The sequence below is a fragment of the Eleutherodactylus coqui genome, chromosome 4 (genome assembly GCF_035609145.1).
Source record: "Eleutherodactylus coqui strain aEleCoq1 chromosome 4, aEleCoq1.hap1, whole genome shotgun sequence".
In the NCBI taxonomy this organism is placed as follows: Eukaryota; Metazoa; Chordata; class Amphibia; order Anura; family Eleutherodactylidae; genus Eleutherodactylus; species Eleutherodactylus coqui.
Window position 1 is genome coordinate 141,133,868 of NC_089840.1, and position 72,089 is coordinate 141,205,956.

General features: G+C 45.0%; 1 long non-coding RNA gene across 2 annotated transcripts; it reads right to left on the minus strand.

Annotated features, from left to right (window-relative positions):
- Positions 1–6,760: 6,760 nt before the first annotated feature.
- Positions 6,761–37,808, minus strand: LOC136624748 (uncharacterized). Of its 2 annotated transcripts, XR_010792418.1 has the most exons (4): positions 37,721–37,808; positions 37,519–37,582; positions 21,903–22,075; positions 6,761–7,047 (listed from the first exon to the last, which is right to left on the minus strand). It is a non-coding gene; the product is annotated as an uncharacterized lncRNA (long non-coding RNA). The 2 variants fall into 2 exon arrangements; XR_010792417.1 differs by lacking the exon at positions 37,721–37,808 and having other exon boundaries at positions 37,519–37,633.
- Positions 37,809–72,089: the final 34,281 nt, after the last annotated feature.

Below are 72,089 nucleotides of genomic sequence, written 5' to 3' on the forward strand. Positions count from 1 at the left end.
CAATGATTGAAAATTAAAAACCAAGCTAAAGTCCATACACAGACAGCAGTTTCAGGGTCCTTGTCCCTCATCATTGTGCAGTGCGATCCCAGCTTGGCTAGAGAGAGGCCTGTGACATAGGTTGGGAGGGGTAACATCATTTCTTAAGGAGAGCACCTGGAAGTTGAGTGAGGAGACTTATAAGGCCATCCATACTCCTCTGGGTAATATGCAAATAAGAGAGAAAAAACTTAAAGCAATATTTTGGAACTAAGGTCTCCTGCAGATTAGCGTTAAGTGCAAATACGTTCGCTCCTGCACAACGTATTTGTGCAGTAAACAAGTATTTTTTACATGCATAACAGCATATATTTGTTTTTTTCCATTAACAATAACTGCGTGTGTGGTGTGACGCCATCCTGTGGTGCTTCTGGTACTTTCTCGGTTTGTGAGAGAGTAGCTGAGGCTGGAGACGTCTTCTGATGATGAGGATGTTTTGCCTTGGTTGTTGTCGATCAGAGTTGACAGTCATGTGCAATGGCAGAGGTTGTTCCTAGAATGTGGAGCCAGCGGTTTTGGGTTCATACTCAGAGTACCGGCCTCTAAGCTATGAAATTGATGAGCATCTCCGTCTCTACTCAATAGAGTTTCGAAAATGAGATGATCCTACACAATCTTCAAAATGGCTGCCATGTCTTCCCTGCCATTTGCTGCAAACTTTTCATAGCATCCTGACAGCTGGCTGCTGAAGTATGTGGTGTTTCACGCATTTGTTTCCCCATAGACTCCTATGGGGACCTTTGCGCACAAAAATAGAGCAAGATTCATGTTTTTATGCCTGATATAAATGCACGATCAAAAACGGGTAATGTGAGTGAAATCATTGAAATCATACTTGTCAGCAGTTTTTGCGAGCATACTTCCACGCGCAAAAATGTGTGCAAATTGATTTCAATGATCAATGTAAAGGAGTGAAGAGTCTTCAGTTTGTGTGAGCATACTTCCACGCGCAAAAAAGGTGTGCAAATTTGCCCATGTGAAGGAACCCTAAGGATCTTGGTAACATGAAACATTTCACACGGTTGGAATTTTTTGCATTTCGCACTGCAAGTCACAGTACATTCCACACCCAAATCCACAGGTTCAAAGAATAGAATGGTAGAGTTGGAAGGGACCTCCAGGGTCATCAGGTCCATCACCCTGTTCAGTGCAAGATCACTAAATACTCCTAGACAGATATCTGTCCAGCCTTTGTTTGAAGACTTCCATTGAAGGAGAACTCACCACATCCCGTGGTAACCTGTTCCACTCATTGATCACCCTCACTGTCAGAAAGTTTTTTCTAATATCTAATTTCTGTCTCCTCCCTTTCAGTTTCATCCCATTGCTTCTAGTCATTCCTTGTACAAATGAGAATAGGGCTGATCCCGCTGCACTGTGAAAGCCATCCAGATATTTGTAGGCAGCTATTAAGAATCCTCTCAACCTTCTTTTTTGCAAGCTAAATATTCCCAGATCCTTTAACCGTTCCTCATAGGACATGATTTGCAGACCGCTCACCATCTTGGTAACTCTTCTCTTAAATTGTTTTAGTCTTTTTTAAAATGGGGTGCCCAGAACTGGACACAGTATTCCAGATGAGGTCTGACTAAGGAAGAGTAGAGGGGGACAATGACCTCACATGATCTAGACTCTATGCTTCTCTTAATACATCCAGAAAGTGTACTTTCTTATCATTACAGGAAGGCAATAAGAAAACGGCTCTACTTTACCACCGCTGCAAGGCCAGATATTGCAGCAGCAGAAGAAACATCTAAACACCAAATCACATGGACTGGAATGCCGTAAAGACAGTTCTAAGATACTTGAAGGGAACAATGCATCTTAAGGCTACCAGCAAGTGCTACCTGCAAATAAACTGGATTCATGAATGCTGACTTGCCTGGAGACCCCTGGGATGGGAAATCTACCAGTGGATATATGTTCCTTAAGGTGCTCCCATCAGCATGCAGCTCTGTGTTATACTCTCATTGACAGATTTTGCTGAATTGGTTTTTGGGCGTCATGTCGCATACACAGAACTTCTACAGTATCAGTACAAAAAAAATGCACAAAATGTGACTACAATTTGAAATCTGCACCCTTTAGGATATTCATCAAGAAGTACAAGAAGTGGTAGTTCTGTTTAGAGTTTTACTTGTATTTCAGATGCATAATGTGGGACACAAGTACAGAGTACATAGAGGCATACATTTTGGGGGGTAAGGGTACTATAAAAGAACAAAACAGAAATTCCCTCATTGTTGTAGGAGTTTTGTTTTTAGGACATTCATAATGCAGTATAAATGCAGTACAATTCTTTGGGTTAGTATGCTTACGGCGACACCAAATTTTTATATATGCTGCACTTGGAAAGTCTTCAGACCCTTTACTGTTATTACACTTTGTTATATTGTGGCCTTGTGCAAATTTTAAAAAGATCAAGTTTTTCCCCATTATTTTGCACTCAATACTCCATAATGACAAAGTGACAACAGAATGTTAGAAAACTTTGTACATTTTTTAAAATGAAAAACAAACATTTTGCATTAACATAAGTATTCACACCCTTTGGTATGACATTTGAAATTAACTCTAGGAGCCTCCCATTTCCTTTGAGATGTTTCTTACCTTGATTGGAGTCACCTTTTGTCAATTCAGTTGATATAATTTTGGACATAATTTTAAAAAGATACCTCCCTGTCTATATAAGGTCTTGCAGCTCACAATCCATATCAGAGCCAAAAACAAGCCACGAGGAGGAAAGAACTGCTTGTAGAGCTCAGAGACAGGATTATGGAGAGGAAAGGGGTGAGGCACAGATCTGGAGAAGGCTATTAAAAAGTCTGCTGTGCTGAAAGTTCCCAAGAGCCCAATGACCTGCATAACTGTTTCAGGGAAGACGTTTGGAACAGCCAGGACTCTTCCTAGAGCTAGCCAATCAACCAAACTAAGTAGTCAGGGAGAAGGGTCTTGGGTAATAGATGTGAGCAAGATCCCAATAGTCACTCTAACTGAGCTCCAAAGATCCTGACTAAGTGCAGATAGGAGTAACTTCCAGAAGGTCAACCATCACTGCAGCACTCCACCGATCTGGCCTTGGAGTTTACCAAAGAGCTCCTAAAGGCAGGCTCTCAGACTGTGAGGAACTAGATTCTCTGGTCTGATGAAAGCAAGATTGAACTCTTTGGCCTTATTTCTTAGAGTAATGTCTAGATGAACCCATGCACTACTCATTACCTGCCCAATAGCATCCCTACAGTGAAACATGGTGGTGGCAGCATCATGTTTTTCAGTAGCTGGGATAGGGAGACTAGTCAGGGTCTGAAAACCTGATCCAGAGTGCAAGGGACCTCGGACTGGGCAGAACATTCACCTTCCAAGACAATAACCCTAAGCACACAGCCAGGACAACACAGGAGAAGCTTAGGGATAACTCTGTCAATGTCCTTGAGTGGTCGAGCCAGAGTCCTGACTTGTATCCAATTGAACATCTATTGTGAGACCTGAAAATGGCTGTCTACAGATGGACCATATCCAACCCAACAGAGCTTGAGAGGATCTGCAGAAAAAATGGTACTAAATCCCCAAATAAAAAAATAATCTTATTATTGTATAGCGCCAGTTTATTTTGCAGCGCTTTCAAGTAATTTATATATTACCCCCCACAAAGCTGGGTACTTATCTTACCAACCTTGGAAGACAGAGTTAGCCTTGAGCCGGCTACCTGCACTATGCAGGGATTGAACCTGCAACCTTTAGGTCGTGACTCGTGAGCAAGAGCTTAGGACTGCATACTGCTACCTTAACACTCTGCACCATCTAGATGTGCAAGCCTTGTGGCATCATCCCCAAGAAGACGAGGCTGGAATGGCTTTCAAAGTTGCTTCAACTAAGTAAAGAGTATAGGGGTGTGAACACTTATGTCAATGCAAAATGGTATTTTTTATTTTCTAAAAAAAATGCATAAAGATTTCTAACATTCTGCTGTCACTTTGTTATTATAGGGTACTGCGTGCAGAATGAGGGGTAAAAACGTGATTTAAAAAAAAAAAAATTGCATCAGGCCACGACATAACAAAATGTAAAGAAGTGAAGAGTCTGAAGCCTTTCCAAATGCAGTTTAGCTTATTTTTATGTTTTAATACTTTTACATATTAAAAACTTTTCTTTTACATGAAACCCTGTTTTATGTCACCTTATTGTGAGAGCCATAACTTTTTTGCTTTCCGGTTGATGGCACAGTGTTCAGACTTTTTTTTTCCAGAGCAAACTAGTTTTTATTGGTACTATTTTGAGGTCCATAAGACATTTGGATAACTTTTTATTGCACTTTTTAATGGCAGCTATGAACTAAAAACCTGCAATTCTGGCATTGTGTTATATCTTTTAAAACATTTACTATGCAGTATAAATAACAAGTTAAAGAGAACCTGTCATGTAGCAAATGGAGTCCGATCAGCAGACAGCATATTACAGAGCCGGAGGAGAAGAGCATATTGATGTAAAGTATTGTATACGCCACTACCACTTAACATTGTATTAGTGTATGCTTTCATAACTCATAGCATGGATACAGCATAGACTTATACAATGTATTCACAATGTATTTACTATGTGTTTACAGTCTATTGTAAACACAAAAGCCAAGAATATTCTAAACCTCTATATCTCCTTGGAGATGTTTGTCCTTGAAGTTGTGATATGTTTTGGCTGCCGGTATTGACTAAAATACTACAGTGAGAAAGGAACAATCTGCAGTGTGAGAAAAGTGTTGAAGTTGTGGCTATTGAGGGTAAACAAGATTGTAAGGTCTGTTAACCCCTTCCTGCCCCATGACAGACTTTTAAATCATGGGTGCAAAGCAATTGCCATGATTTTTTGTAATAGTACGTCATGGTGACTATGTGGCACAGGAGCTATGCCTGCATGATCACCACGGGGCTGTAACTGATAGTTGGCATCCAAGCCTGGATTGGAGATAACGCAAGTCTTGGCTGTCAACACCTTAGATGCCACAGCCAATGCTGAACGCTGATGTCAGTGGTTAACAGAGGGAGGTTGCTCTCTGCCACATCATTAGTCCTCCCTCCTGTGGAGCTTTAATGGATTGCTATGGCAAATGGAGGCATAACAGTAGCCTCCAGTCCTACTATAGCTGTCTCTGTAAAAGAACAGAGACAGTACACTTCAATACAAAAGTCTTGCAGTGTATTATCCAAGTGATCATAGGATTACATGTCCACGTCCATCACAGAGACAAAAAAATGTAAAAAAAATAAATAAAAATGGTGAAAAAAATATCCAACTAAATATACAACTTAAAAAAGCGTTCATTTTTACTTCTTCCTTTTTTAGAAGAGAAAAAAAATGCAGATTCCAAGAAGAATAGAGATCATAACCAGATAGAGAAAGTTATAGACCCAAGAACAAATGCACCTGACTGGATTCTCCCCCCCCCCTCCCGCCGTTTCATTTACAGATTCGAGACTTGACCCCAAACTACGCCTAGACTAGATGTTAAAGGGGTTGTCTCGCGAAAGCAAGTGGGGTTAAGGACTTCTGTATGGCCATATTAATGCACTTTGCAATATACATCGTGCATTAAATATGAGCCATACAGAAGTTATTCACTTACCTGCTCCGTTGCTGGCGTCCCCGTTGCCATGGCTCCGTCTAACTTCGGTGTCTTCTTGCTTTTTTAGACGCGTTTGCGCAGATCTATCTTCTCCATTCGGCTCGGCTCAGCATCACCGGCATTTTGGCTCCGCCCCCTTGTACGCGTCATCGCGAAGCTCCGCCCCTGTCACACGTGCCGATTCCAGCCAATCAGAGGCTGGAATCGGCACATGTGATGGGGGCGGAGCTTCGCGATGACGCGTACAAGGGGCGGAGCCAAAATGCCGGTGATGCCGAGCCGAGCCGAATGGAGAAGATAGATCTGCGCAAGCGCGTCTAAAAAAGCAAGAAGACACCAAAGTTAGACGGAACCATGGCAACGGGGACGCCAGCAACGGAGCAGGTAAGTGAATAACTTCTGTATGGCTCATATTTAATGCACGATGTATATTACAAAGTGCATTAATATGGCCATACAGAAGTGCTTAACCCCACTTGCTTTCGCGAGACAACCCCTTTAAGCTTCTCACCTTTCCCTGGTCCTTCATTTCTGTCCATTCCAAAACGCCATTTGGTGTCTGAGCTCTGAAGTTGACCTACCAATTGTAGGTGCTTTTGGCGGTGGGCAACCCCATACAACTATGCAACCTCATACACCGCAAGCTATGATGCACAGTGTGTTCTGCTGCTTTTCTATTATAGCCAGCATGACCTTTTTCAGTGATTTGTGCCACACCACTAACTCTTCTGTTAAACTGGACCAAGCTGGCGAGCCTTTGCTCCCCATGCTCATCAATGAGCCTTTGGCGCCTGTGACCCTATCACTGATTTACCAATTATCCTTACTTGGGCAACTTTTGGTAGGCACTAAACACTATTTACCCAGAACACTCATCTGCCATAGAGATGCTCTGAACTAGTCATCTAGCAATCACAATTTGGCCATTGTCAAAGTCGTTCGGATCCTTTTGACTGCCAGATTTTCCTGCTTCCAACACATCAATTGCCAGAGCTGACTGGTTGCTTGCGTCATATAACCCATCCCATGACAGGTGCCATGAAATAACCAATATTATTTATTAACTCCACTCTCCAATGGTTTTTAATCTTATGGCTGATGACTGTAAGGCAATAAATGACTGAACAGAATGGTTGAGTGGATGTAAAAAGCTAATGGATGTCTTTATATTATTGACATTTACATTTTGTAGTATATTCCATGAAGGAGAATATAGCAGAATGTCAAGAACAGAAACCAGTCATCAGTGTGAGAGGGTTCAGTTTTCTGCAGTCTTTTGATTGTGGAAATCAGTGGTACTTGAGATGACAGACTTCACCAATATGATCTTCTTTCATAAATCTTTGGCATATCAAAAGGTTATGACTGGATTTGCCCTTTAAAATCTTGCTCTTGAATGAAAAAAAAAACAAAAACACAACCGCTGTTAGTTTATAAAATAAACATACAAGGGCAACTCTTTATGCAGAGCAGCAACCATGCAGGCTTATTTAAACAGTTTTTTCCCCCAAGATCCTCCTGTAAAAATAAATCTCTAAAGCCAGATTATTACAGTGTTGTCAAATTACACTTTTTGCAGTGATTTTCGCAACATAGTGGTGAAAGAAAACTCATTGACTACACCATCTGAATAAGCCATAAAAGTTTATAACTGTTACTAGCAGCATAGAAAAAAAGTCCTACTTTTTATTCCCTGTTCAGAAGTAATATTTGTATCAGCAACATTTAACAAAGTCCCTTTATTCACTTTGGAAAACTCTATCAAAAGTTCAGGAGCTGGAAAGAATATGTAGAACATGTCTTGTGTGCTTCCAACATACAAGATGGATACTGTGATCACTATGATACTGGAGCCGCTGTGCGGAGTCACTATTACACTAGGGCCGCTGTGGGGTGTCACAATGATGCTTGGGCTGCTGTGGGGTGTCACTATGATACTGGGGGCCACTGTTGTATTAAATAGTATACTGGGGGCCACTGTGTGGTGTCACTATGGTACTGGGGCTGCTGTGCAGTGTCACTATAACACTAAGGCCGCTGTGGGGTGTCACTATTACACTGGAGCCGCTGGGGTGTTACTATGATACTGGGGGCTACTTTGGGGTGTCACTATTATACAGGGGGCTACTCTGGGATGTCATTATTATACTTGGGGCCACTGTGGGATGTAAATATTTCTACTGGGGGCCGCTGTAGGATGTTTTATGATACTGGGGCCGCTGTGGGGTGTAACTATTACACTAGGGCCGCTGTGGGTTGTCACTATGATAGTGGGGCCGCTGTGGGGTGTCATTATAATATTGGAGCTGCTGTGCGGTGTCACTATTACACTAGGGCCGCTGTGGGGTGTCACTATGATACTGGGGCTGCTGTGGGGTGTCACTATGATACTGGGGGCCACTGTGGGATTTAAATAATATACTGGGGGCCGCTGTGGGTTGTCACTATTACACTGGCGCTGCAGGGGTGTCACTATTACACTAGGGCCGCTGTGGGGTGTCACTATGATGCTTGGGCTGCTGTGGGGTGTCATTATGATACTGGGGGCCACTGATGTATTTAAATAGTATACTGGGGGCTACTGTGTGGTGTCACTATGATACTGGGGCTGCTGTGCGGTGTCACTATTACACTAGGGCCGCTGTGGGGTGTCACTATTATACTGGGGCCACTGGGGTGTTACTATGATACTGGGGGCTACATCGGGGTGTCACTATTATACTGGGGGCTACTGTGGGATTTCATTATTATACTTGGGACCACTGTGGGATGTAAATATTTCTACTGGGGGCCGCTGTAGAATGTAATTATGATACTGGGGCCGCTGTGGGGTGTAACTATTACACTAGGGCCGCTGTGGGTTGTAACTATAATAGTGGGGCCGCTGTGGGGTGTCACTATGATACTGGAACCGCTGTGTGGTGTCACTATTACACTAGGGCCGCTGTGGGGTGTCACTGTGATACTGGGGCTGCTGTGGGGTGTCACTATGATACTGGGGGCCACTGTGGGATTTAAATAGTATACTGGGGGCCGCTGTGGGATGTCACTATTACACTGGTGTTGCTCGGGTGTCACTATGACATTGGGGGCCACTGTGGGATGTCACTATGATAGTGGGGCTGCTGCGCGGTGTCACTATTACACTAGGGCCGCTGTGGGGTGTCACTATTACACTGGGGGCGCTGGGGTGTCACTATGATACTGGGGGCTACTTTGGGGTGTCACTATTACACTGGGGGCTGCTGTGGGATGCCACTATTATACTGGGGGCCACTGTGGGATGTCATTATTACTACTAGGGGGCGCTGTGGGATGTCACTATGATACTGGGGGCCACTGTGGGATGTCACTATTACACTGGGGGCCACTGTGAGGTGTCAATATTACACTAGGGCCGCTGTGGGGTGTCACTATTACACTAGGGCCGCTGTGGCGTGTCACTATAATACCAGGGGCTGCTGTGGGGTGTCACTATGATACTGGGGGCTGCTGTGGGATGTCACTATTACACTGGGGCTACTTGGGAGTCACTATGAGACTAAGGCCGCAATGGGGTGTCACTATGATACAGGGTCCACTGTGCAGTGTCACTATTACACTGGGGCCGCTGTGGGATGTCACTATGATACTGGGGGCCACTGTGCGATGTAACTAGTATACTGTGGGATGTCACTATTACACTGGGGCTACTGGGGTGTCACTATGATACTGGGGGCCGCTGTGGGGTGTTACTATGATACTGGGGCTGCTGTGCGGTGTCACTATTACACTAGGGCTGCTGTGGGGTGTCACTTTTATACTTGGGCTGCTAGGGTGTCACTATGATACTGGGGGCCACTGTAGGGTGTTACTTTGATACTGGAGCCACTGTGGGGTGTCACTATTACACTTGGGCCGCTGTGGGGCGTCGCTATTACACTAGGGCCGCTGCTAGGTGTCACTTTGATACTGTGGCTGCTGTGCGGTGTCACTATTACACTAGAGCTTCTGTGGGGTTTCACTTTTATACTTAGGCTGCTAGGGTGTCACTATGATACTGGGGGCCACTGTAGGGTGTTACTTTGATACTGGAGCCACTGCAGGGTGTGACTATTACAATAGGGCCACTTTGGGGTGTCACTATTATACTGGGGGCTGCTGTGGGATGTCACTATTATACTGGGGGCCACTGTGGGATGTCATTATTACTACTGGGGGGCGCTATGGAATGTCACTATGATACAGTGGGCCGCTGTGGAATGTCACTATTACACTAGGGCCACTGTGGGGTGTCACTATGATACTGGGAACTGCTGATGAATGTCACTTTTACACTGGGACTGTTTGGGTGTCACTATGATACTGGGGCTGTGGCGGGGTGTCACTATAATACTGGGGCCACTGTGCAGTGTCACGATTATACTGGGTCTGCTCTGGGGTGTCACTATTATACTGGGGCTGCTGTGGGGTGTCACTATGATACTGGGGGCCACTGTGGGATGTAACTAGTATACTGGGAGCCGCTGTGGGATGTCACTATTACACTGGGGCTACTGGGGTGTCACTATGATACTTGGGGCTGCTGTGGGATGTCCCTATTAGACTGGGGCTGCTGAGGTGTCAACATTGATACTGGGGCCGCTGTGCGGTGTCACTATTACACTAGTGCCGCAGTGGTGTGTCACTATTATACTGGGGCCGCTGTGGGATGTCACTAATATACTGGGGCCACTGTGGGATGTCACTTTTACACTGGGACTGCTAGAGCGTCACTATAGTACTGGGGTCCGCTTTGGGGTGTCCCTATTATACTGAGGGCTCCTGTGGGATGTCACCATTATACTGGGTTCCACTGTGGGATGTCATTATTACTACTGGGGGGCGCTATGGGATGTCACTATAATACAGGGGTCCACTGTGGGGTGTCAGTATGATACTGGAGCCGCTGTGGGGTGACACTATGATACTGGGGCTGCTGTGGGATGTCACTATTACATTGGGGCTGCTGGGGCGTCAACATTGATACTGGGGCCGCTGTGCGGTGTCACTATTACACTAGGGCCGCTGTGGGGTGTCACTTTTATACTGGGCCTGCTGAGGGTGTCACTATGATACTGGGGGCTGCTGTGGAATGTAACTATTATACTGCGGGCTGCTGTGGTATGTCACTGTTACGCTGGGGCTGCTGGGGCGTCACTATGATACTGGGGCCGCTGTGCGGTGTCACTATTACAGAAAGGCTGCTTGGCTGTCACCTTTATACTTGGGCTGCTAGGGTGTCACTAATATACTGGGGCCGCTGTGGGCTGTCACTATTATATTGGGGGCCGCTGTGGGGTGTCATTATTATACTGGGGGCTGCTGTGGGGTGTCACTATGGTACCGGGGGCCGCTGTGAGGTGACACTATGATACTGGAGCCACTGTGGGGTGTCACTATTACACTTGGGCCGCTGTGGGGCGTCGCTATTACACTAGGGCCGCTGTTTGGTGTCACTATGATACTGTGGCTGCTGTGCGGTGTCACTATTACACTAGGGCTTCTGTGGGGTTTCACTTTTATACTTAGGCTGCTGTGGGATGTCACTATTATACTGGGGGCCACTGTGGGATGTCATTATTACTACTGGGGGTCGCTATGGAATGTCACTATGATATAGTGGGCCGCTGTGGGATGTCACTATTACACTAGGGCCACTGTGGGGTGTCACTATGATACTGGGAACTGCTGATGAATGTCACTATTACACTGGGGCTGCTTGGGTGTCACTATGATACTGGGGCTGTGGCGGGGTGTCACTATAATACTGGGGCCACTGTGCAGTGTCACGATTACACTGGGTCTGCTGTGGGGTGTCAATATAATACTGGGGCTGCTGTGGGGTGTCACTATGATACTGGGGGCCACTGTGGGATGTAACTAGTATACTGGGAGCCGTGGTGGGATGTCACTATTACACTGGGGCTGCAGGGGTGTCACTATGATACTGGGGGCCCCTGTGGGGTGTCACTATGATACTGGGGGCCACTGCGGAGTGTCACTATTATACTGGGGGCCGTTGTGGGTTGTCACTATTGCACTGGGGCCGCTGTGGGATGTCACTATTACACTGGGGCTGCTGGGGTGTCAACATTGATACTGGGGCCTCTGTGCGGTGTCACTATTACACTAGGGCCGCTATGGGTTGTCACTTTTATACTGGGCCTGCTGAGGGGTGTCACTATGATACTGGGGGCTGCTGTGGAATGTAACTAATATACTGCGGGCTGCTGTGGGATGTCACTATTACACAAGGGCTGCTTGGGTGTCACTTTTATACTTGGGCTGCTAGGGTGTCACTATTATACTGGGGCCGCTGTGGGCTGTCACTAATATACTCGGGGCCGCTGTGGGATGTCACTATTACACTGGGTCTGCTAGGGTGTCACTATGATACCAGGGGCCACTGTGGGGTGTCACTATGATACTGGAGCCGCTGTGGGGTGTTACTATGATACTGAGGCTGCTGTGCGGTGTCACTATTACACTAGGGCTGCTGTGGGGTGTCACTTTTATACTAGGGCTGCTAGGGTGTCACTATGATACTGGGGGTCACTGTAGGGTGTTACTTTGATACTGGAGACACTGTGGGGTGTCATTATTACTCTTGAGCCGCTGTGCGGTGTCACTATTACACTGGGGCCGCTGTGGGATGTCACTATTACACTGGGGCTGCTGTAGTGTCACTATGATACTTGGGGCTTCTGTGGGATGTCCCAATTAGACTGGGGCTGCTGAGGTGTCAACATTGATACTGGGGCCGCTATGCGGTGTCACTATTACACTAGGGCCGCTATGGGGTGTCACTTTTATACTGGGCCTGCTGAGGGGTGTCACTATGATACTGGGGGCTGCTGTGGAATGTAACTAATATACTGCGGGCTGCTGTGGGATGTCACTATTAACCAAGGGGTGCTTGGGTGTCACTTTTATACTTGGGCTGCTAGGGTGTCACTATTATACTGGGGCCGCTGTGGGCTGTCACTATGATACCAGGGGCCACTGTGGGGTGTCACTATGATACTGAAGCCGCTGTGGCGTGTTACTATGATACTGAGGCTGCTGTGCGGTGTCACTATTACACTAGGGCTGCTCTGGGGTGTCACTTTTATACTAGGGCTGCTAGGGTGTCACTATGATACTGGGGGTCACTGTGGGGTGTTACTTTGATACTGGAGACACTGTGGGGTGTCATTATCACACTTGGGCTGCTGTGGGGTGTCACTATAACACTAGGGCCGCTGTGGGGTGTCACTACGATACTGAGGGCCGCTGTGGGGTGCCACTATGATACTGGGCACAGCTGTGGGGTGTCACTATTATACTAGAGAGGGCTGTGGGATGTCACTATTACACTGGGGCTGATGTGGGAGGTCGCTATTACACTGAGGCCGCTGGGGAGTCACTATGATACTGGGGGCCGCTGTGGGGTGTGACTGTGATACTAGGGGCTGCTGTGGGATGTCACTAGTACACTGGTGCTGCTGGGGTGTCACTATGATACTGGGGCCACTGTGCGGTGTCATGATTACACTATGGCTGCTGTGGGGTGTCACTTTTATACTTGGGGTTGCTGTGGAGTGTCACTATGAAACTGGGGGCTGCTGTGGGATGTAACTAAAATACTGGGGGCCGCTGTAGGATGTCATTACACTGGGGCTGCTGGGGTGTCACTATGATACTGGGGGCTACTGTAGGGTGTCACTATGATACTGGAGCTGCTGTGCAGTGTCACAATTACAGTAGGGCCGCTGTGGGGTGTCACTATTACACTGAGGCTACTGGGGTGTCACTATGATACTTGGGGCTGCTGTGGGATGTCCCTATTAGACTGGGGCTGCTGAGGTGTCAACATTGATACTGGGGATGCTGTGCGGTGTCGCTATTACACTAGTGCCGCAGTGGTGTGTCACTATTATACTGGGGCCGCTGTGGGATGTCACTAATATACTGTGGCCACTGTGGGATGTCACTATTACACTGGGGCTGCTGTAGTGTCACTATGATACTTGGGGCTTCTGTGGGATGTCCCAATTAGACTGGGGCTGCTGAGGTGTCAACATTGATACTGGGGCCGCTATGCGGTGTCACTATTACACTAGGGCCGCTATGGGGTGTCACTTTTATACTGGGCCTGCTGAGGGGTGTCACTATGATACTGGGGGCTGCTGTGGAATGTAACTAATATACTGCGGGCTGCTGTGGGATGTCACTATTAACCAAGGGGTGCTTGGGTGTCACTTTTATACTTGGGCTGCTAGGGTGTCACTAATATACTGGGGCCGCTGTGGGCTGTCACTATTATATTGGGGGCCGCTGTGGGGTGTCATTATTATACTGGGGGCTGCTGTGGGGTGTCACTATGGTACCGGGGGCCGCTGTGAGGTGACACTATGATACTGGAGCCACTGTGGGGTGTCACTATTACACTTGGGCCACTGTGGGGCGTCGCTATTACACTAGGGCCGCTGTTTGGTGTCACTATGATACTGTGGCTGCTGTGCGGTGTCACTATTACACTAGGGCTTCTGTGGGGTTTCACTTTTATACTTAGGCTGCTGTGGGATGTCACTATTATACTGGGGGCCACTGTGGGATGTCATTATTACTACTGGGGGTCGCTATGGAATGTCACTATGATATAGTGGGCCGCTGTGGGATGTCACTATTACACTAGGGCCACTGTGGGGTGTCACTATGATACTGGGAACTGCTGATGAATGTCACTATTACACTGGGGCTGCTTGGGTGTCACTATGATACTGGGGCTGTGGCGGGGTGTCACTATAATACTGGGGCCACTGTGCAGTGTCACGATTACACTGGGTCTGCTGTGGGGTGTCAATATTATACTGGGGCTGCTGTGGGGTGTCACTATGATACTGGGGGCCACTGTGGGATGTAACTAGTATACTGGGAGCCGCGGTGGGATGTCACTATTACACTGGGGCTGCAGGGGTGTCACTATGATACTGGGGGCCCCTGTGGGGTGTCACTATGATACTGGGGGCCACTGCGGAGTGTCACTATTATACTGGGGGCCGTTGTGGGTTGTCACTATTGCACTGGGGCCGCTGTGGGATGTCACTATTACACTGGGGCTGCTGGGGTGTCAACATTGATACTGGGGCCTCTGTGCGGTGTCACTATTACACTAGGGCCGCTATGGGTTGTCACTTTTATACTGGGCCTGCTGAGGGGTGTCACTATGATACTGGGGGCTGCTGTGGAATGTAACTAATATACTGCGGGCTGCTGTGGGATGTCACTATTACACAAGGGCTGCTTGGGTGTCACTTTTATACTTGGGCTGCTAGGGTGTCACTATTATACTGGGGCCGCTGTGGGCTGTCACTAATATACTCGGGGCCGCTGTGGGATGTCACTATTACACTGGGTCTGCTAGGGTGTCACTATGATACCAGGGGCCACTGTGGGGTGTCACTATGATACTGGAGCCGCTGTGGGGTGTTACTATGATACTGAGGCTGCTGTGCGGTGTCACTATTACACTAGGGCTGCTGTGGGGTGTCACTTTTATACTAGGGCTGCTAGGGTGTCACTATGATACTGGGGGTCACTGTAGGGTGTTACTTTGATACTGGAGACACTGTGGGGTGTCATTATTACACTTGAGCCGCTGTGCGGTGTCACTATTACACTGGGGCCGCTGTGGGATGTCACTATTACACTGGGGCTGCTGTAGTGTCACTATGATACTTGGGGCTTCTGTGGGATGTCCCAATTAGACTGGGGCTGCTGAGGTGTCAACATTGATACTGGGGCCGCTATGCGGTGTCACTATTACACTAGGGCCGCTATGGGGTGTCACTTTTATACTGGGCCTGCTGAGGGGTGTCACTATGATACTGGGGGCTGCTGTGGAATGTAACTAATATACTGCGGGCTGCTGTGGGATGTCACTATTAACCAAGGGGTGCTTGGGTGTCACTTTTATACTTGGGCTGCTAGGGTGTCACTATTATACTGGGGCCGCTGTGGGCTGTCACTATGATACCAGGGGCCACTGTGGGGTGTCACTATGATACTGAAGCCGCTGTGGCGTGTTACTATGATACTGAGGCTGCTGTGCGGTGTCACTATTACACTAGGGCTGCTCTGGGGTGTCACTTTTATACTAGGGCTGCTAGGGTGTCACTATGATACTGGGGGTCACTGTGGGGTGTTACTTTGATACTGGAGACACTGTGGGGTGTCATTATCACACTTGGGCTGCTGTGGGGTGTCACTATAACACTAGGGCCGCTGTGGGGTGTCACTACGATACTGAGGGCCGCTGTGGGGTGCCACTATGATACTGGGCACAGCTGTGGGGTGTCACTATTATACTAGAGAGGGCTGTGGGATGTCACTATTACACTGGGGCTGATGTGGGAGGTCGCTATTACACTGAGGCCGCTGGGGAGTCACTATGATACTGGGGGCCGCTGTGGGGTGTGACTGCGATACTAGGGGCTGCTGTGGGATGTCACTAGTACACTGGTGCTGCTGGGGTGTCACTATGATACTGGGGCCACTGTGCGGTGTCATGATTACACTATGGCTGCTGTGGGGTGTCACTTTTATACTTGGGGTTGCTGTGGAGTGTCACTATGAAACTGGGGGCTGCTGTGGGATGTAACTAAAATACTGGGGGCCGCTGTAGGATGTCATTACACTGGGGCTGCTGGGGTGTCACTATGATACTGGGGGCTGCTGTAGGGTGTCACTATGATACTGGAGCTGCTGTGCAGTGTCACAATTACAGTAGGGCCGCTGTGGGGTGTCACTATTACACTGAGGCTACTGGGGTGTCACTATGATACTTGGGGCTGCTGTGGGATGTCCCTATTAGACTGGGGCTGCTGAGGTGTCAACATTGATACTGGGGATGCTGTGCGGTGTCGCTATTACACTAGTGCCGCAGTGGTGTGTCACTATTATACTGGGGCCGCTGTGGGATGTCACTAATATACTGTGGCCACTGTGGGATGTCACTATTACACTGGGACTGCTAGACTGTCACTATGATACTGGGGTCCGCTTTGGGGTGTCCCTATTATACTGAGGGCTCCTGTGGGATGTCACCATTATACTGGGGGCCACTGTGGGATGTCATTATTACTACTGGGGGGCGCTATGGGATGTCACTATAATACAGGGGGCCACTGTGGGGTGTCAGTATGATACTGGAGCCGCTGTGGGGTGACACTATGATACTGGGGCAGCTGTGGGATGTCACTATTACACTGGGGCTGCTGGGGCGTCAACATTGATACTGGGGCCGCTGTGCGGTGTCACTATTACACTAGGGCCACTGTGAGGTGTCACTTTTATACTGGGCCTGCTGAGGGGTGTCACTATGATACTGGGGGCGGCTGTGGAATGTAACTATTATACTGCGGGCTGCTGTGGTATGTCACTATTACGCTGGGGCTGCTGGGGTGTCACTATGATACTGGGGCCGCTGTGCGGTGTCACTATTACACAATGGCTGCTTGGCTGTCACTTTTATACTTGGGCTGCTAGGGTGTCACTAATATACTGGGGCTGCTGTGGGCTCTCACTATTATACTGGGGGCCGCTGTGGGGTGTCACTATTATACTCGGGGCTGCTGTGGGGCGTCACTATGGTACCGGGGGCCGCTGTGAGGTGACACTATGATACTGGAGCCGCTCTGGGGTGTTACTTTAATACTGGAGACACTGTGGGGTGTCATTATTACACTTGGGCCACTGTGGGGTGTCACTATAACACTAGGGCCGCTGAGGGGTGTCACTATGATACTTGGGGCCGCTGTGGGGTGTCCCTCTTATACAGGGTGCCACTGTGGGGTGTCACTATTATACTAGGGACCGCTGTGCGATGTCACTATTACACTGGGGCTGATGTGGGATGACGCTATTACACTGAGGCTGCTGGGGTGTCACTATGATACTGGGGGCCGCTGTCGGGTGTCACTGTGATACTAGGGGCTGCTGTGGGATGTCACTAGTGCACTGGTGCTGCTGGGGTATCACTATGATACTGGGGCCACTGTGCGATGTCACGATTACACTAGGGCTGCTGTGGGGTGTCACTTTTATACTTGGGGTTGCTGTGGAGTGTCACTATGAAACTGGGGGCTGCTGTGGGATGTAACTAAAATACTGGGGGCCGCTGTAGGATGTCATTATTACACTCTGGCTGCTGGGATGTCACTATGATACTGGGGGCTGCTGTGGGGTGTCACTATGATACTGGAGCTGCTGTGCAGTGTCACAATTACACTAGGGCCGCTGTGGGGTGTCACTATTATACTGGGGCTGCTGTGGGGTGTCACTATGATACTAGGGCCACTGTGGGATGTCACTAATATACTGGGGCCACTGTGGGATGTCACTATTACACTGGGATTGCTAGAGTGTCACTATGATACTGGGGTCCGCTTTGGGGTGTCCCTATTATACTGGGGGATCCTGTGGGATGTCACTATTATACTGGGGGCCACTGTGGGATGTCATTATTACTACTGGGGGGTGTTATGGGATGTCACTATGATACAGGGGGCCACTGTGGGGTGTCACTATGATACTGGAGCCGCTATGGGGTGTCACTATGATACTGGAGCTGCTGTGCGATGTCACTATTACACTAGGGCTGCTGTGGGGTGTCACTGTTATACTAGGGCTGCTAGGGTGTCACTATGATACTGGGGGCCACTGTGGGGTGTTACTATTACACTTGGGCCGCTGTGGGGTATTACTATAACACTAGGGCTGCTGTGGGGTGTCACTATGATACTGGGGGCTGCAGTGTGGTGTCACTCTTATACTAGGGGCCGCTGTGGGATGTCACTATTGCATTGGGGCTGCTGTGGGATGTCACTATTACACTAGGACTGCTGGGGTGTGACTGTGATACTGGGGCCTCTTGGGGGCGTCACTATGATACTGGGGCCACTGTGGGGTGTCTCTGCGATTCTAGGGGCTGCTGTGGGATGTCACTAGTACACTGGTGCTGTGTGTCACTATGATACTGGGAGACGCTGTGGGGTGTCACTATGATACTGGGGCCACTGTGCGGTGTCACGATTACAATAGGGCTGCTGTGGAGTGTCACTATGAAACTGGGGGCTGCTGTGGGATGTAACTAAAATACTGGGGGCCGCTGTAGGATGTCATTATTACACTCTGGCTGCTGGGATGTCACTATGATACTGGGGGCTGCTGTGGGGTGTCACTATGATACTGGAGCTGCTGTGCAGTGTCACAATTACACTAGGGCCGCTGTGGGGTGTCACTATTATACTGGGGCTGCTGTGGGGTGTCACTATGATACTAGGGCCACTGTGGGATGTCACTAATATACTGGGGCCACTGTGGGATGTCACTATTACACTGGGATTGCTAGAGTGTCACTATGATACTGGGGTCCGCTTTGGGGTGTCCCTATTATACTGGGGGATCCTGTGGGATGTCACTATTATACTGGGGGCCACTGTGGGATGTCATTATTACTACTGGGGGGTGTTATGGGATGTCACTATGATACAGGGGGCCACTGTGGGGTGTCACTATGATACTGGAGCCGCTATGGGGTGTCACTATGATACTGGAGCTGCTATGCGATGTCACTATTACACTAGGGCTGCTGTGGGGTGTCACTGTTATACTAGGGCTGCTAGGGTGTCACTATGATACTGGGGGCCACTGTGGGGTGTTACTATTACACTTGGGCCGCTGTGGGGTATTACTATAACACTAGGGCTGCTGTGGGGTGTCACTATGATACTGGGGGCTGCAGTGTGGTGTCACTCTTATACTAGGGGCCGCTGTGGGATGTCACTATTGCATTGGGGCTGCTGTGGGATGTCACTATTACACTAGGACTGCTGGGGTGTGACTGTGATACTGGGGCCTCTGTGGGGCGTCACTATGATACTGGGGCCACTGTGGGGTGTCTCTGCGATTCTAGGGGCTGCTGTGGGATGTCACTAGTACACTGGTGCTGTGTGTCACTATGATACTGGGAGACGCTGTGGGGTGTCACTATGATACTGGGGCCACTGTGCGGTGTCACGATTACAATAGGGCTGCTGTGGAGTGTCACTTTTATATTTTATATTGGGGGCTGCTGTGTCACTATGTCCCTATGCTGTGGGATGTAACTAATATACTGGGGGCCGCTGTAGAATGTCACTATTACACTGGGGCAGCTGGAGTGTCACTATGATACTGGGGGCTGCTGTGGGATGTAACTAATATACTGGGGGCCGCTGTGGGATGTCACTATTACACTGGGGCTGCTGGAGTGTCACTATGATACTAGGGGCCGCTGTGGGGTGCCACAATAATACTGGGGCCGTTGTTCGGTGTCACTATTACACTAGTGCCGCAGTGGGGTGTCACTAATATACTGGGGCTGCTGTGGGGTGCCACTATGATACTGGGGATACTGTGGGATGTCACTAATATACTGGGGGCTGCTGTGGGATGTCACTATTACACTGGGACTGCTAGGTTTTCACTATGATACTGGAGGCTGCTGTGGGATGTAACTAACATACTGGGGGCCGCTGTGGGATGTCACTATTACACTGGGGCTGCTGGTGTGTCACTATGATACTGGGGGTCACTTTGGGGTGTCACTATTACACTTGGGCAGCTGTGGGTTGTCACTATGATACTGGGGGCCACCGTAGGGTGTCACTATTTTACCGGGGGCTGCAGTGGGGCATCACTATTATACTGGGGGCCGCTGTGGGATGTCACTGTTACACTGGGGCTGCGTTGGGATGTCACTATTACACTGGGGGCCGCTTTGGGAAGTCACTATTATACTGGGGGCCGCTGTGGGAAGTCACTATTATACTGGGGGCCGCTGTGGGACGTCACTCTTATACTTGGGCCACTTTGAGAAGTTGCTATTATCCTGGGAGCTGCTGTGGTATGTCACTGTTATACTGGGGGCCGCTGTGGGGTGTCACTATTGTACTGGGAAAGCTTGACAAAGACCATCTATGTAACGGTCGAAACGTCGCTGTATTTCATGATGATGTGATGTTCTGATGGAAATATAAGTCTTTATTGCACCTGAAGATCTGGACTCTGCTGCCTATTTTTCTTTTTTACTATTGTACTGGGGGCTGCTTTGGGGTGTCACTATAGTACCAGGGGCCGCTGTGAGGTGTCACTATGATACTGGGGGCCGCTTTGAGGTGTCACTATAATACTGGGGCCACAGTGGGGTGTCACTATTAAACTAGGGCTGCTGTGGGGTGTTACTTTTATACTGGGGCCACTGTGGGGTGTCACTATTATACTTGTGGATGAGGAGAAAAAAGAGGGGTGGAGCAAAACCCATACAGTTGTGTTTGTTGTAAGAACTGATACTGTAAAAATGGTGAAGAGAGTGAAGTTGTAACTTTAATAGTGGAGGTGCTGTCTGACCAGATGACACACCACCTGGGTGGGCGTGATAGAGTAAGACAATGGAACTAAAAAACTGGCAGTGGAGAAGGCGCAACACTCAGCAGCCTCAACACCCCACAGCAGCCCCCAGTGTAATAATGACATCCCACAGCAGCCGCCACTTTAATAGTAACATCCCACAGCGGCCCCCAGTATAATAGTGACACCCCACAGCAGTTCTGACTAATCATAGTGACATCCCACAGCAGACTCCAGTATAAAAGTGACACCCCACAGCCACCCCAGTATAGTAGTGACACCCCACAGTGGCACCAGTATAATAGTGATACCACACAGCAGCGCCCAGTATAATAGTGACACCCCACAGCAACCCCCAGTGTAATAGTGACATCCCACAGTAACCCCCAGGGTGATAGTGACATCCCACAGCGGCCCCCAGTATAATAGTGACATCCCACAGTGGCCAACAGTTTTATAGTGACCCCCACAGCAGCCCCCAGTAGTATTAGTGACAACCCACAGCACCCCAAGTATAATAGTAAGAGAATGGAACTAAAAAACTGGCAGTGGAGAAGGCGCAACACTTCAGGCTAAAGCAAATAGGAAGTGACTAAAAGTTTGAGAAACTTCTCCTTTTATTTAATAAAGTACGTGATCAGCTTATGAAAACACTTTTCGGGGATAACATTTATTTAGGGAAACAGTGATGTATTTTTTAGACATCTCACCAAAAAATGTGAAGCATGCCTGGTTGTCAACCAGTAGTTTAAAGGATCACTCTGCCAAAAACACATTTTCCATTCCTACCTACCTCACCTAATTGCCTGTCACATTCTGGAGGTCCCCTCTGTATATTGCAGTGCAGCCTCCTGTCTGATGCATATCAAGCACCATCTTGATGTTGTTTTCACTTTCACTATTATGTGATATCAATTCCATGTGCATCAGTACATCATTAGCTAGAGGCTATACCATCTTTACCTGCTGGAGGGACAATATAATTAACATTACCTTTTGTGATCACCTAAATAAATTACAGACCATAAGTATACAGTCAGAAGGATGAGCTGTGATCTCCTCTATGATAACTGTGTGGCAGGAGCTATGTGACCATCATCAGTAACTGTGATAGGAGTGTCTGTGTCCCTCTTTAGGGTGACTACCCACTACAGTTTTTTTTCACTGCGAAATTCGCAGCCTTTTTTTTCCTGCAGGGGTCTATGGGACTTAAATTCGCGATCGCGCAAAATCGCTATTTTCCACGAAACCGCGATTTTGCGCGATAGCGATTTTAACATTACAAGTCCCATAGACCCCTGCAGAAAAAAAAAGCGCTCCGAATTTCGCAGGGAAAAAAACTGTAGTGGGTAGTCACCCTTAAGTAGTTTTTGTTGTAAGGTCCATCACACAGATATTATGCTGAGTGTGAGAACACATAAACCTAAGTAAGGCCGGACTCACATGGATGGACTGGATTCCACATACGGGAGGCCCACAGCAGATTCTGGCTGTGAGCCCGGCCAACAACCCTGCATACCTGAATTTTCTTGTATTGCGGGTGACTGCAATGACTGACCATACAGTATTTTAAAAATTTATTTGCATTTCCCGCACTGTCACTAGGCCAGTGATGGGCAACCTTTTAAGCTCGGTGTGTCAAAATTCGCCAAAAAACCGAGCATAACTGGAGTGGTGTGTCACTTTTTGAAAACAAAAAATAGATTCGCGATATTTTTAGTTTAAATAACAAAAATGTATAATTGTAATGTATAACTGTATTTAATAAACCCCAAACACAAGCCCTCACCTCTCGCAGCCTCCCCCTCACTTATCTCAGTAATGATGAGTCCCCAGCGGTGACAGTGCCCCCACAGCGCCCCCCACAGTGGTCCCCAGCAGTGACAGTGCCCCCCGCAGCTGCCCCCCAGCAGCGGCAATGCCCCCCCCAAAGCTGCCTCCCAGCAGTGACAGCGCCCCCTACAGCAGCCCCCCAGCACTGACAGCACCCCTCACAGTGGCCCCCCCAGCAATAACTGCCCCCCACAGCGGCCACCCAGCAGTGACTGCCCCCCACAGCGGCCCCCCAGCAATAACTGCCCCCTACAGTGGCCCTCCAGCAGTGACTGCCCTCTGCAGAGGCCCCCCCAACAGTGACTGACCCCCCACAGCGGCCCCCCCAGCATTAACTGCCACCCACAGCGGTCCCCCAGCAGTGATTGCCCCCCACAGTGGCACCCCCAGCAGTGACTGACTCCCACAGAAGCCCCCCAGCATTAACTGCCCCACACAGCGGCCCCCCAGCAGTGACTGCCCTCCACAGCGGAACCCCAGCAGTGACTGACCCCCACAGCGGCCCCCCAGCAGTGACTGACCCCCACAGCGGAACCCCAGCAGTGACAGTGCCCCCTGAGACCCATGTACTTACCTCCTGGAAGCTTCGCTCCTCCTGTGCCCGGCGCGCCACTAGCACAGATGATCTCCGGCACACACTGTGATGTTAGTATGCTGCCGGACGCTTCCTCCCCCGGACATTCTCACGGAACCAACAGGTAGGAGAGGTCGGGGGAGGAGGATCGCGGCTGCACACTGACATCACAGTGTGCACCAGGATCAGCCCTGCTACGGTAGTAGTGCTGGTTAGTGAATACCAGCAGAGGAGCTGTGGCCCCTGCCAGTATTCACTAACGGGGTGAGCGGCCACATTTCAGCGACTATGGCTACGCGTGTCAGTGCTGACACACGTGTCATAGGTTCGCCATCACGGCACTAGGCGATGACGTGGGTACCCGTTGCCCATACACAATGTTAATTGCATATGGGCTGCGGATCGGATGGCCTCTGTTGACTTCAATGGATGTCGTCTGTACAGTCTGTAGCAAAATAGAGCAGGCTGCAATATTTCCCTATTAACACATGAGTCCCTAGTAACACATGTAGGGACGACTGACACTGCAAAAAAGGACCTTGCAACTATCTGCAGAGACTTTGAAGACCTCGGAAAGAAGGTGAAGGAACTAGGAGCACAGGTAGTTTTCTCATCCATCCTCCCAGTGGATGGCCATGGAATAAGAAGATGGAACAGGATTCTAGAGGTGAACAACTGGCTACGTCGATGGTGCTGTCAGCAAAGATTTGGATTTCTAGACCATGGAGTGAATCGCCTATATAATGGACTGCTTGCTAGAGACAGGTTGCACCTTACAAAAACAGGTAAGCATATATTTAGTGGGAGCCTTGTTTCACTTATTAGGAGAGCTTTGAACTAGAACAATATGGAAAGGGAAGTGAAAGGCCAGGCAAAAATATACAACCAATTAATACATTTGAGAATCTTGTTATCAAAAGTAGAAAGAAAGAACAAAGACAAAAAATTCAGAAAGAAAGCAGAGGAGCAAGAGACACCGATCACAAACTAAAATGTTTTTACACAAATGAACAGAGCATGGGAAACAAAAAGGAGAATTGGAGCTCCTAACACAGAAAGAGAAATATGATGTCATAGGCATCATGGAAACTTGGAGAGATAATACACATGATTGGAATACAAGCCTTGAAGGGCACAACTTATTTATAAGAAACAGACCTAAAAAAAGGGAGGACGTATTGCGTTGTATGTTAGGAAAACAAGTACGGGTGGTTGGGCCCTTAGGAGGCAGTGACCTTGCTATCCTTAAATTTTGGATGAAAAGGGGAGGAAGACCTGAGAAAACTCAGACCTCGTGGTTGGATTTCAGAAAGCCAGATTGTAATGAACTCAGAGGGTAGGAAGAATCTAATGGCTGGATGTTCTTAAGGACAGAAATGTCCAAGAAGGTTGTGAAATATTGTGATGAAAGATACAAGATGAAAATGATGAATTGGTTATGAATGATGTTGAGAAGGCCGAACTTTTAAATTCCTATTTTGTATCTGTTTTCTCTCAGAACGTAAATGGAACATCAACTGATCTTCCCTGTGCTATTGGGGGAATAAAAGAATGCAGGCTATCTGTAAGCAGAGAGATGGGGAGGGAACACCTAGCTAACTTAAATGAATTCCAGTCTCAAGGTTCAGATGATCTACATCCTAGGATATTAACGGAAGCAGCGGAAGTAATTGCTGAACCACTCCCAATAATCTTTGAAAATTCCTGGAGAAGATTGGAAAAGGGCAACTGTTGCCCCTATCTTCAAAAAAGGGAAGAAAGTAGATCCAGGAAACTATAGTCCTGTGAGCCTGACTTCTATACTGGGACAGATCTTTGAACAAATTATTAAACCACATGTATGCAAGTACTTGGATAAAAATAGAGTAATTAACCAGAGCCAGCATGGGTTTGTAACAAACAAGTCATGCCAGACGAGTCTAATTTCCTTCTATGACAGAATCACCAACAGGGGTTGATCAGGGAAATGCGGTGGATATACTATATCTTGACTTTAGTAAAGCATTTGACAAAGTATCTCATACTATACTTATTGAAAAAATGACCAAATATGGGATTGACAAGGCAACTGTTAGGTGGATTCAAACCTGGCTGAGTGATTGCACTCAAACAGTGGTCATAAATGGCTGCACATCCAAGAGGAAGAATGTATCAAGTGGGGTACCACAAGGCTCTGTCCCAGGCCTAGTATTATTCAACATTTTTATAAATGATCCGGAGGAAGGAATTGATGGGAAACTGATCAAATTTTCCAATGACACAAAGCTAAGAGGGATAGCTAACACTAGAGAAGAGAAAGAGTGTATTCAAAAAGATCTAGAAAAGCTTGAACAGTGGGCAGCGAATAACAGAATGGTATTTACAAAGGAGAAATGCAAAGTCCTATATCTGGGGAAGAAAAATGAAAAAAGCACATGCAAAATGGGGGGTAATGGGCTAAGCAGCAGCACATGTGAAAAAGACTTGGGTATACTATAGACTGAACATGAGTCAACAATGTGATGCAGCAGCCATAAAGGCAAACACAATTCTGGGATGTATTAAGAGAAGCATAGAGTCTAGATCATGTGAGGTAATTATCCCCCTCTACTCTTCCTTAGTCAGACCTCATCTGGAATACTGTGTCCATTTCTGGGCACCCCACTTTAAAAAAGACATAGACAAACTGGAGCAAGTTCAGAGAAGAGTTACTAAGATAGTGAGCGGTCTGCAAATCATGTCCTATGAGGAACAGTTAAAGGATCTGGTAATATTTAGCTTGCAAAAAAGAAGGCTGAGAGGAGACTTAATAGCTGCCTACAAATATCTGAAGAGCTGTCACAGTGCAGAGGGATCAGCCCGATTCTCATTTGCACAAGAAAAGACTATATAATAATGGGATGAAACTGAAAAGAAGGAGACACAAATTAGATATTAGAAAAAACTTTCTAACAGTGACGGTGATCAATTAGTGGAACAGGTTACCATGGGAGGTAGTGAGTTCTCCTTTAATGGAAGTCTTCAAACAAAGGCTGGACATATATCTGTCTGGGATTATTTACTGAATCCTGCACTGAGCAGGGGAATTGGACCAGATGACCCTGGAGGTTCCTTCCAACTCTACCATTCTATGATTCTAAGACTGTGATCGAGAAAGAGAAATTAACATGCCTTTGATTGGCTGTTTTTTGCTGTGGACCATCCACGTGGATGCCGATCATAGATTCCACAATTGGAATCATCCCCGTGTGAGCCTGGCATAAATCTGAGCTGGTCAGAATGAGCCTACATGAGCACCTAAGGAGGAGGAGGCTATGAGTTTCAGATAGAGAGAAGTAACTAACCAAGGTAGCTCACATATGTATGCTGGGGGAATAGCTACATCATGAATGAAAAAAAATCAGAGTGGCCCTTTAGAATATTCTGAAACAGTCCGTGGTACACGGGTATCAGACACAAACCAGGTATTGTCGACTATTGGATAGGAAACTAAATTCTTAAATAGAACATAGAATTTTTATGTATTTTAGTCATTTGTCTTTAAAAAGTAAATACAGCTGGAAAGCATGAAGCCTTAGTACATAGCAATGACACCTGGGCAGATTGTTCCTGTGACGTGAGCAATGTGTGAAGATTCTGGCTGTATGCGTAAAGTCCACTAATCTTCTTACAGATTACAGATCCTAATATAAACCTTCATTCAGATGGGAAAAACTGGGTCAGAGCAACAAAAGAGCAGCACAGAGTGTGCCAGTTTGTCAACCCTCAGGTTTCGTTTGTTGAAAAAAATCATTATGCCTCCCCTATAAGGAAGAATACTTTGTATATATAATGCAGTAGTCTTACTAGGAAGACTAATGCAAAATAAAAAAGATAACTATCCACCATTATAAAATGGGCTATTCATTAATAGATACTGATAAGAGACAGTAATAGATATGTCGTATTACTTTATGCAAATTGTCTTCACTCACATCAAGCAAAAGATTTCAACCCATATGTTAAAGAGGCTCTGTCACCATCTTTTTGCACTCGTCTCTGAGGGCACCATAAGGTAGAGTCTGTCGCACTGATTACAGTGATATGTCTACTGTGTGGATCTGTGCAGCAGTTTTAGAGAAACTTGCATTTTATTAGTAGCAGCCAGACCCAGAAGTACTCCTACATATTCATGGTCTGCAGCTAGCCACACCCACTCCACCCTCCAGCCACTGATTGGCAGCTCTCTCTATATATGCACAGTAAGAGGCAGATAGCTGTCATTCATTGGCGGGTGTAGGTAGCCTGCAGCTCTTGAATATCCAGGACTACTTTATAGTGTCTCTGTTACCATCTTTTTGCACCCCACTCTGAGAGCACCATAAGAAGGTGCCTGCCACACTGATTACAGTGATATATCTGCTGTGTGGATCTGTGCAGCAGTTTGGGAGAAACTTGCATTTTGTTAGAAGCAACCAGACACAGAAGTACTCCTACATATTAATGAGCTGCATCTAGCCAAACTCACCTCACCCTCCACCCAATGATTGTAGCTCTCTATCTATGCACAGTAACAGACAGACAGCAAGCAATCCCTTGATGGAGGGCAGCTAGGGTGTAACTAGTCCGCAGCCCATGAATATCCAGGACTACTTTAAGTAGTTCGCTATGCATTTGCTGCCACTGGTAAAATTCAGCATACATTATTATTAATATATTAATCAATATGTAAAGCAGAAAACAGCGTTAATTTGCATATTTTGTTTACAAAGAGAACAAGAGATAAGAGTTAATAAAAGATATTGGCATATCTCTATTTAGTTATGGTGACCATTTCTATAAACGTGACGACAGGCATTTGTAGAGTTTAAATTAGCTACGCAAAAAGGGATGATGATCAAACCAATTGTGTCAGCATGTTGACAGTAAAAAGGAAGAATTTACCACGGGCTACTGGGATGTAATCCAACTGCATAGATTGTAAAGATAAAAAGGTATGAGCCCCTTAGTGAGAAGAGTTCAAAATAAGTCTGGTACGAAGACAAAAAATAAAAATCCGCAGCCCTGGGTGTACAGATAATGATGTTGCACACCTTGCCGGACTTCCACAGTATCATTGAAATCCAAAGAAAGATCCAGGCAGCCCGCCAGCAGTAAGGCCGTGGAATCTCTCAGCTCCCTTTGGAGTCCTTCTGAAGCATAAGGTCAAGGTTTGGGACCTGAACAGGCAGCCGTGCTGGAGTGGCCATCTGTAGGAAGATACCCATGGATCTTTAATAGAGATGAGCGAGCATAATCGCTAAGGCAAACTACTCGAGCGAGTAGTGCCCTATGCAAGTACCTGCCCGCTTGTCTCTAATGATTCGGGTGCCGGCAGGGGAGAGCGGTGAGTTGCGGGAGTGAGCAGGGAGGAGCGCGGGGAGAGGGGGGGGGGGGGAGAGTGAGGGAGAGATCTCCCCCCGTGAACTTTTATTGCATTTTTTTCAGGGGGAGATGGAAAACGCCCCAGAGATTCCACCATTGTTTCAAGGTTTTATTTTCAAGGTGGTTCCCATTCGGTAAAAATAACCTGATAATTTTCTTACCTGATCAGCCAACTACTGTAATACCGGGTTTATAGGGATTTATTTTGTTTTTTACTATTTGCACAATAAAAAGACAGTTTTCCAGAAAAACAATTGAATCGCCGCATTCTAAGATCCAGAACATTTCTTTTTTTTCAGCGGTGGAGTTCTGTGATGTCTTGTATTTTGTGGGAAGAGTTGAAGTTTTTAATGGTACTATTTTGAGGTACATGTGACTTTTGGATTGCTTCTTATTCTGTTTTTTGGAAGGTGAACAAAACAAAAATAGGAATTCTGGCATTAGTTTTTAAATTATTTTTACAGTGTTCACCTTGAGCAATATGTAACAAAATGTTTTCATTGTTTGGGTCATTACCAGCACGTTAATAACTATTATATGTTAAGCATTTTTTTGGTATTTTATTCATTTGAAATGAGTTTTGAAGGGAAAATTCTTTTTTAAACTGGATTTTTGTTCTTTCACAGAATAAACGTTTAAAACTACAACTAAAGCCTTTATTAATTTCTTTTAAAACTAAGGAATGCATCTATATCCCATGTAAGACCACCTAACAAGATATGGACCTGTGGGTTATTAGACAAACAAAGAGCACCAGACAAATAGACCTCGGGGAACCCCGATCGTGGGTGCCCTAGAAATAGATCAGATATCTCTATATCCTAATTGGATGTTGCAAAGACATATAGGTATTGAGTCTTAGATAGGCTTCATTGGAGCAGTAGGTGGACTACAGAAATAGCCAGCATTCGGCAATAGATGCAATAGCTATGAGGAGGCAGGCTTCAGACTAGTATCGATAGAGAACTAGGTCTTAGGCAATACGATCCCCCTCGGAATTAGTTATATATGTTAGAATACCACTGTACCTGGCTGTTCTTACCTAAGAGCTATTGTACATTTGAACATACTACAATCCAGTGCCAATACAGCGGACTCTACCTGTTACTAATAGGCGCACTTGATAGGAGACGCTGATACATATGTAATATTTATTACTTAAAGACGGTCAAACCCAGTGCTTTTGTTTTTAAGAAATTGATTCACTATTTCAGTTATACAGCTGGGGTGGATGACTATGACCTAGCACATAATCCAAGTTCAGTCATTCTCCATTCCACCGCGCCAGTATACATCATCATGCTTCTGATAACCCAGTGAAAGATTGTACTAGTCCTCTTTCGTGTATTAAGGGAAATCCTATAAGGTTCCTGTTGAACTGCATAATCATGCAGGGAAACGTGTTGAACTGAACCTAGTCAGAAACTAGAATTGCATTCAAGTCTCATTTCAGAGTGATGAAGTAAATGCATTTATCAGCAGTGGGGCTAGTAGAATCAATACCACGTACTAAGTGAGCTCCCTTAATAATATTATATTAATATTCAATATACAAGGGGATATACTTACCTATGTTTTAAGGAACTTTTTTGCTGCTATTTGTAGTCCCTGGGGGACTGTACTCTGCATTCTACTAAGCCAATGCCAGCATTCCACTAATCTGATGACAGCAGCCTATTAGACTCTAGAGGAGGCGCTGCTTAATTAGCTGAGTTAAAAGGCAGACATGGAGGCCTTTGGCAGGCTTTCAGCTGCCATGGGAACCCATTGGTACATTGCAATCTCACTGCAAGGTGCTAATGGGTGACAGGAGGAGCCTCCTCTCCCTGTTAACTGCTTACTTGCTGCAGTTGTTATTGATCATGGCATGTAAGGGGTTAAACTACTAGGATCTGGGGGTTTTCAGCTCTTGGCTGTTAGAGCAGGAACCTGGCTGTCAATAGTTAGCCAATCCACCACCTTACAAAGATGTAAGTGCAGCCCATTAGTGAGGTCAATAAAAAGGCATATTACCATCACTAAGGGGTTAAGATTGTTTCGTCCATCTGGCGACAAAATAATAATAATAATAAAACAACATCACAGTTACAGTATATAAAACAACAAGTAAAAGACCCTTTGGAATAAGTTTGCAAAACTTTTTACAACTTCATTTGGTGATACAGAACAGTTATAAAAAAACATATACTACAGAAGATGGAAAAAGGGGTGACAACAAAAATCCATCTTACAGCCCAGATGATGGGTTTGTGTTATATCTGTGCTTGTTTGCACACCTGGATGTTTAGCTCAATAAAAAAAGAATGTAACTGCATGAATATGAGAGAAGGGTGACTGAAAGATGCCCTCCACGGGCACCCACCCTACACTGCAAAGTACATTGCAGACACTGTATTGAGAAGAGCTACTAGAAAGCCAGGCACAGCTCCCACTCATTGGATCTACTTGCCCGGTATGTGGTGTGTTGACTGGCTCTAGTGAAAAGCCAATCACAGGCATTTTATCAGTGAAACATGCAGATTGATTGGCTGAGTTTTCCAGCTAATTATATGTGTCGTAAGTTACAAATATTGTACCTGAGAAAACTGAGGGACCACTTATGTTAATTAAACCAAACATACAAGTGTTATTTTGCATGTAAACTGAGGGCTAAAGGCTATCTCACACAAGGTTTTTTTTACAGCATACTACACACGCAGGTTCTGTGCTTGTAATATGCGGTAACCAACTTACATTACTTTTAACGCACAGTGCGCAAATGCATTCACAAAAAACAATGCGACATGCTCTCTTGGTGTATTTTAGGTGCTGTAGAAGTGCTGTATACAGAATGGCCTGCAGAGGTCGACAGACAGGCATTCTGGAACCTAAGAGAGAGAAAACACCTGTGGGTGTGGCGGGAAATAGATAAAAAGATCAGTTCCTGCCACACTCAGGGAAAGTTGACAGCTCAGGAAAGCTGAAAGGGCTGCAAACCTGAGGTCCAGTGTGGACTAGTGGAGGCCTCGAGTCTGACAGGGAGGACAACCCTAGATGGACAAAGAGAAAAGTAACCAGCAGCACACCATATAACACCAACTTCGTGGGAACGGAAAAAACGCCAATCTGGTGCCAGCAACCACACGATATGATCCAACATGCAAAAGAGGGAGTGGCACTCAGGAACTCAGATCTTTTTTTTTTTTAGGAAAAGTCCATCAGATTTATTTATAACTCCATGCAGTTATACGACGCTTCGACCTATGTGGTCTTTGTCAAGCATGTGACCCCCAACTTGCCACAGTGCATATACACGCCAAGATAGTGCATGCGGATTTGTCGGCACACAGCGGTACGCAATGCATTGTGTGTTGCTGCGTGCTCCCCATGCGGGAAATACACCTGCAGCATACAAGCAAAAAATGCCCATGTGAGAGAGTCCTTATATGAAGAATTTTCATTATGTGAATGTGTTTTGAACAAGAAAATTTTTATAGCAACACAGGTTTTCTGTAAAAAAAAATTGCACATATATTATCATACCAACTAATAATTCAAGCATAACAACAGTTATACTGCTCTTAGGCCATATTCACATGGCATATTTTTTGTGCAGATTCTGGGCCGAAATCTGTGTTAGAATCTGCGTGATCAGTGATCCTGCACTGAGCAGGGGGTTGGACCCAATGACCCTGGAGGTCCCTTCCAACTCTACCGTTCTATGATTCTAACTAAAATTATGCAGTTCTGAAGCTCTGACCCTACTCCCTGTACACAGGACAGTATGCTCATGTCTCCTCTTCCTGGCACATTTTCAAGCTCACAGTAATTTTAGTTGATTATAAATTACACAACGTTTTGTCTCATATGACTTGACAGCTCTTCAGTTTTCCCCATGTGGATATATGGCACGCTTATTTGGCTGGATGCCTATAATTTTGACCCATGTTTTTTGAAGGAATACAATATTCTATGATAATTGGACATAATTCTTACCAGATCAATGCATTATTTTCTTATATAATGGGTAAGCAATTTCCTAACTGTTTGAGCCACATTTGAATGCTTGTATGCATTTGTTTAAGTTATATGAAGGTTCTAGTCCAGTTTTTTGAGGGTTACCAATAATTCTGATATTTGCGGGTCTTTTCCATGATCCATTTTGATGTTAAAAGTAAGATTTTGAGTTTTTGGCAAATTGTTCAACTTCATACATGTATGTAATGTTGTTGCTATGCTGCTTTACACTGTGGTGCCAGCTTACATACAGATTTTTTTATGACAGGTTCTCTTTAAGACATAGTAAATATAGTAGAACGAAGTGTAGTAGTTTTTCTATTTATACATTGGATACCTTATGCAGCTACTATCTTTTATATTATACGACGTTACATACGACCCCTTAAATTGTATTACTGACAGCAAGATAAATTTGCCATTCCGCATTTCAATTCTGTTGTCCACCAAATGTTCGTCTCAACCCAGAATTTTGCTTTCAACAAAGCAGTAGGCAGGTTTCAGCTAATTGGCTGACAGCGATCATCTGACTTCCATAAAAACAATCGGCACAGTCAGCCAGATAGTAATCTCTGCTTTGCATTTCCTTTGGCCCTTTTAACCAGGACTTTAAAAGGTTGTTCAGTGGTTGCAATTTCATGTTTCTGAATAGTATTTTTAAGGGTGGTTTCATACCTGCGCTCAGGGGTCTTTTTGCAGATCTGTGAAAGAGCCTCCAAATGGAGGTTCCAGCGCAGATGTGAGGCCACTCTAAGGAATATAATAAATCCCCCCAATTATGCACAACGTGGTCCAAACCGAAAGGAGCGGAATGAATCTAAGCAAAGCAGAAGGAAAAAAAAGATATGATTTTTATTTTTTTGGCAAATGTGTCATTTTAAAAACAGCGGTTTTTTTTGTACAGCACACATGTGAATGAATACTTTCACCACAAGATGGATCCCCCTGTTTGTTCCCTGTTCAGAAACATACCCATTGTGGCGCCAATATTATGTCCGTATGTACAACCAGGCCCAAACCGAAAGGAGCAGCCGGTGGCTTTCAGAACAGTCCTTTTGCTTGAAGGTGATTTAGGCCCTATTGCACATTTGTAGAGCTCTTGAGCGGCCAAAACAATAGAAAACCCCCACAAATGACCCTATTTTGAAAACTAGACCCCTTAAATTCATCTAGGAGTTTACTGAGTATTTTGACCCCACAATTTCTGAATAAATGTAAGCAAAACAGAAGGGAAAAGATTTGATTTTAATATTTTTGGCAATTGTGTGATTATAAAAAAAGGTTTTTTTGTACAGCACATATATGAATGAAGACTTTCATCCTAAAATGGATACCCATATTTGTCTTGTATTCAGAGACATACCCATTGTGGCCCTAATCTTATGTCCGTATGCAGAACGGGCCGAAACCGTTGAGTGTCAAACTTCAACTGTCTTAATCTTTACGTGATCGCTATTATCCGTTGGATAACGGCGATCACATGGCCTCGGTCACTGCTCCAGGCTCTTGGCTACCTTTAGTAATGAGGAGCAAGGAGATTTTAAATTTTCCATGCCCTCCCCAGCTTCTGCGCTTGCATCCGCCATTTTGGTTACGGTTGCATGCGCTGAAGATGTTGAAAAGTCCGCTGATAAAGATCCCTTGTGGGAACATTGCCAGAGGCCTTTGGTAAGTAATTTCGCCTCCCCTCGCGGATCGGATCCGTGATGAGAGGTGATACTTTAACATTTTTTTACTTTTATGTGATCGCCGTTATCCATTGGCTAGCGGCGGTCACGTGACCAGGGAACGCATACCGCGATCCCCCCCATGAAATATCCAGGCTCTCAGTTATATTCGGTAGCCAAAAGCGGGGAGGTTTTTTATTTTCTCAGCACGGGTTTTGCGCATGCATCCGACAGATGCGTATGCAGAAGCTGGAGTAAGGTCCGTGGATAAATCTGGGGGCCTTAGGAACGTAATTATTTCTCCCCTCACGGATATGATCCATGAGGGGAGATAAAGCAAACTTTTTTTTTACACTTTTTTAACTTTTACATGATCGTTATTATCCATTGGATGACAGCGATCATGTGACCGGGAACCGCATGCAGTGGCTCCCGGTGACAGCACCGTGCTCTCAGATACTCATACTAATTTTAATTTTCCTGGGCCCCCGGCCCACTGCACATGCGCATGACGTAATGCCATCTGGCGCGCATGGAAGGCAAGTAGTAATCTCTCACATAAAACATAAAGCTAACAGAAATGTCACACTAAATGTCCTAGCTCTTCTAGGGGTATTCTGGTGAAAGACATCTTCTTCAACATGACATATCCATAGGTATCGGGAGAGAATGGTAGAAGCAAATAGGAGCACTGGTGAGAATTTGCCACTGGTGGAGTTATGAAAACTATAAAACAAGTTCAATAGGAAAAGTCAACGATAGCCATTTACATCTAAGAGTGTGACAAACACCAGTTCTTCGATGTGGATATTTGATGTACAAAATAATTGCTGTACAACATGCAAATGAGCCTTCACAATGCATGTCAGCTAGAACAGTGGATAGAAAGTAGTAGTCAGTTGAATGACAGAAGGTAAATAACGGTAACATTCACGATAAATCTTAAGTAAATGGTTTACTGTAGTACGATAGAACATTGTGGGGAGATTTACTAATCTACTCTGGGGCTGCCCATACGTATCAGCTAGCTGTGGGCTTAACACTTATTTGGCCAAGTTATCTCTCCTAGATTAGTGTGCATTTGTGTTTTGTATGTAGTGAGGGATGAAAGCCGCCGCTGGACACTTCTGGTAGCTACTTATGTCCCGAGGAAAAAAAATGGTAGTTGAAATCCAGCTTCCGGATCCTTATCTCCATGAACATCTACCATTGACGAAAAGTGAGGAAGCAACCACACTTATTAGATGATCAGCCACTCCCTCAAATCGGTGGTTATGGCTGATCTATATCTGACATTTATTGCCTCTCTAATAGTTAGACAGTGTAAACTTAGACCAGACAGTCTACAAATGCAGCAAATTTAGCACAGCAGCTCAGCCTCTATATACGTTTTGCACATTTTAGATACTCTAGTCTAACTTTACAGCACCTACTGGTTGGCATTCTTTGCGCATAATTCTTGTTGCATGCAGTAACATATAAGTCATGGCTTCTTAACCACCAAGCCACACCCTTTGTCAAGGCACAGAAACACATAAATCCAGTGCAAGGCAAAATGATTCTACCACATTTAGCTTAGTAAATCTCCCCCAATGATTTGCTATATCTTATATTAAGTCGAAGTGACGTATTCACACAGTTTAGTCTATAGATGGCACCTGCGTTGTTTTTATTTTCATTTCTACTTCCAGGGGGGTCATTCTACAGACCTGTTTAAGAAATAGCCGGCTTATGTGCAGCAGTTAGTGATCAAAGCATATATTGACATGCCTACGGCAAAACTACAAAGCTCAGATGCACATTATTATCTCTAGAACATGAGAAAGATCGGTTGTTGCAAAGAACGAAGGCAATAGGAACACCACATGCTGTACAATAAAATGCACCGTGGAAACGTCATCCTATGCAGAAAAACAACTGGGAGTGGATTATTCCAGTTTTAAGGCTTAGGCGTCAACTCAACATGGCGACCGAGACTTGCTTCTGTTGCTGCGCAGCCCACTCCTGATCCTGCTTCTCATTTTCTGTAACTATTTCCTAGCTACATACATACATGCTGGGGAAGATGCCACTAATCAACTACCTGACCTGTAATCGGAAAAATCACTAATATGCAGACCTAAAAGAATGTCTTATGATTGACGCTGGCATAGATGTATATGTTAGTATATGTATAGACATGCAATATTAGCTGAGCCAGCAGCCTACCTGCCAGTGTGTTCGTTCAACACAATATGCCATGTTTCAGGAAGCAAAATAGAAACAAATGTATCTTAAAAGTCAAGAAGATTACTGATGCTATAGAACAGAAAGAGTTAATGTTGCTTTCGGAATACGCAACAAACAAAGCAAACCAATCTCACGGCGGGGGGGGGGGTTGTTTGTACATAACGCATCGTCAGATGGGTCAACGTTTAGTATAAACTACGAGTAGATACAGAAGACTGCGCAATACCATAAAAATATTACCCATAGCCCAGCTGTTCAGCTCCGCCCCCCAATGAGCATTTTGTGGTCCATATAGTCCTTTTGCTACTCTAATGAAGAACATCAGAATTTGTAAAAGCGCTGATTGTGGAGCAGCCATAGATTAGGGTAAAACAAGAGTGTATTCTGGAATATGACAGCTCGATGTTACAGAGGAGGGGGATTAGGAGCAGCTCGGATGCTTTCTAGGAACATCGTTCAGGCGTCATTCCTCAAGAGCCATCCGATATAATACCAATTGAGCTACGCAACTTGTGCTCCAACAGCTGTCGATGCCGGATCTTCGCACAGCTGACATGTTTTATTTTCTCATCACAAGCGCAGTTTCTTTTATTCTTGCTGATCGCTGCAATATTCTCAGAAATAAGCCAACAGCTTTCTCAGCATAATGTGAACGCACCACTAGGCTATAGAAATAGGTTGGATGATGCTTTACTCTTGACACTTTAAATAGTTAACCATTTACTTGCCTGTGATTACAGGAGGAGAGATTGTTCTTCTCTCTTCATTGCCGCAGCTTGTTGGAATCAGCTTCTACAGTAAAAGACATAAGCATTTATTGAATTTCCTCCCTTAATATTGCAGAACATGAAGACTTTTCAGTCCAGCAGCTGATTGAAAGTGACACTTTGGAGATTAAGAACGAGGATGAAACCTGCAGCATCTTCCTACCTCTTCCCACTGTGTATCTGCCACTCCCTCGATGTGTGACAAGGAAATGCTGCAGAGGACGCTCACAATGGGATTGGCTCTCAGAGATACACCTCCGTGGAGTCATTGGTTGGCCTCATTCTCCTGCTCAAAACAAACCACAAAAATGAAGATCACCGAACACCATGAAGAAGGAAAACAGGTCAAAATCTCAGCTTAATAGTTGAACACTATTGCAAGGATCACACATACAAGCAATGAGAGAAATCCACTGCATAGCATGAAAGAACTGCTGCATAGCAACAGCACCGAAGGAGGAAAAGCAACACGCAGACTCGTAAAGGCCAATTAAGGAAGTCATAATACATACTGTAATTGTCAACTATACAAGTAAACAGGGAAGCTTTATCATCAAGTGTACAAATACACTCTGTCAAAAATAAGAAGTTGCTATTTTGCTACAAAACTTGGCATGCAGTTCCATCTCAGGCAGATATATAAATGATGAGAGTTGTGATGTGATTAGATGAACAGTCTTGTCATCTGAGATCCTAAAAATGGTTCCCCCCTTGGTCTATAAACGGCTCTTAGAGGCTCCTTGTGTGTAGTGACCTCTTCTTCCGCTTGTGTGGAGCTTGTTGACCACTAGATGCCTCTGTGGCGCAGAGAAAAGATTTCACCCTGTTACCAGAGTCTGAGAAGGGGCGCATTATTGGGATGTGAGAAGCTGGATGATCGTATCGACGAATTGTCCCCCACCTGGGCTGTTCTGACTAGACTGTTAGGAGGTGTTGGGGCCAGTGGATGTGCGAGGGCACACAAGGTGACTGGGCTCAGGACGCCACCAACAGACCACCAGTAGAGAGAAGTGTCTGATTGTCCGACAAGCGCCAGCAGCTCCAACTGTTTCGTTGTCCACCATCCAGAGACAGGTGGCGCCATCGTTACACCCCTGTGTCTGTAGGAACCATTTCCTGGTACTCAGCTGAAGGACATTTGGTCTCACAGCACCCATTACATGTACTGCTTTTGACACCCACCATCGCCTCCATTTCCAGTGGTGTCGTAAATGACATAACTGGACGCTACGGAAAGGAATCGGGTTTTCTATAGCTCTTTAGCAACGAATTTATGTTTAGTTCTGGCACTGATGACAGTCGTGTTCATGTCCGGAGACCTCGGGGTGAATAGCAGCCACATGTATTTTTCTCATGGCAGCTTCGAAGAGGTATTTTCCAGCAGGATAATGCTCGGTCCCACACAAAAGGGGGTCACAGGAATGTCTCCACAACATTGTCACACTTTCATGGCTGCCCAGTCACCAGATTTATGGCAAATAGAAAATGTATGAGACAATGTGGGATGCCAACTTAAACAGCCTATGAGTTTGCACGATCTACAGCCTCAGTTACAGCAAACGTGGAGCAATATGCCACAGGATACCATACGGAACCATGCCTGCCCATATCGTATTTTGCATCCAAGCTAGTGGGCACCCAACAGGGTAGTAGATCCTCCATACTTGACCGTATCACATATTGTATCCAAGCGAGAGACAGCCCAACAGGCTACTAAAGCCTTCATGCATGCCCTTACTAGATCTTGTATAAAAGCTTGAGGTGTCCCAATAGGGTACTAGAGCATCCATGCATCTCCATATCACATCTTGTACCCAAGCTAGAGGCAGGACAACAGGGTACTAGAGTCTTCATGCTTACCCATATCACATCTTGTATCCAAGCTAGAGGCGGCCCAACAGGGTACCAAAGCCTCCATGCCTACCCGTATCACATCTTGCACCCAAGCTAGGCACAGCCTATTAGGGTACGAGAGCCTCCATGCCCACCCATATGACAGCTTGTATCCAAGCTAGAGGCGGTACAACAGGGTACTAAAGCCTACATGCCCACCTGTATCACATCTTGTATTAAAGCTAGAGTTGGCCCAACAGGGTTCTAGAGCCTCCATGCCCACCCATATGACATCTTGTATTCAAGCTAAAGGTGGCCCAACATGGTACTAGAGCCTCAATGCCTGCCTGTATCACATCTTGTACCAAAGCTAGAGGTGGTACAAAAGGCTACTAGAGCTTCCATGCCCATCCATATCATATCTTGTATCCAAGCTAGAGGCAGTACAACAGAGTACTAGAGCCTCCCTTCAAGGGGTCTGTTCTCCACAATAAATGAGTGTACCATAAAAGGGCAGCTTCCATACAGCATTCTTCTAAGCACAGGTTTCAAATACTGCAACTGCCTAAGCCTTGCCAACAAGTTATAATATAGACACTCTTGGATTACTCCCAGAGTAACCCATGAGAGTATAAAGTAAAACATGTGACCTGCTGGAGTGCAGAATGTTCATGCAATACAGCATGGATGTTCCATACAAAGAAGATGATTGTTCATAATAAGATAGTGCTTCATAATACGATGTGCTCCAGAAATGATATGCTCCAGTAGTGATGTGCTCCAGTAATGATGTGCTTCAGTATGGATGTGCTCCAGTAGTGATGTACTCCAGTAATGATGTACTCCAGTTGTCATGTGCTCCAATAATGATGTGCTCCAGTAATGATGTGCTCCAGTAATGATGTGCTTCAGTAAGGATGTGCTCCAGTAGTGATTTGCTCCAGTAATAATGTATTCCAGTTATGATGTGCTCCAGTAATGATGTGCTCCACTAATGATGTGCTCCAGTAGTGATGTGCTCCAGTAATGATGTGCTCCAGTAATGATGTGCTCCAGTAGTGATGTGCTCCAGTACTGATGTGCTCCACTAGTGATGTGCTCCAGTAATGATGTACTCCAGTAATGATGTGCTCCAGTCGTGATGTGCTCCAGAAATGCTCCTGGCAATGATCAGCAGAGCACTCTGTGCATGCTCGGACTGGGATGCTGAATACGCCTGTCGTGTCCTTGTTTAATATCCTGTGCATACTTCCCAACTTTCTGGTTGGTCAAAAAAGCACACTTACATGTCATTGTGTGATGCCCCCATCATCTGATTGTCTGTCACACTCTGAAGGTCTCCTCTGTGTATCCCAACCACTCCCCTCCAGTGCAGCGCCCTGCCAGCCACTATCCTGAGAGTTAGATTTTTTACTTTCATTTCATATGTATTCCATGAAGCAATGAGCCCAGCATTAGCTGAATTTATACCATTCTACCTGTAGGGAGGACAATTATCATGACTTGGGTATCACGGAGTTGCTATCTACGGTGACCTACTCTCCCTCCAACGCCCGTTTCCCTAAGGCCTCATGTCCACGGGGAAAATCAGGCCCGCTACGGATTCTACATGGAGAATCCGTAGCGGGTCCCTCCTGCCCCGCGGACATGAGCGCTGAAAATAGGAATTTAAAAGAATTTACTCATCCGGCGCGGGCGGGGAAAGCCTTCTCTTCCTCAGGGCCGGATCTTCTTTTTCGGCCGGCGGATGAACTCGTCACGGCGGCGGCACGGCGCCGACGTGCCGCGCGCATGCGCCGGGCACATCCGCCGAGCCGAAGCAAGAAAAATCCGACCGTGAGGAAGAGAAGACCTTCCCCGCCCGCTCCGGATGAGTAAATTCTTTTAAATTCCTATTTTAGGTCTCCCGCGGATCCGGACGGCTTCCATAGGCTTCAATAGAAGCCCGCGGGAGCCGTCCCCGCGGGAGACCCGCACGAAAATGGAGCATGGTCCAGATTTTTTCATGCTCCATTTTTTTTAAAATCACTTTTATTGACCATCCGCGGGTATTTATCTACCCACGGGTGGTCAATGCATCCCTATGGGGTGCGGATCCGCGGGCAGGAGAAGAGTCAAAATCTGCTGCAGATTTTAATTCTTCTTTTGCCCGTGGACATGAGCCCTAAGTAACCACAAACACCGTACTTTGGATTAAATTTGGCCACAGCAGCCATATTTATTTACAAACATAACATCAAACAAATAACAATTATAACCCCTGCAATAACCCTAGGATGAGATCCCTGGAGCCCTGCCAAACTACCTGTCGCCTCACCACCAAAAAAATGGGAAATAATTGCACCTGTCACCCGTCGCATTTACTGACTCGGGCAAGTCGACAGACTCGGGGGCCCACCACTCACCACCTCGCCTTAAGTCGCCGCCTCCCGACCCCGAGGCCGACTAGCCATAACCTGGCTAACCACTCCCACCAACTCCGCAAGGCACCGTCCTGCGAGCTCAGAGGCGACAATCCTCAAATTAAACAATTCAAGGGGGGAAAAAAGCTATACAGCCCCTGCTATCCCCCTACTACCCCTTTCTCCTGACTCTAAGGGACCCCCCCCTAGCAGCCATGACGAATTGTGCTTCCCATCTCCCCCCACCCTTCTTTTTTTGGGCGGGACTCTTCAATGGCTCCGCGGCAACTGCTGCTTCTTTTTTTCGAGCACTGAATAACTCCTCCCCATCCTTTTGGCGCTGTTTTACAATCCCCCACTACCCCCCTTTTTTCCCAGCATTCTCTTCACCTATTAACCCCTTCCCTCCCTGTTAACCCTGTCATGTCTGCCTCTCACCTTATCCCTTCGGTCTCCGGCTCCGGCAGTTCTTGACTTGGGTATCACAGAGTCCCTATCTACTGTGACCTACACCCCCTCCAACCATCGGTTTCCCTAAATAACCACAAACACCATACTTTGGATTAAATTTGGCCACAGCAGCCATATTTATTTACAAACATAACATCAAACATAAATAACAATTCTAACCCCGTCAATAACTCTGGGGAGAGATCCCTGGAGCCCCGCCAAACTATCTGTCATCTCACCACCAAAAAATGGAAATAGTTGCACCTTTCACCCGTCGCATATACCAACTCAGGCAACACGATTTCCCTACCGTTGCCTCCCGCCGCAAGTCAACAGACTCAGGGGCCCACCACTCACCACCTCACCTCAAGTCGCCTCCTCCCGACCCTGAGGCCGGCTAGCCATAACCTGGCTAACCACTCCCACTAACTCTGCAGGGCTCGCCCTGCGAACCCAGAGGCAACAGTCCTCGAATTAAACAATTCAAGGGGGAAAGGAAGCTATCCAGCCCCTGCTACCCCCCTACCACCCCTTTCTGCTGACTCCAAGGGACCCCTCCCCCCCATCCACAGTCAGCACGGCTTAACCCCCTCAAGCCTGCCCAGCCCACCACACTACCAGTGCTCTCTCAATGTCCTCCTGAACTCCCTCCAGTCACAAATCTGTCCCTATCTCATTGAGGTGCACACCATCCAACCTCCAATAATTCCCCGTGCGAGCCTCCAAATCTACATTTCACACTGCAATCCCCTCATGACGCCCCACAAAGCGTGTCACCTCCCTGTTGAGCTTAATCCTAACTTTGTTAAATCCTTTTACGGACCTCACCCCCCTCCAAGCTCTCCTAGGAACTATCTCCGACCACACCACTATTAACCCCGAGTATGACGCCATCATCCTAAGAGCTCCCACCCACTGGCGATATTTTCTTTCTTGCGCTGCGAGAGCACGAGAAAACTCTCGCATTGCAGCGCAAGAAAGAGGCCGGTAAAGAACCGGCATATCGCAAATGGTTTCAATGGGGCCAGCGACAGCAGAGCTAGCCTCATTGAAAGCATAGGGTGAATGCTGCGGACTTCTGCCACAGCTGTAACCGTTGTGACAGCTGTGGCAGCTGTGGCAGGAGTTTCCTTCATCCCCGCGGGGACCGCGGAGATGAAGGAATCCTCTGCCACAGCTGTGACAGCCGTCACAGCTGTGGCAGAAGTCCGCGGCATTCTAACCCATTGCTTTCAATAGGATCGGCACTGCTGCCGATCCCATTGAAAGCACTGCTTTCTGCCAAGCCCCGCAGAATGATTATCGGGGAAGGGCTTGAAATGTAAGCCCTTCCCCGATAATCATCAATAAGTGTGTAAAAAAATTGAAAAAAAATATTACTCACCTCTCCTGCGCTCAGCCACGTCCTCCTGCTGACTCCCTGGCACTGCTATTAAGCTCTTTCAGCAGTCGGGGATTTAAAAATCCCCGCCTCCTTAAAGGGCTGCTAAGCTATTGGCTGAGCGCTCAGCCAATCACACATAGCCCTTAGTTATTCATTCATGAATAGCTAAGATATAGCCGCCGCATTTTGATTTTCTTAGAAGCGCGTGCATACACCACCTCCTCCTGCAGATCCCGTAACTTTTCCTCCGGCAGGCGGCACACCATTGCCTCAGTGTCAACGGAGATGCCCAAAAAACTCAGGCAGGTTGTGGGCCCCTCCGTTTTCTCGGGGACCAGTGGCACCCCGAAACGCTCTGCCACCCACTGCAAAGTTCCCAACAAGGTCGCACAAACTGGCAACCCCCCAGGCCCAACGCACAAAAAATCATCCAGGTAGTGAATGACTGACTGAACTGCAGCGGTATCTCTCACAACCCATTCTAAAAACGAACTGAATGACTCGAAGTAAGTGCATGAGATGGAACATCCCATGGGCAAACAACGGTCCGCGAAATTACCCCCTTCCCAAAAACACCCCAGTAACCTAATGCTCTCCGGTGCCACTGGCAATAGGCAAAAAGCCGACTCAATATTGACCTTTGCCAACAAAGCCCCCTCTCCGTATTTCCTCACCCAACACACAGCAGCGTCAAACGACGTATAAACCACTGAGCAAAGTTAAGGGTCAATTCTGTCATTTAGAGATGCCCCCTTTGGGTAGGGTAGGTGATGAATCAACCAAAACTCGTTCGCTTCCTTCTTTGGGACCACTCCAAGCGGCGATACCACAAAGTTCGACACCGGAGGCTCTGGAAACGGCCCGGCCATGTGGCCTAAACTAACTTTCTTCCCAAGTTTCTCAGTCACAACGGCCCTTAAACAGTAACTTCGCCTTCTCCCTATCCTGGTATCTATTTAGAAAGGGCACCATCTCTTCCAGCCTCACTGGGGTCATCCCTTTTTGGAACACCCCTGCCCCTTTTCCCCTTCCTTTTCTGAAGCACTTAGCTGCTCCATGCAACCCTGCGCTGCAATGGGAGCAGGCATGCTTAAACTTGCACGACGTACCGAATTTACATTGACTGTCATTGAACTGCCAACAAAAGCCGGGTCTATTCCCCCCTGCCTGTCCCCCTGGCCCGCTGCCAAAGTAGAGGCTGAGCCTAAAGACCCGGCGCCTGCCTGAAAGGGCTGTCCAAACCGTGCAGGGGCCATAACCCTCAACTACAAGCCGATATCTTTTTGGTTCCATCTAATCAATGGGCGCACAGCCTCCTGCTGCTTGAACTGCTCATAATAGCACAGCCAGGTCTGCCCCCCATAAACCCGATAAGCTTCGCCAATCGAGTACAAAAAAGGCTGGAACAATTTTCCAGCGCTTTTTCCCCAACCACGCTTGCCAAAATGTATTCACCTATATAAGCTACATACCATAAGTATACAGTCAGGAGGATGAGCTGTGATCTCCTCTGTTAAATTCCCTCCCCTCCCTTTTTCGTCAGCTCCCACAGAAGTCTATGGGAGTCACCAGCATATAGCGGCCAAAAGATAGGGCAGGATCTATCTTTTCTGTCAGCGTATAAAATCGGTGGTTGTATTCGGTCGCCGATGTCCTATATTTCTCAATGCAACATTTTTATGTCACTAAAAATCGTTCATCTAATTGAATACATTGGAAACCAATACTTCAGATCCTTGCAATTTTTTATCATGGCTGAATTAGCTGCGTACAAATGCTTGTGTGAATAAGGCCTGAGGTAGGTATGTAAGTGGGTGTTCATCAGTACCTTACACCTGTGTGTTTGCTCGCCATTTAGCAGTCTGGCTGTCTGCATGCTGGGGTTGTGGTGCTTCTACCTCCCCTCTTGTATTGGTTGGTACATTGGTAAGTGTATGGCCGCTGCCAGTGATTTTTAAGGCCCATTTAGACACAACGATTATCGCTCAAAATTTGCTCAAAAACCATCTTTTGAGCAATAATCATCGCATCTAAACATGCGACCATCGTGCACTGTTCGTTCATAGCTCATTTCTATCCAGTGAGAAATTAGAGATGAGCCTTATCAGCGCCGCACGCATTCTTTCGGCTGGTATCCCGCTGGCAGTTCTTAGTGGGACACCAGCTGAAAACACTGAGAGCAAAGCAGCTGTTTGCATATACAAAATAGCTGCATTGTTCTCCAAGCTATTGCAAGGGTATCCCGCTCTGTCTTAAGTAGCTACTTAGAGTTATGCAAAGATGATCGCTCAAAACTGTCACTCAAACTGTCGTTTTGAGTGATTTTTGAGTGATTATTGCTCCGTGTAAATGGGCCTTTAGAGAGAGCAGAATCTGCAGTTTCCTTCAATGTATAGAATATAACATCAAATCTAGACTTCTCCCACCAGCTCAAAGAGAACCCGACCACTAGCTTTAAACCAGTAAGGGGGAAAAAGTGAAAAATGTAGGATACAAGTCATATGATGACCAGAAATAGTGTTATTCCTCATGTACACACAGCACTTTAATACATCTGCAGCTTCATACTGCCCAAGCTTTGAATAAAGAAAGGAGGGATAAATGGCAACTTTTGCTAAGCCACACCCTTCAGTGATTCCCTCACAGTAATAGTTCTTCTCAGTGACCCCCATCACAGTACCAGTACACACAATGACCCCCTCAGAGTAATAGTGCCGCTCAGTGACCCCCTCACAGTAGCAGTACACTCAGTGACCCCTCACAGTAGCAGTACACTCAGTGACCCCTCACAGTAATAGTGCCCCCCAGTGACCCTGCAGCGTCCCGTAGGGTGACCCCGGACACAGGGTGTACATTGAGGAGCTGAGAGGGTAAGATGGTTGCCTGTCATGGCAGTACATACCACGCTTCCTCCCACAGGGACTCACGTAGCCTCGGCCAGGGCAGTGCTGGGCCTGTTCCGGGCATCCCTAGGTGAGGAATGCCCAATAAACTTGCGGACAGGCATAGGGATTGTCACAGGTGACGTCACAGTTCCGTTACCCGCGAGAAAGACCCTTGGCGGTAAATAAATGAGCTGCATACTTGTATCACGTACCTCAGATCCCCAGGAACGGTCAGGGCCTGGCAAAACTTTACTTAGAATAAACACTGGACGGAAGGTACAATTTACACAAAGTTGAGGTGCAGGAAGCCAGACAATAGGATATGTACCTCTACACGGTGATCCCAGACACAGGAGAGCCATGTAGGAACAGTGGTATGGGAGTACCTCTGCACAGGGATTTTGGCCTTGACTCACCACCAACACGCTCATGCTCTCTGAAGAATCAAGCCTCTCCCCGCTCTCACACACTCCTATTTATATTCTCACTCATACCACATGACAGGACATAAATGATACATTGCAAGCATATCCCAGGCTCATGCAACACTTAACCTCTCACTTGCTGCAGCTGTGCAATACACATAAAAATGACTAGACAATTTGCACAGCACACCTACAAAAGACATGACATGTATGACATTATGGAGGGGGCCAGAAATAGATGTACTGGGCCACAACAATTCCCCCCTACTTAAAAATAAGCCGACTCTGGCACCTCCAAAGTAGAGTTTAATATCCGTAGTCAGACTATCTTCAGTGTATTACTCCCATTTCACCTGTGAGGCCTCTGCGCAGTCACAGAGTGTGCAATGCGAAACCTATAAACACAACTCCCACCCCCCGGTTACCTATGCGTAGGATAATCCCACTCCTGGTGTATGGAGACTATCGGAGAGTTTCACTTTCTAAGTCTAGCTTGGGTTTATGACAGCATGTAAGGAATATGACTTGCAAGTACATGTAAAGTTTTCTACTACGCTGAACAGAATTCAGGATTCACTAGTATAGCTATGGAGCACATACATAAGAGCTCCAACCCACTTGCGTTTTTTTCACAGGTTATAGCTTGCCTTTTTTTCATGCTTTATTGCTGCTTTTTTTTCACGCGATTGTCAATGGGACTTTCTAATGTTATAGATATTAAAACTTAATAACTTTTATTAAATACTTATAAAAACATGGGCTCACATATAACACTCACAGACATTGAAACAATACGAAAAAATAACAAGAAATAATAAAGGATCGACCCTGGTTGGTGATCGTGTAGGGTAGCACGTCCCCTTGACAGTTCAGGGAGATTGCTTTGTTCACTCGCAGATATACTTAAGACGTCGTGGGTGTATCTACACGGGTCTTCGAGGTACCGCTAATAGATATAGGTGATAGAGAATTTTGTGTGATAGTTGGGCCCAGGGTTGGGTCCCACAATTCAAAAAATGTACCCACGTCTACAAGATGGGTATTAGATCTTTAAAATAATTATGTGGTACATGAGTGGTGTATAAGTACCAATTGTGACATGATATTGTTTTGCATATCAATGGTACTGAACGAGAAGGCTCTGTATGAGTACCCAATTGTAACACGATATTATATTGCACCTCAATGGTGCTGAACAAAAAAGCTCATTACACATCAATGGTGCTATACGAAAAGGCTCAACACGTTTCCCTGTCCTGATACAGGACAGTTCCTCAGGAGCGACGGTGATTTTCACCATAAGCTAATGTATAATGGTTGTAAAGTAGACCGATAGTCACCAGGCTTCGGTAATTAATCAAGCCTTTGGTTTAGATGGTGGGGCCCAATTTTGGGTAATACCACCTGCTTGATTTTTTGCGTAAGTCACGGTTACCACTTCAATGTTTCAATTTCTGACGCGGTGTCTGCATTATCACCACTGTCGGATTTCCCAGGTATATACAGCCTAAGGGGAACTTGGTTGGTGCTGCGTTATAATCTGGTTTGCTCCAACCCTTCTGTGGGTAGATCAAATCACACCCAGGTGTGGGATAGAAGGAGCTTCAGACCTCCAGGTCCAGGCTGGTCACTCAATGCATCATTGATGTAACTAAATTGATGCTATATGGTGACCCCCTGGAGCATCACTGATGTAATAATCAGTGTGGTGTTCCCCACGGTCTAGAGATTTCTAAGATAGACATGGGTTAGTGTAGCACCCGTTTGTTTAAACTAAAGGTTAGTTGGTCTAATACGGCCCTCTAGTAGCTGCTATAACAAATGATTCTCTGCTATCAATGAAAGTCCGCTGGCACACAGGTTGGTGTAATACCAGTCTGTGTATGTCAGGGGATAATATAAGGGGTGTAGCTCCTCCTTTGAGGTAGGTGTTACATGGTCCGGCCTATTGGGAGCACTGAAGGGCGGTACTATTCACTGTGGGAGATCCGTCCTGCCTACTATGCTTGGTTAACAGCTTGTGTGCTTCCCGGTGATTCAGTCCATATCAGGGGCTATAGATGGTGGTTCAATGCTTGACAAACTCCTACAAATTGCTCTTGAAACAAAATGTATTGATCAAAAAGAATGGGAGTTTATGAACCCCAAACACCCGGTCGTGGCCACATTCTATGCCCTCCCAAAGGTGCACAAGGGAACAAACCCTTTTCGCGGGAGGCCAATAGTATCTGGCATCAACAACCTCACACAGAATCTGAGCATATATACAGATAAAATTTTAAGACCTTTCGTGACATCATTAAGATCACATGTCCAAGATACCATGGATGTCCTCAAAATGATTGAAGGAATTACGGTTGACTCAGAGACCCTTCTCGCTACTCTCGATGTCGAGTCCCTATATAGCTCCATCCAACACGAGGGAGGTGTCAGAGCTACCCGCTTTTTCTTAGAGCAAAGGAGATCACATTTCTCACAGCATAATCATTGCGTTCTCGAATTTTTATCATTCATCTTGACCGATAACTACTTTCTATTCAACACCCAGTACTTCCACCAGCTCAGGGGGACGGCGATGGGGACATCTTGTGCCCCATCATATGCCAATCTCTACCTGGGCTGGTGGGAGGAAAAGTTCGTCTACACAAACCCTGAATGGTCAGATAACATCATACTATGGCTGCGTTTTATTGACGACATCTTGATCTTTTGGAGGGGTACCGAATCATCCTTCAAGAGTTTCGTCAATACATTAAATACAAATGATCTCAATCTGAAACTAACAGCGGAAATAAACAAGAACTCAGTAGCTTTTCTTGGCCTGCTGATATCCAAAAAACAGGATTGATCAATTACCTCCACGCTCCATCGAAAAATGACAGCCACTAACAGCCTCTTAAAATGGGACAGCTACCATCCCTTTGCCCTGAAACGGGGCATCCCTAAAAGGCAATTCCTCAGGGTTAGACGGAATTGTTCTGATTACCATGATTTCAAGCAAAAAAGTATGGGTCTGAAACAAAGATTTTTGGAAAGAGATTACCCCGTTGACATCATCGAGAACGCATACAAATATGCTGAACAACAACCGAGATGTGACCTCCTAATCCCCCAACAAAGGGATAACCCTCAAATCTCAAGAATCATCGGGACCTTTGACACGGGCACACGTGAAGTGCGGAATATCCTCAAGCATTACTGGAGCATAATTGCAAACGATCCCGACCTTACGGAAATTTTACCATCTACTCCCATGATAACATTCCGCAGAGGACATAACATAAGGGACCATCTGGTAAAAAGCCACCTAACTTCAGACACGAATGAGAACTGGTTGAATAGCAGAAAACTAGAGATGAGCGAGCATACTCGAAGATCTTGATGCTCGTTCGAGTATTAGGGTGCTCGAGATGCTCGTTACTCGAGACGAGCACCACGCGGTACTCGTCTCGATTAAACGAGCACTGACCATTGAATTCAATGGAGCCGGCAATACAGCCGGCTCCATTGAAAGCAATGGCCTGCCGGCGAGTGCGGGATGAATTAGCTATGACCAATTAGAGGCAGCTCATTCAGCAGGCGGGGATTTTAAATCCCCGGCTGCTGAATACTACTCACAGCTGTTCAGAGCAGTTCAGGAGGACTGCCGCTGGCCACGCTGAACTCTGTCTGCCGGGACCAGGTGAGTATATATATATATTTTTTTTTTACACATTTCTGGATGAATTGCAGGGAAGGGCTTATATATTTAACCCCTTCCCGACAATTCATCCCGCGATCACCGGCAGCCCATTGCTTTTAATGGAGCCGGCTGTATTGCGGGCTCCATTGAATTCAATGGGCTAACATCGTTCTGCCGGGACAAGGTGAGTATATATATATATATATTTTTTTTATACATTTCTGGATGAATTGCAGGGAAGGGCTTATATATTTAAGCCATTCCCGACAATTCATCCCGCGCTCGCCGGCAGGCCAGTGCTTTGAATGGAGCCGGCTGTATTGCCGGCTCCATTGAATTCAATGGTCAGTTACAGCTGTGGCAGAGGAGAACGATCTTTATGCTGACAGTGCGGGGGGGGGGTGTCTCACTCTTGCCACTATTGTGGCTTAATAGTCGGACCTGGGAACTTGAGATGCAGCCCAACATGTAGCCCCTCGCCTGCCCTATCCGTTTCTGTGTCGTTCCCATCACTTTCTTGGATTTTCCAGGTTTTCACAAATGAAAACCTTAGCGAGCATCGGCGATATACAAAAATGCTCGAGTCGCCCATTGACTTCAATGGGGTTCGTTACTCGAAACGAACTCTCGAGCATCACTGAAAGTTCGACTCGAGTAACGAGCACCCGAGCATTTTGGTGCTCGCTCATCTCTACAGAAAACCATCTGGGACCTTTCCCTGCCACGACTGCGTAGCCTGCCCATTTATCTTAAGAAGTAGCACATTTACCAGTGCAAGCACAAACAAAACCGATTCAAACTGCGGTTTCATCAATTGTAAAACACGCAACATTGTATACATGGCCTCCTGCCCGTGCCCCAGGAACTACATCGGAAAGACTACTCAAGAGTTCCGGCGTCGTATCCTGGGGCACGTTGGCAATATCCGACGTGGGGAATCTACCCCGCTAGCGGATCATTTCCGGAATGTCCATCACGGTGAACTAAAGGATTTGAAATTCCAGGGAATTGAAATTTTACGGACCAACGCGAGACGTGGAAATATCGACAAAAAGCTCCTACAGAAGGAGGCCACCTGGATCTTTAGACTCAATACAGTAAAACTAGAGGGTCTGAATGCAACATTAAATTTCAATTGTTTCCTATAGATTCTGAGAACTCTCTCCTTGAACATTTTGACTTTAAGGGGAACTCCCTTGAGTGCTCATGTATCTATCAAATCACCCTAGGTATTATCCTATAGTATTATCTATTCAAAATGAAACCCCTTGGCACCTTAAAAGCGCAATCTGACTCATCTTCTGCATCTAATAATATTGGCATTACTGGACCTATGTATGACACTACGACATCTATGGAGCGTAAATAACATGACAGGACCAAGTAGGGGTTAATCTTTTCCGGCCTAAGCGCCAATGGCAACACTGAAGGCCCAGTGACAGGACCATTTAAGGGTCAATTCCTTTGCATATTCGACCCTTGTTGACACTGATAACAACGAGATCCCCTTACTGTTGCATAATACATACTTTGTCATAAAGGCTATAATGAAGTATGGCCTCTAGCCCCCTTCTACGGTATTTACTTAGATGTATCATTGCCTAGATATGAACGTTGTTCACACCTTCCATATATCGCACCGATCCTGAAAGGGGTATGTCCACCCCCGCATGTCCTTCGCCCTGTTAGCCCCTTGAGTGAGCTGAGAGATGTTCAACCACGCCCCCCTCTGTCACTAAGCCTTCACCATCGCCTCCTGAGGGACGCCTCGCGCTATGACGTCGTTGCGCCATGGCACACACGCCCCTTGATAGGAGGCGACTATCCACATTGATATGCCGCCCAATAGTGAGACACGCTGCGTGATGACGTCATCGCGCAGAGCACCATGCGGTCCACGCTGGAATGCGGGAGCAGCTGGCTGTAAGTGATAGGATAGATGGGGAGTCTCCATTACGGCCTTCTGGGTGACGCCCTGTGCGATGACATCATCGCGCCACGATATGTTCGCCCAGGAGTATGAGGTTACCACCTAACTTGATACATCGCCCAATAGGGAGGCGCGCTGCGCGGTGACGTCATCACGCAGCGTGCTATGCGTCCCACTCTGGAACGTGGAAGCAGATATATTCCAAACGTTAGGACAGATCGGGAGGCATTTGCAACGATCGGTTGCAGATTTGTCAAGCATTGAACCACCATCTATAGCCCCTGATATGGACTGAATCACCGGGAAGCACACAAACTGTTAACCAAACATAGTAGGCAGGACGGATCTCCGACAGTGAATGGTACCGCCCTTCAGTGCTCCCAATAAGCCAGACCATGTAACACCTCCCCCAAAGGAGGAGCTACACTCCTTATAATCGCTGTCAGAAGCTCCAGCACCTTCATAGCCGGCCGCTCACCATCAGAGCCGCAGGCACCACTTCTCTCTCTCTGTCCTTGATATACACCCCGGTCTAATCTAACTTTGGATAGACACCGAAGGGGCTCTTTCTTTCTCTGCCTTCAGGCATTTACCACCAATGGGGTTCTATCCCTGGACCTAATACAGACAGGTGTACCTTTTTCTCTTGTCTGAGATAGTCGCTATTTGACTGGGGTGCATATTGCCTATGACCTCAGTCACGCGCCTTACGGGGTGTTATCCCCTGACATACACAGACCGGTATTACACCAACCTGTGTGCCAGCGGACTTTCATTGATAGCAGAGAATCATTTGTTATAGCAGCTACTAGAGGGCCGTATTAGACAAACTAACATTTAGTTTAAACAAACGGGTGCTACACTAACCCATGTCTATCTTAGAAATCTCTAGACCGTGGGAAACACCACACTGATTATTACATCAGTGATGCTCCAGGGGGTCACCATATAGCATCAATTTAGTTACATCAATGATGCATTGAGTGACCAGCCTGGACCTGGAGGTCTGAAGCTCCTTCTATCCCACACCCGGGTGGGATTTGATCTACCCACAAAAGGGTTGGAGCAAACCAGATTATAACGCAGCACCAACCAAGTTCCCCTTAGGGTGTATATACCTAGGAAATCCGACAGTGGTGATAATGAAGACACCGCGGCAGAAATTGAAACATTGAAGTGGTAACCGTGACTTACGCAAAAAATCAAGCAGGTGGTATTACCCAAAATTGGGCCCCACCATCTAAACCAAAGGCTTGATTAATTACTGAACCCTGGTGACTATCGGTCTACTTTACAACCATTATACATTAGCTTATGGTGACAATCACCGTCGCTCCTGAGGAACTGTCCTGTATCAGGACAGGGAAACGCGTTGAGCCTTTTCGTTTAGCACCATTGATGTGTAATGAGCTTTTTTGTTCAGCACCATTGAAGTGCAATATAATATCGTGTTACAATTGGGTACTCATACAGAGCCTTCTCGTTCAGTACCATTGATATGCAAAACAATATCATGTCACAATTGGTACTTATACACCACTCATGTACCGCATAATTATTTAAAAGATCTAATACCCATCTTGTAGACGTGGGTACATTTTGTGAATTGTGGGACCCAACCCTGGACCCAACTATCACACAAAATTCTCTATCACCTATATCTATTAGCGGTACCTCAAAGACCCATTTAGATACACCCACGACGTCTTAAGTATATCTGCGAGTGAACAAAGCAATCTCCCTGAACTGTCAAGGGGACGTGCTACCCTACACGATCACCAACCAGGGTCGATCCTTTATTATTTCTTGTTATTTTTTCGTATTGTTTCAATGTCTGTGAGTGTTATATGTGAGCCCATGTTTTTATAAGTAATTAATAAAAGTTATTAAGTTTTAATATCTATATTTGTGAAGGGTCTCTGACTTAAAATATATAGATTTCTATACCACTGCGATTCTGACTTTCTAATGTTAAAAACGCACCAACTTACAAAGCGTTTTTAACATTAGAAAGTCCCATTGACAATCGTGTGAAAAAAAAGCAGCAATATAGCATGAAAAAAAGGCAAGGTATAACGCGTGAAAAAAACGCAAGTGTGCAGGAGCCCATATAGCATGAAAAAAGGCAAGCTATAATGCGTAAAAAAACCGCAAGTGGGTTCGAGCCCTAAGGCCTCATGTCCACGGGGAAAATCAGATCTGCTGCGGATTTGTAACGCGGATTTGGGCTGCGGATGCAGTGTGGATGCACTGTAATTGTCTTTTATTTTTCATGCGGGAGATCAATTGAGCTATGTGCTCTATGACCTTCCGCACGCGTGATCCGCACTAAAATGGAGCATGTCCATTTTTTTTCATACTACAGAAATTTTTTAAATACCATCCGCGGGTATTTATCTACCTGCAGGTGGTCAATGCATTCCTATGGGGCGCGGATCTGCGTGCGGGAAAAACGCTGCGGATTTTAATTCTTATTTTCCCCGTGGACATGAGGCCTTACTCTTCTCTCCACAGGCAAAAGGAATGAGACAAGTGGAATGAACATCACTTTCTCATATAAAGAACTGAAACACACTGTTGCTAAGCTGAAAATAGAGAAGGGAGACTGGCAGGAAAAATAAAGAGATAAATGGCAAAATCATCGCTCTCTCCATAAAAAGTAGTAGTCTACGGTACAGGCAGTAGCCAGAGTCAATGCCGCTGTTCCTGATTAAAGAAAAGGTGAAAGGGATGCCCCGCCTACTGGGAAAGACTAGACCGCGAACTAACAGAGACACAACAGGGGGACCAGGAAACGTCCAATCATACACATAAATCACACATACCATGCTTACAGTTTCATGCAATCCTATACGTGAAGGAGCAGCAATCAGGGGTACTCCAAGAATGAAGTTTCACTCACGTCTTCCAAGATAAATAAATCTTTATTGTGCCCATGTCACTTTATTCTTGGAGTACCCCTGATTGCTGCTTCTTCACATACAGGATTGCTTATAGAGGTGTGGTTCAGGATCCAGAACCATTAATCTGGAGCGTGCAAGATCAACAATTTTTTGCCTCCCTTTTGATAGAAGGTACGTCTGTGTGCTGCTTCCAACTTTGAGTGTGTATAATGCTTACAGTTTCATACACACTTGGACATTTTTGAATTGAGCATTACTTTACTTTTTAAGGGCATATATAATACTTAATGTTCAATATTTTTTTTATTAGATTTGCATTTGACATGTCAAAAAACAAAAGATATACAATACCGTAAAAGAGCAGAATGATATAATCAGACATGTTAGGATTTTACAGCCATAAGATCTTTACGCATAAGAATCACAATGAATAAATTCTTAATGTAAATCCCTTTGCTTAGACTAAGCAAACATTTAAAGTGTGTATGGGTGTGAAACGGGAAAGGGAACAATGAGAGGGGAGGGAATGGGAAAGGGGATAAGATGGGAAAGTAAGGGAAGATAGGGAAGGTACTTGGGAAAAGGGGGTCAGGGAAAGACTTAATGGATCTAGTTCAATGACCACTTGAGTGTTGAGTATCTAAAAATAATGTTGAACACTCGCATAGAGGAGGCGTAGATATGTAAGTATCAACATATCTGGAATTAATCCAGCCAGGGACCCCACGTCTCTAGAAAGTGTTCAAGTCTATAGTTTCTATATGCAAATATTTTTTCATAAATGCAATGTTCCGAGAGTAGGTATGTTATATCCGACACTGTGGGTATGCTTTTCGATCTCCAGTTCCTCGCTATTAGTAGTTTAATGGAGAGGAGTCCATGGGAGACCCATTTTCTAAGGTTAATTGGAATAACCTTAATACCTATCAGAAAAATTGCTAATTCTGGACAGAGGGGGAATCTACAACCAGTTATTTTCCTTCAAAAGAGAAAAAACTCCTGTCATACGGGTTGTATCAGTGGGCAGCTCCAAAAAATGTGCAATAATGTACCTCTCCCTCCACACTCCCTCCAGCATTTGTCAGAGTATTCTGGTAAAAAGTCCGACAGCCGAACTGGGGATCTGTACCAACTAGTGTTGACTTTGCTATGAACTTCCATGAGGGAGGCGCAAGAGGAGCCCTTAATAGCCCATTTGTGTGCTAAGTTCCACTGTTCAGTAGAAAAAGATTGCCCCAATTCTCTCTCCAAGTTCAGAATATGGGCATTCTTATGTGTGCTGATATCGTAATTGCTTTCCCTGCAGAAAATTTCGTATATAGTCTTGAGGTCTAACTTAAAAGTAAGGGGATTAAATATAAAGTTGTATAAGCATATTTGTAACGAGAGTTCCCAGATTAGGAGGGAAGCCCATATACTGGAAATTTGTATATATAAAAAGAAGTCTCTTTCCGAGAGATCAAATTCTACTCTGAGGCATTCAAAGGGTTTTAACTTTCCCCCTATTGTTATATTCGAGATTGAGTTAATACCTTTGGCTTTCCAAATGTGGGTATATAAATTGGTAGACCAGAACTCTAAAATTTCTATGGGGAGGATGACAAGTTTCCTCGGGTGAAGGTTCCTAGATTTTTGTAATAGGAGATTCCATATAGTGATTGCCGAGATTACCATGGGGCTCCTCGGGAGCCCGATCCTGGGGTCTAAACTGTCCGCTAATAATAGGTCCCGTAATGATTTTTTGCGTAAAGCACCTTTCTTGATATTTGGCCAGCTGATCCCTGGTTGAGGAGCGCACCAAGCTCTTATTTGTTTAATAATGTTGGCTTTGTAATAGGCTTCTATGTTAGGGACTTCCATACCTCCAAATCTTCTAGGACCATACAATATGGAGGCAGCTACTCTTGGTTTTTTATTGCCCCATATAAATGATAATGATTGTTTTTGTAATCTCCTAAGTATTTTTGTAGGGCATAAAGATGGGATAGTACGAAACCTGTATAATATTTTGGGGAGGACCATCATTTTATAGATTACTATTCTCCCCAGCCAAGAGACTTCAACTCTACCAAATGCTTCTAGGCATTTCTCTATCTCCTCTATTAGAGAGTCCATGTTAAGATTCATTGTTTGTTCTGAGGAATGTCTGATAGTTATTCCTAAATACTGAACGCCTATGGGCTCCCATTCGTACGGGAATTCTGTCATGATTTGGGACTGAAGGTTAGCTGAAACATTAACCGCCAAGATTTTTGATTTTGTTGGGTTAATTTTATAATATGATATCTTGCCGAAGTTAAATAAAAGACTAGATGCCGCTCTAAGAGACTCCAGAAGGGAAGTCAGCACTAAAACCACATCGTCCGTGAAGAGACCAATTTTATGCTGTCTGGAAGATAGGGGCATTCCGCTGATACCTGGCTCAATACCGATCGCCTCCGCGAGAGGCTCCATGGTGAGGACAAACAAGGTAGGAGACAATGGACAACCCTGCCTTGTACTGTTAGTTATTTTGAATGGATTTTAGACCACTCCTTTAATTAAAACCCTGGCAGAGGGAGAGCCATACAATGCTTAGATTGCTCCCAATATTACTCCATCAAATCCCAATTTTTTCAACACTGAGATCCCCAGTGGATCCTGTTGAACACCTTCTCCGCATCCAAAGTAAGGAGCAGACAAGGCGTTCGAGAGGTCTCTACTTCTTCAAGTATATCTATTAGTCTTCTAGTCACATCAGATGTCTGCCTTCTCTTTATAAAGCCTGCCTAGTCGCTATGTATAAGATCGGGAGTTACCTCCAACAATCGTAAGGCTAAAATCTTAGCATAAAATTTAGTGTCATTGTTAAGTAAGGAAATTGGTTGGAAGTTGGCTGGAGAGGATGTATTTTTACCTGGTTTAGGTATTGTAACTATGTTGGCTTGTAACATTTCAGGCGGGAGACAGCCCTCCCTCATAGCCGAGTTGAAGACTTCAGACAAATGCAGAGCTAGCTGTGTTTTAAAAAGTTTGTAATACTCATTAGCAAATCCGTCAAGGCCAGGCGCTTTATCTTTTTTGGACTTATTAATTACTTTCAAAGTATCCTGAATGAAAATTTGAGCCTTTTAATTTTCTGAGTTGGGGCTTGTTTAATTTTGGTAGCTGGATTGATGCTAGAAACTGGTTTATTTTGTCTTTAGTAGGTTGCGGGAGGGACGGGTCTTTGTTAAGGTTGTAGAATGATTCATAAAATTTTCGAAAAACCTCAGCAATCTCCACTGGATTGGAGTTCTTTTTACCTGAGCTTGGGTCTACTATGGCCGGTATCTTTGCTTTGCTTCTTTTTTGTTTTACTCTATTGGCCATCATACGGTTGAATTTGTTATTGCTTATATAAAAGGAGGATTTTAAGCTTTTTAAGTTTTTTTTGTGTTTTTCTATGAGAATGTTTCCAGCTTTAGTTCTTAGTTCTCCTAGAGTCTTGTGTAGTGCTTTAGAGGGTTTGTTTTGTAACTCTTTTTCTGTTCCCGCTAAGCGTAAAAAGGTATTTTTGAGTTACTTGTCTCTTTTTTTTTTATAAATGGAGCCCTGTTGGATCATTACCCCTCTGACAACAGATTTATGTGCATTCCAAAGGGTGAATTGGCACATTTCTGTGGAGTCGTTAAATTTGAAATATTGCTCTATTGCTTCTTTAACTTTCATTTGGTAATTTGGTTCAGTCATTAGGAAAACATTGTTCCTCCAATTTCCAAATGAAGGGATCTGGGGGCCCAATTTCAGTTTAAGAGTTATTGGAGCATGGTCTGACCACGATGTAACTCCGATTTTTGCTTCCAGGGCTCTCTTGAGGATAGGGAAGTACACCAGAAACATGTCGATTCTAGAGAACGACTTGTGACGAAAAGAGTAGAAGGTATATTCTCTAGAATTATCATTTAGGCATCTAAAGAAATCTTATAGGTTTGCTCCATGGATCCAGGCGAATAGAGTTGGGTTTCTTCCTCTACCTAGAAAGCTAGTATCCAAGGTATCTTCAGCTATTAGGTTAAAATTGCCACACATCAGAAGATTGCCTTGTTGGACTTTTTTATTTTTCTCATCACTGTATTCAAATATCTAATTTGCTTCGCGTTAGGAACATACATTGGCTAATGTCATCAGGAGTCCATCAATTTTGCAAATCAATATAAGAAATCTTCCTTCATCGTCTATTATTTTCTCAATTAGTTGGAAGTCCAATGAGTCTCTTATTGCCACCATTACTCCTGCTTTCTTTTTGGTGGCATTGGCTAGGAAGATGCTGGGAAACTTTTGATGGGATATGTGAGGGCCTTGTCTGGGGTAAAGTGAGTCTCCTGGACGCAGACAATATCAGATGCTGAGTCCCTGGCCTCCTTCCATAAAGCCGATCTTTTGAAGGGCGTATTCAGACCTCTGGGTTTAGAGAAAGTAGATTTAGCTTCATTTGTTTTTTAAGGGGAAAGCTTCATGTGGTGAGTGCTTGTTCCTGGAGTTGCATCTAAAATGACAGCGTGAGTCTCGATAATGTATTACAATTGGGAGGAGTGAGTCCTGAAAATGGATCCAAGTTTGGGTAAGAAGGGATATGATTGTACAATTCACAGGTATAGACTAAAAGAATATAGTTTATTAGAAACTCTTAAAAACATATACGGGCTGACTAACAGTACTAACATACATTAACACAACAAAGAGGAGAAGATATATTTCGGTGCAAGTTTGAATTATGCATCCAATGTCTCCAATGTAGATAATGGACACAATAGCATGGTCAGTATAAGTGGATAACTTTAGTGCATATACAGAGTTCCTGCACTGAATGACTGATGACAGTCGTATGTAGAGGTCGCAGAGAACTACGGCTCTGAATGACTGGTGAAGTCACAGAGAAATACGGCTCAACGCGTTTCTCCGCTCGCTTTAGAGCGGTTCATCAGGAGCCACAGATGTATATTTGACCAAAAAATCTTTAGTGGGATTAATAGCGTCAATCATTTAATTGACTAAGCTATCTTCCTCTTTTAGGATATATAATCAGTAGGATTAAATTGGCAAGAAAGTGGGTTGTCTGCGAAGATGTCGCCAACAGGTATATATATATATATATACCAGACACCGTTAGACAAAAAGCCAGCAGGGTACGATGGTATAGTGGCTACGTTGGTAAAGAAGGAAGGAGGACTCGGATAAAGAACTTATGCACTGACAGTAGTCACAAGTCAGATGCGTGTTTAGATATGTCAGCTATAAGGATCCTGTATTTAGCGCTGTATACCTATCCTCCTACAAGTGTTGCAATGTTAGCAGCACTAATGTAGAATTTCTAGTCATATGCACTGACATTAATAGAAAGTCAGGTGCATGTTCAGATAGGTCAGCTAAAGAGGATCCTGTATTTAAAGCTGCATACCTATCCTCCTAAAAGTGTTGCAATGTCAGCAACACTAATGTAGAAATGCTAGACTCCTATCAAAAGTTCAGACAACCAATCTAATATTCAAGCAGGCAGCCAAAAATAGGCTTCAACAAATTTTTCTGCTCAAACAATAGGTCCCCAAGATAAGGCTACCTAGTGTGCCAAACATAGAGTAAAATAACAAACAGATAAAGCCACAGGTAACCATTTACCTGTGGCTCACCATCAGGGCCACAGGCTTTATCTGTTTGTTATTTTACTCTATGTTTGGCACACTAGGTAGCCTTATCTTGGGGACCTATTGTTTGAGCAGAAAAATTTGTTGAAGCCTATTTTTGGCTGCCTGCTTGAATATTAGATTGGTTGTCTGAACTTTTGATAGGAGTCTAGCATTTCTACATTAGTGTTGCTGACATTGCAACACGTTTAGGAGGATAGGTATGCAGCTTTAAATACAGGATCCTCTTTAGCTGACCTATCTGAACATGCACCTGACTTTCTATTAATGTCAGTGCATATGACTAGAAATTCTACATTAGTGCTGCTAACATTGCAACACTTGTAGGAGGATAGGTATACAGCGCTAAATACAGGATCCTTATAGCTGACATATCTAAACACGCATCTGACTTGTGACTACTGTCAGTGCATAAGTTCTTTATCCGAGTCCTCCTTCCTTCTTTACCAACGTAGCCACTATACCATCGTACCCTGCTGGCTTTTTGTCTAACGGTGTCTGGTATATATATATACCTGTTGGCGACATCTTCGCAGACAACCCACTTTCTTGCCAATTTAATCCTACTGATTATATATCCTAAAAGAGGAAGATAGCTTAGTCAATTAAATGATTGACGCTATTAATCCCACTAAAGATTTTTTGATCAAATATACATCTGTGGCTCCTGATGAACCGCTCTAAAGCGAGCGGAGAAACGCGTTGAGCCGTATTTCTCTGTGACTTCACCAGTCATTCAGAGCCGTAGTTCTCTGCGACCTCTACATACGACTGTCATCAGTCATTCAGTGCAGGAACTCTGTATATGCACTAAAGTTATCCACTTATACTGACCATGCTATTGTGACCATTATCTACATTGGAGACATTGGATGCATAATTCAAACTTGCACCGAAATATATCTTCTCCTCTTTGTTGTGTTAATGTATGTTAGTACTGTTAGTCAGCCCGTATATGTTTTTAAGAGTTTCTAATAAACTATATTCTTTTAGTCTATACCTGTGAAGGGCTTTTAAGAAAAATTTACATATAGACTTCCCGTTTCTGTGATAAGCAAGTGATTGTACAATTCAAAACCAAACTGATGGCTTTCACTTTTTGAATAGCCATCTTGTAGTAATTTAACGCAGAACGAAAACGGTCCTGTTTGGGGCTAGTGATCAACCAAAGCCCACGTACAAAAGGCCAAGGATTAGGGTGTTTAGAGTTCGACCTGTGTTGAATGTCACCCTATTAACTTTGTTCTGAGGGAAAAGTATTGATGAGAAGGTGTAGGTGGCATCCCGTCTAGCGCCGTGCTTGTTTCTGAGACCAGTCTTTGTTCACGTAGGAGGGGGCAGCTTCCCTTGGGCCATGAAGATTCCACTTTTCCAAAAGAGACAAGCCTTTTTCAGGTGTAGTAATAACGTTGATTTTGCCTTCTTTATTTATGATGAGTTTGGTGGGGAAGTCCCACCTGTAGAGAATTTTATGTTCTCTGAGAACTGCTGTAATTGTTGAGAAACTTTTCTGAGCTATCATCGTAAGTTGTGAAAAATCTGAGTACTGTTTAATGTTACTGAATGGTTGAGGTAATTCCTTCGAGTTCCTTCAAATTTTCATTAGCGCATCTTTTATGTTGTAAAAATGCAATCTGGCGATTACATCTCTAGGAACACTATCAGGGAAATGCTTTGGCTTAGGAGATCTATGTATTCTATCTATAATCCGCTCCTGTGGATTAGAATTGGGAAGGAGGGTCTGTATAAGATCTTGGGCAAATTTATTAAGCTCTTCTGGCTTTACCGCCTCCGGTATCCCTCTGAATTTGATGTTGTTATGCCTATTGTGGTCTTCCAGATCCACTAATTTTTGTTTGAGCGTTTCAACTTCATCTTCTAGTTTGTAGTGGGCATCTATGAGATCGTTGTGGGAGCTGGTGATTTCCACTATTTTGTTTTCTAGATGGTCCACTCTGTCGCCAAGGTTCGCTATGGCGGAGCTGACTCTGGTGTTAATATCAGTTAAGTCATTTTTTAGTGAACCTCTAAGTGCAAGCACAATATCTCTTATAAAAAATTCTGATGCTGTTTGGCTGGAACATTCTATGTTAAGTATGGGATCTGTATTATTTTTATCACTGTTACTCTCATATATATTAATGTCGGGTTCATTTTTCTGCATTCTTTGTCGTCTCTTCTCTGATCTGTTGCTAGGAGAAGCTATATCTGCATTCTACTCTGCTTGTAAGTTGTGAGAGGTAGAAGATGGCCCTTTACTGCCAGATCCCTCCCCCTTCCTCCCTGAGCTGAGCGGGGCATTTTGTTTTCACTTATAATTTTCTCCCCTATTGCTTTTTGCTCATGGGGGAAAGACTGCAGGTACTGATCTTGGTGTATGCAGCTGGGAGACGAGGGACAGGAGGAAGCACGCTTACCACCTCCTCTGGGTGCAGGGTCCCCCCTGCCCGCCATCTCCGCTCCTCCACCAGTCGAGTCCCCGTCTGCCGCGAATTACGGCTCCTGCTCCTCCTCTGCATTGCGTGCCATGAAGAAGTCCGTAAGGCGCTTCGGACCCGACGTGTTTTGTCACCGACGTGCCCGGCACTCTCTGACAGCTGTCACCGGTGAGTACTTTGCTCTTCAGTCACTGTGAGTTGCTTCGGGTGAAGTGATATATCGGAGCTCACAGAAAGCCGTCCGCCATCACTGCCATCCAGGCCACGCCCCTCAGCATATATAATACTTGAAATATAAATTACTGGAGAGCAGAAATAAGCATGCTTGAATAACTCTCTCCTGCACCTGACTTGAACGTTGCATAACAAGAACAATAATAACTTTTCAGTATGAAAAACAGTTATATAAAACTATGAAAGGGGGAGTAGAACTTTTGAGTCCTTTTTATGAAAAAGAGGGGCTTACAAAAAGAGTCCATCTTTAGAATAAGAAGTGATTGCGTGGCTGAAGCAAAGTTGCAATCAGTCCTTCCTGTTCCTCTTCTCCCTCGGAGATGCTAACTCTGATGGCAGATGACGGTCTGTCACTTACGGGAACTTCCACCACCGAACTCCCTGAAGAGCTGTTTTGCAAAAGCCGGCAGACCTCTTTGTCGCTGTCTCACACAACAGAACTGGTAGTAGAAGGAGAAGCCTGCGTTGAGTCTCCCTCCGATGAAGATGTGTCTTGGATTACAATAGGAGACGTAGCAGGTTTCTGCTGAGGTAGTTGCAAAGGCGAGTTAGGTAACGGCTGTTGGTTGCCCACAAAATGGAAGAAAAAGTCATGATTGTCAAATTCAATTATGAGAACAAAATATGATGTACAGCAGCACTCACCACCACCAATCGGGGGGGTAAATTTTTTTTTTAGAAGAAGATGTAGCTTTAAAGCTGGTCTGCACGCCTAGACCGGGACCGGCTCCAAATTCCCACGGAGAACAACGTCATATAATAAAAAGACGTCAGGCAGCAGATTGGTGCACTTTGAATTTTATGTATCCAGATGCATACACCAACAAATGTGCCTCTTCCACACACAAAAATGCGACGTTTCGACTCAGTGACCGAGTCTTTGTCAAATTCAATTATGAAACAGCGCTGGGATATTGTCCCTCCTGAAGGTATACAGGAGATGAATGAGTTCTGCAGCATCTCCAGATCCTGTCTCTCCGCTGGCCGTATCAGGTGGTGGAGAGGTGGGAAAGCTGCTGGGTAAAGGTAAAAGCTGGAGATTCTCTTCCTGGTAGTAAGGTTGTCTTCTGGGAGACGCTCTGAGGGCAGCATCTCCGGTAGGGTGTAGCCATAGGTGTCTGCGCACTGAATCCATCTTACTAGGGCCAGGGTGGAATTTTTGGCGCCAAACATCTGGCGGGTAGGTTCTGGCAGGAACAAAGTAGAGAGATGAGAGCGATTGTGATTGGGCACCATTTTGAGCGGTTTTGGTGGGAACAGGTGATTCAGACATTTGTAATTTGCTGAAACACTGTAGAACTTCGCACATCTTCTTTTTTAGTACCTCTGTGGTATTGCAAGCAAACTGGTGGGCACAGAGGATTCTATCCTGTTCGTGACGCCAAGCAGAAGAAGGGCACTGCAGTGTCTTGTAGGGTGACCCTGAACACAGGGCATACGCTGAGGAGCTGGGAGAGTAAGATGGTTGCTTGTCACGGCGGCACTTACCACGCTCTCTCTCGGGACAATAAACTTGTGAACAGACATAGGGATTGTCACAGGTGACGCCACAGTTGCGTTACCCAATGGAAAGACCCTCAGCAGTAAATATATGAGCCACATACTTGTATAACGTACCTCAGGTCCCCGGGAATGGTCAGGGCCTGGCAAAACTTTACTTAGTAGTGTTCAGGAGAGAGCCCCAGCCTAGGAGACAGCGGGGATGAGTTTAGGGCTTGTCACGGTGACACTACCGCCTCCCACCCGGAGGGTAACCAGGGACATGTCCAAGGGGCCGAGTGCAGGCTATTAAATAGGTTAACCCTATGATGGTTTACCTTAGTCCTTTTGTCACTCGTGACGCCACCGTTCCGTCCTCTGTGGTGAATCCAGCTGTCAAGAGTCCACACATAGAGATTTAGCTTTTAGAGCCAAATTGGGAACAGTCGGTGAAGCTCGTTTACTTCAAATAACTTACAGTTGCACAGTTCAACAATACACATTAGCAAGGAAAATGGTGCAAAAATCAAAGTGGTGTGACAGGGAGGATTTAACCCCTTGAGTGGCGGGTTTCTTACCCCCGTATCGGACCCACCAGGTTTTTTAAATGGTCTAATCATTTAATTTTGAAGTCGCGTTCCAAGAGCCATAACTTTTTCACTTTTCCATTGACACGGCCATATGAGGGCTTGTTTTTTTGCGGGACAAGTTGTACTTTTTGATGACATCATTTTTGGGTATATATAATGTATTGCATAACTTTTGTAAAAAAATTTGTAGGGAGATTGGGGGAAAAAGAAAGAAATTCTGCCATTTGTTTTTTAGATTTCATTTTTACGGCGTTCAGTGTGCAGAATAAATAATGTGATAACATTATTCTCAGAGTCAGCACGATTCCGGCGATACCAAGTTTATACAGTTTTTTTTATGTTTTGCTATTTTTGTACATTTAAAACATTTTTTTTCTTAAAAGTTTGCTTTTGTGTTGCCACATTCCAAGAGCCATATCATTTTATTTTTCCATTGCTAGAGCTCCAGAAGGCCGTGTTTTTTGCGGGATGAACTCTGGTTTTCATTTATCTAATTTTTTTGGAACTTGTAAAATTTTGATCGCTTTTTATTCCATTTTTTCTAGAGGCAAGATTAACAAAATCTGTAATTCTGATATGTTTTTTATTTTTATTTTTCACTGCATTCTCTGAGCAGTATAAATAATATATTGAAGTAATTCTACAGACCGGTACGATTATACCAATATCAAATTGTAATAGTTTTCTTTTCTTTTTCATGACTTTTTCACACTTAAAAAAAGAAGTAATAAAAGTTAAAATCACCCTTCCTTTGCCATATCTATAATAAAAAAAAATCTAAATCATAAAAGAAAAATACATATTTGGTACACCGCGTCCGTAAATGTCCGCTCTATCAAAGTAGTGCATTATTTACCCCACATGGTGAACGTAGACTGAAAAAAAAAATAAAGAATGCCACAAATGCACTTTTTCAGTCACCCTGTCTCACAGAAAAAATGTAATAAAAAGTGATCAAAAAGTCATATGTATTCTAAATTAGCGCTAACGTAAACTACAGGACATCCCATAAAAAATGAGTCCTTGCTCAAGTACGTTGACGGAAAAAATTAAAAAGTTATTGTGCGTAGAAGATTCAGCAGAAAATAATTTTTAAAAATTAAATGTCTTTGAAAAAAAATACAAGTACTACAGCAAAAAAAACTATACAAGTTTGGTATCGTAGTAATCATACTGACCCATAGAATGAAGTTATCATGTCGCTTTTGTTGCCGTTTGTGCGCCATAGAAACAAAAGGCACTGAAAGATGGCGGAATGTCATTTTTTTTTCATTTTACTCCACTTAGAATTTTGTAAAAGTTTTTCAGTACATTATATGGTATTTTAAATAGTACCATTGAAAAACACAACTTATCCCGCAAAAAACAAGCCCTCATACAGCGACGTCGATGAATAAATAATAGAGTTATGATTTTTTAAGCAGGGGGAGGAAAAAAGAAATGGGGAAAAAAAAGAAAAAAAGGGGCCGTGTCATTAAGGGGTTAAATAATGTATTAATTTCCTTCTCTGGGTCATTCTGATGGAGGGATACCATATGTGTAATGTTATTTTAAATTTTTTACAAAGTAAAGGGCGACAAGTGCTTTTGTTTTTTATTTTTTTAATCATTTTTTTACTTTTTTTTTTACTTTTTTTTGTGTCCCTTTAGGGGACTTCCACAGAGACCCATGAGGACCCCCTGATCACATTCTGGGAGTCTAATGGTGTTAGCCCTTTACATGCTGCAGTCACATAGACTGCAGCATGTAAAGGGTTAACACAGCAGAGATAAGAGTTTTTTTCTGATTTCTGCTGTAAGAGCTGATGCCCGGCTGTCCTCTGACAGCCAAGCACCAGCTCTCCCTGCCCCAGAGACCATCGGCTTGCTTCTGACAAGCCGATGGTTTCTATGGCAACCTGTATACAAACTAGTGAAGGAGTTTAAAATTAAAGGGGTTGTCCCGCGAAAGCAAGTGGGTCTATACACTTCTGTATGGCCATATTAATGCACTTTGTAATGTACATTGTGCATTAATTATGAGCCATACAGAGGTTATCAGAAGTTATTCACTTACCTGTTCCGTTGCTAACGTCCTCGTCTCCATGGTGCCGTCTAATTTTCAGCGTCTAATCGCCAGATTAGACGCGCTTGCGCAGTCCGTTCTTCTTCTTTTCTGAATGGGGCCGCTCGTGCCGGAGAGCGGCTCCTTGTAGCTCCGCCCCGTCACGTGCCGATTCCAGCCAATCAGGAGGCTGGAATCGGCAATGGACCGCACAGAAGAGCTGCGGTCCACCGAGGGAGAAGATCCCGGCGGCCATCTTCAACCGGTAAGTGAGAAGTCACCAGAGCGCGGGGATTCAGGTAAGCACTGTGCGGTTTTCTTGTTTAACCCCTGCATCGGGTTTGTCTCGCGCCGAACGGGGGGGCTATTGAAAAAAAAAAAAAAACGTTTCGGCGCGGGACAACCCCTTTAAAAGCGGGAGATTGCCGGCAGATCGGCAATATCTCCCTGCTTATTATTTCAAAATGCTGAACTACTCTGTGTGGGTCTGTGCAGGCAGAGCACACTGCCACAGCTTGTGGCATTGTGCTCTGCAGCTCCCATAGTGATACATAGCCCGGAAATCTTCCAGGCTATATCGCTATGGGCAGTGGAGCTCGTCGCGGAAAATTTCCGGGGCGTGCCACTCAAGGGGTTAAGGTTAGACAGGAGAAACCACAGTCTGTGGGTCATGATCCCGGCAACACTCTTCCTTCTCTCTCCAGTTCTCTACCGGTCATCACTCACATTTCGCAGTAGATACGCTGCATGGCGGCTCCTTATTCTCTCTCTCAGTGTTTAAGGGTAACACTGGTATCTCCTGGGTAAAGTAGGCCCAGGGTAGACTTCGGATACCTCTCAGACTCTTTCATTCTGGACCACACAGAGCAGATGGTATCTGTGTCGCTCGCTTGCAGACTGGCACTTCTCTCTCTTGCAAGCCCAGAGTTGACAGGCCAGGCCAAGACAAGACCCCTTGCAATCACATATATACAACGATGTCACGTGACATACAAAAAATAAATTTCCAGCCATAACCCAGACAGTGCTGCAGAGGTGCAATACACATCATATTCATACACGTAGAAGACACTGACAATACAGTAAGCACAAGACAAATACATTCACACTGATGGGACACTACAGATGCTGCAACAACAAAACCCCAAAATAATGGTGGAATTTCATGACATTTTTTTCATCTTTCTCCCAGAAAAATGTTCTACAACACATTATACGTACCCCAGAGCGGAGCCTGTAAAAAAAATACAACTCAGCGAAAAGAAAAAGCTCTAATTTGACTATGTTAATGAATTACAGCTCTTGCATTGCGATGATGAAAATCGCTTGGTTGTTAAGACACAAAATAGGCCAGTCACTAAGGGGTTAAAATATATTCTACTACCCAAAAAATTACAATATATCTCTAAGGCCGCTCACACCTGTGTTGGGGTCACTTCAGGGCTTCCATCTCTTGGCTCCATGTTTTGGAGGAGAGAAACTGAAATAAAACTAAAAGAAAATGGATCCATATTTTCCCCCATAGATTTCAGGAGGGTTTAAAAAAAAGGAATGCAAACTGAAAGGTTTCTGTTTGCTTCCATTCCGTCAGGTTTCCGTTGATTTAGATCAAAAAAATAATGCTGCAGCCTGCTCTATTTTTCCTTCCAAAGAACGGAAAACTGACAGAATGTAAGCAAACAGAAAGGCTTCTTTTGAATGGGGTCATATACAAAATTGCAGCATGTCCTATCTCACTGCCCAACAATGATTTTGTTTCGGGCTCAAAATTTGCATATTCTTATGTTTTTCCATCTGCTGAATTCAAAAATCACCATAAAAATGACCGATTAGCTCTTGCTTTGGAGATACAGTGACATGTCATTTTTTAGAGTTTACATTTTTATTTTGTGGTAATTTTTTTTTGGGGGGGGGGGGGGGAAGTTGTCACACCTCTCGAATGACATAACACAATGTTCTCCATATGTTTGCAGGTTATAAACATAATAAATGTTGGTAGGACTGAGTTTCATATTGTTTCTGTTTTTCTTTTTTTCAGAATTTCTGGTTTTGGAGTGTTTTTGAAGTGAAATTTGCTATATCAAAATGCCACAAAAATGTGTAAATTTAATGAATGTTTTTGTTACATTTGTGGTGAAATAACATATTTGTCACAGAAACACAATCTGACACCTCTTGTGAAGACTGCCTATCATCATCATTTTGGTATGAAGGTAGGGGACCAGGATAAGTCATGGGCTCCACATATATGTTGCAACTCTTGTTCAGTTAAACTACGAGAATGGCTGAAAAATAAAAAATGATTTATGGCTTTTGCTGTGCCTATGGTTTGGTGGGAGCCTACAAACCATACAGATGACTGCTATTTCTGCTTGACTCCGCCTATAAAGGCAGAATTGTCAATGAAGAAAACAGGAACAGTTCAATACCCGAATCTTCCATCTGCTATTCGACATATTCTACATTCCGAAAATTTACCAGTTCCTACTCCACCCCAATATTATGAGCTTGAACTAGAAAATGAAGAAAGTGTGGAAAAAGGAGAACCCAACAAACCTTCCACAACCCATGACCCTGACTTTGAGGTAAAAGATGATACACAGCACAGACTTAGACAATCACAATTGAGTGATCTCATTCGAGACCTTGACTTGTCAAGGGAGAAGGCAGAACTTCTAGGGTCAAGACAACAGCAATGGAATCTTCTCCAATGTGATGTCAGGGTCTCACAGTACAGAGAACGTCAAAGGGATCTGCCTCCTTTTTTTGAGAAAAAAAAACAATCTGGTTGTTTGCTGCGACCTTAATGGCTTGATGAAATGTTTGAATTTGAACCATGATCCAACTGAATGGAGGCTATTCATAGACTCCTCCAAGCTTCGTTTGAAAGCTGTATTACTTAACAATGGCAACTGTCTTCGTTCTATTCCTGTTGGTCATGCACTTCACATGAAGGGCACTTATGCAAACATGACAGCCCTCCTCAACTCAATCAAATATGCTGAACACAAGTGGAAAATCTGTGGCGATCTAAAAGTCATCACTGTACTTTTCGGATTGCAACTGGGGTACACTAAATACTGTTGCTTTTTATGTATGTGGGACAGTAGGGATAGGAAATCACATTACATTCAAGCGGACTGGCCTGCAGGAAATCTTGACTCTACTGAGAAAAATGTCGTTGCCGAGTCTATCGGGGACCCAAAAGATGTTCTTCTTCCACCCCTTCATATAAACCTTTTTTAAGGAAAAAATTGTCATAGGTATGAACCAGGAAGGACAGGCATTTAAGTACTTAAGAGACACATGTTCTAGATTGAGTGATGCAAAGGATAAGGAAGGTATTTTTGTTGGACCACAGATTTGACAACTTGTAAAGGATCCTGCGTTTGACCAAGTTTTGGAGGGAAAAGAAAAGGAAGCTTGGCAAGCCTTAAATGGAGATATTCATGGATTCTTATGCAACCAAAGAGATGATAAGTACACTCAGTTGGTGACAGTACTTCTGGAAAAATACCATCAACTCGGATGCAACATGTCCCTTAAAATCCGTTTTCTCCACACCCTCCTAGACTTTTTCCTCCTAGTTGTGGAGCTGTCAGTGATGAACACAGAGAAAGATTCCACCAGGATATTTCTGTAATCAAATAAATATATCAGGGCCATTGGAATGAAGCAATGTTTGCTGATTATTGCTGGTCTGCGTGTAGAGATGCTCCGGAACTCACTTACAAGAATCAAGCCAAAAGAAAACGATCTCAAAACAGTCACCACATGATTCTCTTCACATCGAACCACCTGCCTGGAATTCTTCCATCAATTTAGAACTCTATGGGCGCCCACCCACTGGCGTTTTTTTTCCCTGCGAAATTCGCAGCTTTTTTTTTCTCTGCAGGGGTCTATGGGACTTGTAATGTTAAAATCGCGATCGCGCAAAATCGCGATTTCGCGGTAAATTGCGATTTTGCGCGATCGCGATTTTAACATTACAAGTCCCATAGACCAGTGCAGAGAAAAAAATGCTGCGAATTTCGCAGGGAAAAAAAACGCCAGTGGGTGGGCGCCCTTAGAATGTAACTGTCATTAAAAAAAATTTCAAATGCACTTTCAATGTTGTTATCATATGTAATTAAAATGTATCATTTTCTCTTAATCCGTTAAAATAACATACTTCCACCTATTGTATATCAC